The sequence below is a fragment of the Beta vulgaris genome, chromosome 8, assembly GCF_026745355.1.
Source record: "Beta vulgaris subsp. vulgaris cultivar EL10 chromosome 8, EL10.2, whole genome shotgun sequence".
Classification (NCBI taxonomy): domain Eukaryota; kingdom Viridiplantae; phylum Streptophyta; class Magnoliopsida; order Caryophyllales; family Amaranthaceae; genus Beta; species Beta vulgaris.
This window is the reverse complement of record NC_079209.1, coordinates 41,104,913-41,177,001: the sequence shown is the minus strand read 5'-3', so window position 1 is coordinate 41,177,001 and position 72,089 is coordinate 41,104,913. Positions and strand designations below refer to the sequence as shown.

At 36.9% G+C, this 72,089-nt stretch overlaps 3 protein-coding genes and 1 long non-coding RNA gene across 4 annotated transcripts; 1 reads left to right on the top strand and 3 right to left on the bottom strand.

The window, feature by feature from the left end:
* Positions 1 to 17,156: 17,156 nt before the first annotated feature.
* LOC125492775 (uncharacterized) lies at positions 17,157 to 36,787 on the bottom strand. The gene is made up of 8 exons (XM_057391551.1): positions 36,631 to 36,787; positions 36,321 to 36,576; positions 35,588 to 35,726; positions 34,272 to 34,401; positions 34,125 to 34,225; positions 18,249 to 18,639; positions 17,929 to 18,128; positions 17,157 to 17,831 (listed from the first exon to the last, which is right to left on the bottom strand). The coding sequence occupies exons 1-8, from the start codon at positions 36,785 to 36,787 to the stop codon at positions 17,157 to 17,159; spliced, it is 2,049 nt and encodes a 682-aa protein (XP_057247534.1).
* Positions 36,788 to 37,749: 962 nt separating this feature from the next.
* On the bottom strand, positions 37,750 to 48,428 carry LOC104901625 (uncharacterized). The gene is made up of 2 exons (XM_010689214.1): positions 48,302 to 48,428; positions 37,750 to 38,309 (listed from the first exon to the last, which is right to left on the bottom strand). The coding sequence occupies exons 1-2, from the start codon at positions 48,426 to 48,428 to the stop codon at positions 37,750 to 37,752; spliced, it is 687 nt and encodes a 228-aa protein (XP_010687516.1).
* A 4,703-nt stretch (positions 48,429 to 53,131) lies between these two features.
* LOC104901606 (QWRF motif-containing protein 2) lies at positions 53,132 to 64,485 on the top strand. The gene is made up of 6 exons (XM_010689194.4): positions 53,132 to 55,072; positions 59,470 to 59,589; positions 59,770 to 59,886; positions 59,983 to 60,072; positions 63,828 to 63,935; positions 64,029 to 64,485. Exons 1-6 carry the CDS (start codon positions 53,606 to 53,608, stop codon positions 64,086 to 64,088), a joined length of 1,962 nt encoding a protein of 653 aa, XP_010687496.1. The 5' UTR covers positions 53,132 to 53,605; the 3' UTR covers positions 64,089 to 64,485.
* A 6,191-nt stretch (positions 64,486 to 70,676) lies between these two features.
* LOC125492541 (uncharacterized) lies at positions 70,677 to 71,245 on the bottom strand. The gene is made up of 2 exons (XR_007269154.2): positions 71,209 to 71,245; positions 70,677 to 71,013 (listed from the first exon to the last, which is right to left on the bottom strand). It is a non-coding gene; the product is annotated as an uncharacterized LOC125492541 (long non-coding RNA).
* Between the last annotated feature and the right edge of the window lie 844 nt (positions 71,246 to 72,089).

Below are 72,089 nucleotides of genomic sequence, written 5' to 3'. Positions count from 1 at the left end.
CTTTGATTTGTAAGAATTCATTATACAAAAATGCCTATGTGTTTAGTTTTGGTATAGTAGTTTAGTAGTTTTTGTCTGAGCAAATGGTGAACAGGTATGTTATTGTTATATATTATCAGCAATGTTATGTGAATAATGCGGAAAGCTGAATAATCATGTAAAAAGCATATAGAGTTGTCAATTCAAATCTAAAAGAGGTAGTATTTGGATCACACCGATAGTGTAGAAAGTTGCATTGATATGTTAATTCAAAGATTAGATTCCAAATTCAATGGTGCCATGAAACTAAACATAAACTAAAACTTCTTCATAAACTTGGAATGAGAGTGAACATAAACTTAAAAATGAACATAAACTACGTAAACATAAATTTAACTTAAACATAAACTTAAATTTAAAATAAACTATAATTTAACATAAACTAAACTTGAACATAAATTAAACTTAAACATTAACTAAACTTAAACATAAATTAAGCTTAAACTTAAACCATTTCTTACCATTTTGTAGTTCTAAAACCATGATCTTAGTTGTCGCACCATCTGATCCTCACATGGTAAGCAGTTTTCCTTTGTAGACAATGTTTGTATTATTCCCAATTGTTGCGACACTTGTGCAAGTTCAAGCTCCTGGTTTCCAACTCCATTTGCTTTTCCTTCAGAGCCACCTTTTTCTTGGACCTTCAACCTCTCCCTTTCTCTTTCAACATCTCCAAGCCTAAACTCTTAATGGAGACCAAATCTCTCATTGAATGAATTGAATCCATAAGTTGTTTACCAACCACCCCCTTCATCCCGGGTTTTGCCTTCTTCACATAATATGGTAATTTTCCACTTCACCTTGTTCACCAATGGTAGGTGTGTCGGGCATTAACTCACTTCCATCAACTCTTGGTGATTTACTCTTGCTCCTGCTTCGATTCCAGAGGAATCCACATTTTATTGTGGACTTTGTGAGCCCTCCATTTAGTAAATATTTTCAACAATACCCTAGAATGTTTGAGAAGGCACCCACCATGTTTCCTATTAATAAATGAGATTCTTAAAGAGCTTCATAATCGTATTACCAATCCTGTTCCTTGCAAGTGCATCATTATATATAATATGCAACCAACCTTAAAATTGGTGGAGGAAGTCTATCCCAACGACCTTTCACCAAATTCGCGTTTGTTGGAGCACTTTATATTGGGCTGGCCGGTTTCCTTGCCTTGAAAGCTTCCCAAACTTTTTCTCAGAAGACGACTCTCTTTTGGCTCGTCCTAGCCACCGTATTAAGAGAAGTGTGCATGAACGCTGAAATAAGGTTTTCATCCTCAGCTGGATCTCAAACTCTCTTACCACTAACATTAGATTCTGGAATGGGTTAGATTTCTTATTGAGTAGGTGGTGCATGTGAGGGATGTGGTGGCATCATCATCATCATCATCATCATCATCTTCTTCTTCTTCTTCTTCTTCTTCTTCTCTTCTTCTTCTTCTTCTTCTTCTTCTTCTTCTTCTTCTTCTTCTTCTTCTTCTTCTTCTTCTTCTTCTTCTTCTTCTTCTTCTTCTTCTTCTTCTTCTTCTTCTTCTTCTTCTTCTTCTTCTTCTTCTTCTTCTTCTTCTTCTTCTTCATCATCTTCTTATTTTTCATCATCTTCTTGTTTTTCATCATCATCATCTTCTTATTTTTCATCATCATCATCATCTTCTTCTTCTTCTTCTTCTTCTTCTTCTTCTTCTCTTCTTCTTCTTCTTCTTCTCTTCTTCTTCTTTCTTCTTTCTTCTTCTTCTTCATCATCTTCTTATTTTTCATCATCATCATCATCATCATCATCATCATCTTCTTCTTCTTCTTCTTCTTCTTCTTCTTCTTCTTCTTCTTCTTCTTCTTCTTCTTCTTCTTCTTCTTCTTCTTCTTCTTCTTCTTCTTCTTCGCCTTCTTCTTCTTCTTCTTCTTCTTCGCCTTCTTCTTCTTCTTCGCCTTCTTCTTCTTCTTCTTCTTCTTCGCCTTCTTCTTCTCCTTCACCTTCTCCTTCTTATTATTCTTCTTCGCCTTCTTCTCCTTCGCCTTCTTATCCTTCTTCTCCTTCTCCTTCTTCTCCTTCTCCTTCTCCTTCTCCTTCTTCTCCTTCTCCTTCTCCTTCTCCTTCTTCTCCTTCTTCTCCTTCTTCTTCTCCTTCTCCTTCTACTTCTTCTTCTCCTTCTTCTTCTTCTTCTTCTTCTTCTTCTCCTTCTTCTTCTTCTTCTTCTTCTTCTTCTTCTTCTTCTTCTTCTTCTTCTTCTTCTTCTCTTCTTCTCTTCTTCTTCTTCTTCTTCTTCTTCTTCTTCTTCTCTTCTTCTTCTTCTTCTTCTTCTTCTTCTTCTTCTTCTTCTTCTTCTTCTTCTTCTTCTTCTTCTTCTTCTTCTCCTTCTTCTCCTTCTCCTTCTCCTTCTTCTTCTTCTTCTTCTTCTTCTTCTCCTTCTTCTTCTTCTTCTACTTCTCCTTTTCCTTTTCCTTCTCCTTCTCCTTCTCCTTCTCATGTTCCTCCTCCTCCACCTCCTCCTCCTCCATCTCCTCCTCCTCCTCCTCCTCCTCCTCCTCCTCCTCCTCCTCCTTCATCATCACCATGTTTTGGAGATGGATTTTCTCAATTATTGGGAAAATCCATAACCGTAATCAGGTTGGTGATATGAAAGGTTATCATTTCGAGATGGATATTCATGGTATAGATTATTATATTGAAGAGAATAATTTTGTGAATTTTCATCCCTTTGATTTGAAATTATCTGAGATGGTTCGAATGATGTTGAGGAATATTTTGGCGATGTTTTGTTATGGGCATTCGATTTTTTGAACGGTTTGGGTATGAATGTTTCCCATAATTAGGATTATTGGAATCCGTAATTCTAATGATTTTTAACCAAAAGTATTGAAATGAAATGAATAAAAAGAGAGAAAGTATTATAAATGGAGGAAATTGAGTTTGTCCAATTATTGCAAAATGGGTGTCAACTTTTTTTTTTACTTTGTATTTTTAAAATATTATCGTTGCAATATTTCCAACGGCTATGTTGTATTAGCCAAAGGAACAGTGCCATTACCATGACAGCAGACAACCTGATACGCGTGTCAGCACCCCTATTGTCCTCATCTTTTGGTGGATTCCATGTCAGAATACGTCATCTCCTTGTGTGCTATGAGATAACTCTTGCTTGAGCATTGTCATTTTGACATCCAACTGGGCAAAGAAATTTAGCTATTTGGGCACAACTCCATGACTGGTCGAGAAACCAATCGACCCACAACCTTTTTTGGGTCACAATTACGAATGAAAATTTTATGATTGTGTTGACAATCATTATTTCTAGCAACTAATAAGCATGATCGTATAGGTTAGGATGAATCAACTAGTTGTATTGTTTTCTGGATTGATGTCTAAGATAATTGATATTAAATTATAAATATTTAAAACATATAAATTTGTTTTATACTTCCTTTGATTCATAAAGCTTTTCCCACTTTATATTCAAGGGTATATCATAAATTTCTTCCAGTTTTGACTTTATTTCATTTTTTAGCAAAGAAAAGTATAATAATAGTACCTACTTGCCCCACCATATGGACGCACTACTTTTAACACTCTCTCACAACTATGTTATCTCCTCGATTAGAAAACAATAAAGCACGCACTTGCTCACTCTCTAGCATATTTTAAAAATAATAAATAACCCACTTACATACTCTTTATCTCCTCTTTTTTTTTGGTTTTGGAGCTACACTAAATGGGTAGAACTTTATGGAATGGAGGTAGTATACTCTTAGATTGCATTTAGTTGCTTCTAGGAAAGATTACATTTAGTTATTTGTAGTTGGAAATTACAACTCTATTTATGGTCTACTAAACACAGCCCCACTTTACTACATGCAACCCTCAACATCCTTGTTCTCATATTCTCTCTAAAAAGAGCTTCTTTCCTCCTCCATCCTATACTTAGAGAACAAGAATAATTCACTAATACTGAATTTGATATCAAATGGAAGATTATTTTGACGCAAATGAAATTCAACATGATGCAAGTTACTCGTTTTTTCCAGAAATTAATCCAATTCGTGCAGTATGAATGAAGACTTAGGCATTATTTTGTGCAAACTACAAGAAATAGATTAATCTGTTGTGCAAACTAAACAAAGTAGATTAATGTGTTTCGTGCAGTTTATTTGAAATAAATTGTCTTGTTTCGTGTAAATTATCTAAGACAAATTAACATGTTTCATGAAGTTTGTACGAAATAGTTTAATTTGCTTAGTGTAGATTTTATGAAATTGTTGCCTTGATTTGGTGTATTTCTTCCGAAGTAGTGAACCCTTATATTCCTGTACTTCATAAGAAATTAGTTTCAATAATTTCTTGGGATTTGCACGGATAAAAACCATAATTTGCTTATTTTTTTGACATGTTCTTCATGCAATTCATCAATGAAGTTAAATTCAAATATATTTAGGGTTTTAAAGATTTTTTTTTTATTTATTAATTGTCAAGATGATATTTATGTTGAGGAGCTAGTTGAGAATATACCTGATTATAATGAGTTTTTCATTACAACAACCAATAATACATAATATAAGATATAATAATAAAACAATAATTCATAACTCATGATGATTGAAAATCTTCAAAATAACAAAACCAGTACAACCTAATGCAATTTGATTCGATCATCCTTGTTAGAAATGTCATTTTTCGAACTCTTGTACAATAGTAATAACCTAGTGAATAGGGTAAAATTGGTCGTAAATCAGGACGCCTAAAAGCGTCACCACTCTCGACGTCTAACAATGTCCCCAATTTTCTCAACGCGTAAAAGCATCTCCATTCGTGACGACTTACAACCTTACCGTGTCTAAATTTTGGACGCTTTTTGGCGTAGTGAAAAGAAAAGTTGGCTTCAAAGTAAGAGGTGTCTCGATTTCTGCATAGCTTCTTTATGCTATTTTCTAAAATTAACAAATCTATATATACACACACATATATACTTTAGAATAAAACCAAAAACTTGAAGATTAAATAAAAATCTATATACCTTGATAACTTAAAATATACATTATAGGAGTTCAAATTGCTACACATACAAAGCATATAAAGCACACTGCTAGTGCGGTGCTTTGAAGATTAAATAATTTCCTTTCGAAAATTGAACAAGCTAGTGCGGGACCCCTTTGAGCCACTGCTAGGATCCTCACAGCATACAAAGCGGGTATAATCGAAGTAGAAGTTTTTATAACGGCTGATCGATGTGATATCCACATGTAATGTTTAATACTTCCTCTGTTTCATTTTACTTGCAAAAATGTTCGGCATTCATCGATGCAAAACTACGACCACGAATATTGTTTATCACCGATAATTAAAAATTATAAAAACTAGATTTTCGAAAAATATACTTAGAAATGAAACTAAGAGATCGCACATAGTATGACTTTTCTTTAGCTATAAATCTGTAAAGAGGCAAAGGTGAACTAAATAAAGTTAATAAATAGTGTAAGAGTCACATCGCTAAGTAAAAAAGAACCGACGGAATGTTTAATAATGAAATGGTCAAATGAAGCATCTTATTAGATAACATTGTATGTAAAAGGATAGTATAGTCTTTTAGGCTTGTAATGTAAACATTATATATATTGAATGTCAGGGTTAACCTAATTAGCTTAACACAATTATTCTCCACACTTGTACATGGTATCACAGCCTAGGAAAAATTTATTTTTTTCTCTCCTTCCTTTGGCCTGCCGCTTGTCGCCCACCGCTATGGACGCCACCACCGCTGGTGCTGCCACCTCTTCCGCTGCCTCGTCCTCCTCGACGTCTCTTGGTCGTTCGCCTCTTTTTTCGACCACTGTGCCACCCGGGGCCAACTTCGCGGGTTACTCCAGCCCCACGCCGACCATCCCGACGTTCTCCTTCGCAGCCCCTACGAACTCGATGGTGCTTAGTCCCCCATCGCGGACTTCCCCTCGACTTCCGCCTGGTTTTTCGCATCCAACCCTGTAGTACAACGCCGCATATTCGGCCACTGTTAGCTCCTCCATTCCGACCCCTGCGTTCGCGCTTCTTCAGTTGTCTGTCCCTAATCTCACAAATGTGGTAACCATTACTCTATCTTCTTCTGAAGAGTATCTTCTACGGAAAACTCAGATTACTTGCCTTATGCTTTCTCATACTTGGTCTTGTTGATGGTATAGTTGTTATTCCTGTTGCTACTGTGATTAATGAATCTGGTAATTCTGTTCATAATGTGCACTTTTATGAATATCTTCGGATTGATCAACAAGTAAAATCATGGATTTTCGCTACTTTGTCTCGTGATGTTTTTGTTGATGTTCATGATTTGCACACCTCTGTTGATATTTGGAATAGATTATAATATAGATTTATGCATGCAAGTATGGATTGTTCTATGGAATTAAAGGGACATTTGTCTCTTATTAAAAAGACTAATTCTCAGTCTATGGATGGTTATTTAAGTGAGATCGTGATTCTGAGTATGATCAAGAATTAGTGCAGCACACTCTTTTTGGTTTGGATCGTGATTTTGAGTATGATCATATTGTTACTACATTGTTGCATTATCCGTTCCCTCTTAGTTTTGATGATTTGCGTCCTAAGTTGCTCCTTCATGAACAAGGTTTGAAAAATTCGAAGGATGGATCTGATTCCTCCACTCATCATACATTAGTAGTTGTTCAGTCTTCTAGTTCTGGTTCTGGTTCTTCCACCAAGTCTAACTCCGGAGGGAGGAATAGGGGAAGAAATAACAGAAATCGTCGGGGTAACAATAATCACAATCAGAACAATCGTGGTAATGGTGGTGGTAATGGGGTAACAATAATTCACGTGGCCCTCGTAACAATAACAATAACAATGCAAATCGGGGACGCTCTAATGGTATGAGTAAATATTATAACTTGTCATCCTAGAGTATGCCTTGCCTAGACTCTATTACTAATGATTTGTCTTCGGCATGGAGTAATTCATCAAGTAGCAGCAATTTAAACTCTACCCTTACTTCCGATACTTGTGGTCTATGTTGGTTTCGAGGTCATCAATCTGCCTATTGTCCTCAAATATTCAATTCCAGCTTTGTTCCCTCTTCATCTGAAAGTGTCACTCTAACCTTAGCTGCGCTCTCTGTTGATGGTGAAGCTGATGATTCATTCTGGTACCCGGATTTGGGAGCTACATCTCACATGACCCCTCAGGATGGTAAGTTTTTTGCTAAAACTCCTTATACTGGGTTAAGTTCTGTTGAAGTTGGTAATGGTACATTACCTCCCATTAAAAGTACTGGTAATTTAACCTTAAAAACTGCAAGTCGTCCCCTCACGTTATCATCTGTCTGTCATGTTCCTAAATTGAAACATAATTTATTATCAGTTAACAAGTTGTGTCAAGAAAATGATTGTGTTGTGAGTTTTGATAAAAACTTTGTTTCTGCTAAGGGCGAGACACCGGGGGAGATTCTGCTTCGGGATCCAGTAAACAAGGTGTCTGCCCTCTTCAGCCTATTGTTGTTCCTCCTGAGTCTACAGTTCCTGCTTTCCTAGCCACTAAGGAATCGGGTGACGTTTTTTGGCATGCTCGTCTTGGTCATACCTCTTCTAGCATCTTAGGATCATTATGTTCAAATAAATTAATCACATGTACTTCTAAGTTTCATGATGATTGTGTTGGATGTAAGTTAGGAAAGGTACATCGTTTACCTTTTGATTTAGTTGAACATGTTTCTCCATATCCATTATATAAAATTCACAATGATCTTTAGCAATCTCATGTTTTGTCAAATCAATTATATCGTTATTATGTTGTATTTGTTGATGATTTCTCGTGATATTCCTGGATTTATCCTTTACGTCGAAAATCGGAAGCTTAATTCTCAATTTATTGTGTTTCAAGAGATGGTTGAAAACCTTTTTAATTGTAAGATTAAAATTTTTCAAAGTGATGGAGGTAGGAAATTTGATAACTCTCCTCTTCTACAACATTTTCGTGACAATGGCATAATTTTTCAAAAATCCTGTTCCCATACTCTAGCTCAGAACGGTGTTGCAGAACGCAAACATCGTCATATCATTGAAATGACTCGTACTATGATAATTCATTCTGATTTTCCTGTTGAATTTTGGGTTGATACGTCATATATTGCCACCTACACCATTAATAGATTACGCAGCTCGGTTTTAGGGGGTGTTTCTCCTTTTGAAAAATTGTTACATCGTCCCCCTTCCTATCATTTTTTGAAAACATTTGGTTGTGAATGCTTATATTACCTTTGTTTCTGGATTCTAAACATAACAAACTGTAACCTAAGTCTAAAACCTGTGCTTTTGTAATAGCCTATATTTTAAGCAGGTTTGATAACGACTTTATAAATGAGATTTGATAAGTATAATAGCTGATATTTTCAAACACGTTTTAGTCAAAGTTAGCTATGTTCATATTAGTAAAGAAATTACTTTGAGAATTATTATTTATCGTCTAAAGTAAGTTCTAAGCACAAATAAGTTAGTATGGATTTTATATAATAGAGATATTAAGTTAAGGATTTTAAGGTTTGAAATAAAGAGAAACCCATTTTTAATTACAATTTATTTCTCCTCCCTCATGTCATCTACTCTAGATGCTAGAGCATCACTTTCTCTATATTTCTCAATCAAGTGCCAAAGTGTATTTTTCCCATAGATCAATTATTTTCTTCAAGATTTTAGTTTAATTACCCAAGTGGTTGAGAATTGGGAGAAACCCCAAAACCAAAATAAAACCCCAAAACCATAATTTTCTCTCTCCTCTGATTTTATACCCTGTACTGTGCAAATTCCATTTCTGCATTTTGGAGTCGAAATTTTCCCAAACTTATTTAATCAAAGTTGTATATCTCAAAAAGTTATTGAACTTAGACCCAAAAATCACTTCATTTGGAGTTCGGAGCTATGAGTTATGGTCTTTGTAAGTTCGGTGTTGCTACCTTCATTCCTCTCTCCTCTGTTTTTATTCCGACAATCTGTTGCCCCAATTATCTACAACATGCAATCCAATTTTGCTCTTTGTTGCTGAATCAAAGTTGTAGATCACTTCGAGCTAATGAATTTGGGCACAAAAATCACTTGATTTGGAGTTCGAACCTATGAGTTATGGTCTTTGTAAGTTTGGTGTTGCTACCTTCATTTCTCTCTCCTCTGTTTTTATTCCGACAATATGTTGCCTCAATTATCTACAACATGCAATCCAATTTTGCTCTTTGTTGCTGAATCAAAGTTGTAGATCACTTCGAGCTAATGAATTTGGGCACAAAAGTCGCTCAATTCGGAGCTATGAGTTACGCCTTACACAAGTTCCGCACTGCTGCTGTACTTTGTGTTGCGCTGCTGTCGTGGTTGGCTTGTTTTCCCATGTTGTCATTGCTAACTTGTTTGCCTTGTTTCTGCCATTTTTTTGGTGTTCCTTTTCATATGAAGGTATAACCTAATTCTTCTTAATTCCTCATCTCCTTTGATTCCAATTCAAGTGTGGTGCAATTGGATTTTATATTCTGATTTTAGAAATAAACTTGGTTCTCAATTTTGTTATTGATTAGCAAATATAGTTATGATAATAGTTGTTAAACTTAAAGATTATATATTTTATCTTTATTATTGGATTGAAGCTTCTAATATGAAGTAAGCCTCTTAAGTAAGTTTATAAAAACTGATTTTTATAAATTATGTCGTTTGATAATTGTTGTAGCCTAAAAAATAAACGGCTCTGATACTGACACGTGGCCTCATCTGAGCCCTACATGTGGCATATATGCAGGGGAATAAAAGTACAAAAGGGCCTGAAGGTGACAGGCCTAAAAGTACGTTTCTCTGAAAACGTACTAAAAAGACCTTCTTCTGGCCCCAAAAACTGTACTTAGGCCCAGTAAGTCTGATTTACACCTTTATATGAAAGTGAGGTGTACTGACCAGTTAACAGCTGCCACGTGTCCCAAAACTTTGATTAGCCAATCAGATGCTCCCAAATTAGGGTGACATCAAGGCACAGCAGTCATTTCAAACAGTATAAATAGTCCTTGATTTCAGGGTGAAAGGTACGTTTTTCAGAGCATAGTACTGTTACTCTGTCATAAATTCTTCTCTCCTCTCTCTACTTTCTCTCTCTAAAAGTTCCTTTACATCCCTGACATCTGACTTAAGCTCGGAGGGGGAAATACCACCCAAACCTCCAGGGTGGGTCCCTTTGTGCAGGTTGCTGGTCAGGAGTTTGCTTCGGGATTTGAACCAATCATTGTTGCACAAGTCTCCATTTAAGAACCTTCTTTGGGAGTGTGATATAATTGCTAGTTTCGTACTACATAACATTTGGCGCCGTCTGTGGGGAGACGCAACAATGACGGACTGTCACTCTTCGAATGTGGCAAGGAACAGAAGTTTTAGAGTTCAGGTGGATGATACCGTTGATGACGAGAGGCCACCTCGAGGCAGGGATCAGGGCCATGCTGCCGTTCACCTCGAGGGTAGGACTGTAACTCCAGTCATCCAAGAAAATCTTGACCGTCCAGTGACTGCTGGTCATTTGGAAAATGTGTTAAATGACTTCCAGGCCAGGATGGCCGCTGTTATGGAAGAGCAGATTAAGAACAACATGCTATTTTTTCAGATGAGTCCGAGAGAAGAGGCAGCTGCGCCACTTAAAGGGCGATCCCAAGAGGGTCGTCCAGGACCTAGTCGGCCACCTCGGCCAGAATTGACTAAGCCGCCTTCCAAAGGAAAGCAGCCGGCAGTCAGTGATTCTAGGAGGAAGATGGACTGGAAGCTGGTGGTCCGTCCAGCAGATAATATCCCTCCTACTGGTCACATGATGGAGACTGATGCCGGGATACTTGGAGGCCAAGAGGGCGGCAGCGCAGCAGCGTTCAGCCTCTGGCTCCACGCCATATATGAAGGATCCGTCCTTAAGGCTCCCGTCCAGAACAGTGGTGCGAAGCCGTGGTCCATCCGCTTTCCAGCCCGGCAAGAGAAGACAGTTTTGCAGCCTATGGTGTACAGGCGTCAAGCCTTAGCTAACACCTCATCTAATCCGGTTTTAAAAGAGTACCGTCAGGAGCACATACCCATTGAGGGGAGGTGGCGGCACTCCAGATCAATTGGCCCACTCCTTTCTCGGTCAGGATCATGGAGTCCCCTCCTTTCCCAAAGGTTAAGCTCCCAACCATTGATCCTTTTGACGGAACTACTGATCCGGACGATCACCTATCAGCTTACAAGCATCAGATGTATGTCCAAGGGGTGGACGATGCTACTTGGTGTAAGAATTTCCCAGCTACTTTGAAAGGAGTAGCGCAAAAATGGTTCAACAACTTGCCGCCTAATTCAGTGAATAATTTTACTGAACTTAGTATTCTATTCACCAGTCACTTTGTGGCTAATCGGCAAGAACAGAAAACAAGCATGCACCTGGGTAAAGTCATCCAAGGTCCTAAGGAAGCCTTGAGAGGTTATGTGAAGAGGTTTAATCTGGAGGCGTTGCAGATCCAAGATCTGAATGCGGGTGTGGCGTTTGACGCCTTCATCAGAGGTCTAAGACCAGGAAGTTTTAAGTTTGATTTGGTGAAGAAGAAAATCACTACTTTGACGGAAGCACTGAGGGAGGCTGAAGCATTCATTCATGCCACAGAGGTCTGTGCTGAAGCAAAACAGCCAGAAGTGAAGAAAGTTGAGAAGCTGTTCAGCCAAAAAAGAATCCGCCCAAGAAGGCTGAGACTTGGGCCATGACTTCTATGACCACTTCGTCCAAGAGAAGTAGGCGGTCAGAGCCGGCGGCCTCAGTTGAACCAATAGAGTTCAACAAAGATCAATATTCCATTTTGATGGAAATAAAAGATCAGCATGAGCTAAAGGCGCCGGCCGAGATGAAGACGCCTTACCGTAACAGGGACAAGAGCAAGTATTGTCACTTTCACAAAGATTGTGGACATGAAACCAATGAATGCAAGCATTTGAAGCGAGCACTAGAAGAGTTGGCTCGAAAAGGAAAGATGAACAATTACCTACCCTCGTCAGGAAGGAAGTTTCAGAAAAGGGATAACCGTCAAGGAAGAAAGATGGACGGAGATAGCACGGATGATGATGTGGTGATGGTCATCTCAGGAGGATTTGCAGCTGGAGGTCCGACAAATCGCGGCCACAAAAATTATTTGAGGGAACTCAGCCAGGTTATGCTCACCAACCAGGCCGAGTCTGATCCTTTTCCAAAAATAGTGGTCAGCGAGTTGGACCGGGGAGAATATTAGGACGCCTCATGATGATCCGCTGGTTGTGGAAATGAAGATTGCCAATCTAAGGGTTGGCGAATTTTGATTGATACTGGAAGCTCAACTGACATCATCAGTGCTGATTGTTTGTCTCGTTTAAAGTTTGACAAAAACGATTTGATGCCGGTCAATCATCCTATAATTGGTTTTGGCGGCGGGGTCATACACCCTATGGGAACCGTCACCTTGCCCGTCAGAGTTGGAGAAAAAGATGCGGCCAGGACGCTTTTTGTGAAATTTTTGGTAGTACGAGACTTGACAGCTTATAACGTCATTCTCGGGCGACCTACCTTAAATCACATCAAGGCCGTCATTGTGACCCACTTAATGCTGATGAAGTTTGAATGTGATGGTGGGAAGATTGGATCTCTTTATGGAGACCAGCAAGCTGCCAGAGAATGCTATCTCACCACACTCAAACCATCATCTTGGAAGGAAAAAGCAGAGTGTCCAAGGGCACAAGGAGATGATTCGGCCAAAAAAGTTAAAGGCCAGATTGGTGAGCTTAAGGAGGAAATTGAGAAGGTTCAGGAGTCGCCTCTTCCTGAAACAATCCGTCCATGCTTTTGCCTAGCAAGAAGAGAAAGTGTTTGGCTATTAAGGAAGAAAAGCATTCATCTGAGATAATGGCTATAATGAGTCTGGGACTAGAACGTCCAGAGCCTGTGGAAAGTCCAGTAGAGATTTGCTTGAATCCAGAGCGTCCGGAAAGGACATTGAAAATTGGATCAGTTTTGAGATCGGAAATTCAGGACGCCTTAGTTGCGTTGCTGCGAGAATTTGAAGATGTGTTTGCCTATGCTGTAGAAGAGATGCCTGGGATAGACCCTGAGGTGGCCGTCCATAAGCTCAACATTGAGCCGGGGCAAAAGCCTATTCGGCAGAAGAAGAGGCATCTGGGGCCGGCCAGAAATAAGGCCGTTGATGAGGAAGTTCAAAAGCTGCTTAAATCTAAATTCATCCGGGAAACATACTACCCAGATTGGGTAGCAAATGTTGTGATGGTTCCAAAGCCGAATGGCACTTGGAGGATGTGTGTTGATTATACAGATTTGAACAAGGCTTGTCCTAAGGACAGCTTCCCGTTGCCAAAAATAGATCGTCTGGTTGATTCTACGGCCGGCCATGCCCTGCTGAGCTTTATGGATGCCTACTCTGGCTTCCATCAGATTCCTATGTGGCCGGATGATCAAGATAAGACTTCCTTCGTTACCGAGAAAGGGCTGTATGGATGGCTCAGGATGCCTTTCGGCCTAAGAAATGCTCCGGCTACATTTCAGAGGCTCATTAATACAGTATTTCAGCCGCAGCTCGGCGAAATATGGAAGCTTATATAGACGACATGATCGTCAAGAGTAAAGAGGAGAAAGATCATCTGGACGATCTGAGGGAAACCTTCCTCACCTTGAGAAAATTCAAGTTGAAGCTTAATCCGCAAAAATGTGTGTTCGGCGTAGTTGCTGGGAAATTTCTGGGATTTTTGGTTGATCAGAGAGGGATTGAGGCAAATCCCGACAAAATTCAGGCTATTATGAATATGTCTTCCCGTCCAAAGTCAAAGAAGTTCAGAGGTTGACGGGCTGTTTGGCTGCTCTTGGACGGTTTCTCTCAAAATCAGGAGACAAATGTCACCATTTCTTTGCTACTATCAAAAAGAATGCCAAGTTTGAGTGGTCGGAAGAAGCTGAGTTGGCACTTCAGCAAGTCAAAGACCATCTTCGGCAGCTGCCTAGGTTGATCAGTCCGGCCGAAGGTGAAAAGTTGTATGTATACCTGGCTGTATCACCTTTCGCAGTCAGTGCGGTCCTCTTGGCTGAAAGAGACGCGGTGCAAATACCCGTCTATTTTGTGAGCCATGTGCTGAAAGATGCTGAGAACAGATATTCCACCATCGAGAAATTCGGCCTGGCCTTGTTGATGGCTAGCCGGAAGTTAAGACCTTACTTCTTAGCTCACAGCATCCTTGTATATACAGATCAGCCATTAGCAAGTGTTGCATAAGATGGATGCCTCTGGCCGAATGTTAAAATGGGCTGTTGAGCTGAATATGTTTGATTTAACATTTGAGCCTAGAAAGGCAATCAAGGGCCAAGCTTTGGCTGATTTCATCGTAGAGCTTACTCGGCCTACGATAGAAAGCGTCCAGGATCCAGCAGCAGGAAGGCGTCATTGGACCCTTATGGTGGACGGATCCTCAACTGCCAACGGATGTGGGGCAGGAATCATTTTTCAATCTCCAGAAGGGGATAAGTTTGAATATGCTATGAAATTCAAGTTCCAGGCGTCCAATAAGAAGCAGAGTATGAAGCTCTCTTAGCCGGCATAAAAATGTGTAAAGCGGCTGGGGCCTTGGAAATCGAAGCTAAAACTGACTCTCTGCTGGTTGTCAGTCAGGTCAATGGTGAGTTTGAATGCAAGGAAGCGTCCATGAGCAAGTATATGAATTTGGTCAAGGACGAGATCAAGTCTTTAAAGAGGTTCGTCCTAGATCAGGTGCCCAGATCAGAAAACCATCAAGCTGATGCCCTCTCTAAACTGGCCAGCTCGGCCGAAGGTGACGTTCCTAGAACAGTCTTTTGGGAGGTGAAGGCGGCCAAGAGCATTGAGGCCGGAGAAGTGCTGTTTCTCAGCCGAGATGATGAGTGGATGAGTCCAATCATTGAGTTCAAGAAAACCGGCCGTCTGCCTCTTGATCCCATTAAGGCCAAGTATGTGAGAGCTAGGGACAAGTGGTTTGAATTGGGATGAGACCTTATACAAAAATCCTATAATCGGCCTCTTCTCAAGTGCATCAGCCGAAAGGAAGGTCTGGACGTTTTGAAGGAGTTGCATGAGGGAGCTTGTGCTTCTCACATTGGAGGAAGAGCTTTGGCAGAAAGGGCTCTCAGGACGGGCTACTTTTGGCCGTCCTTAAAAGAAGATGCACTCCTCTATGCCAAGAAGTGTGATAGTTGCCAAAGCATGGTAATATCCTCAAAAGCCGTCCAATTCTTGACGCCCATTCTCTTTCCTCTTCCCTTTGCTAAATGGGGGATGGAATTCTTGGGCCTTTTCCTATTGCTGCCGGCCAGAAGAAATTTGTAATAGTAGCTGTAGACTACTTTACAAAATGGGTTGAAGCTGAAGCATTAAGAGGATCACCACCAATGATGTCAAAGGGTTCATCTGGAAGAACTTATTACAAGGTTTGGCATGCCCCAGTCGATCGTCTTTGATAATGGGCCACAATTTGAAACACCCAACTTCGTCAATGGTTGGCCGACCAAGGAATTAAGCTCACTTTGCAGCAGTAGCTCATCCACAGGCTAATGGGCAAGTGGAGGCTTTAACAAGATCCTTTCGGCCGGAATAAAAAAGAAGTTAGACAATGCAAAGGGGCTTTGGGTAGAAGAATTGCAGCTGGTCTTATGGTCAATTAGGACGACGGCCAAGAATTCCACAGGAGAGACTCCCTTTATGATGGTTTATGGCTCTGAGGCTGTCCTTCCTATTGAAGTTGAGGAACCCACCTTAAGAGTAATGATGTACTCAGAAGATGCTAACTGGGCAGCTCTTAGGACGGCTTTGGACTTAGTTCCTGAAGTCAGGGGCAATGCTCTGCTGAGGATGCAACTATATAAGTTAAGAATGGCAAGAGACTTCAACAAAAGAGTTGCTAGACGTCCATTAAAGATGGGAGATCTCGTCCTAAGAAAAATGGAAGCGGTCGGCCGAGCCAAAGAGTTAGGCAAGCTTACTCCTAACTGGGAAGGCCCTTATAAGATAACGAAGTCGTTCAGAATGGTACCTTTCGTCTTGAAGGATTGGACGGACGTCCTATTCCTAGGACGTGGAATTCTGACGCTTTGAAGAAATACTTTGTTTAGAGCACTCCGCTAAATTGTAATCTTTTCCTAATGCATTACAATGAAAAAGTAGAATGTAGACATGTACCTTGACTATCCGTCAAGCAAACTTCATATAATACAATTCTACTTCTCTATGACTTTGTTTTAATTGTTTGCTTAAGTTACATACTAACGTCAAAAGCTAACTAATTTTACAAAGCAAAAAGACAATGCACCTTTCATTAGGAGTTCGGCTGAACATGTTATCATTCTTAAACGGATAAAGCATGTCAGATTTGGCCGGTTGTTTACTTAAAGAGTTAAACATCTCCTGAACAAGGTCGGCTGGAAATAAGACGCCTTAGTAAAGGTATCTTACTGTCCGTCCAAAAGCCACAAAACTTCGAAATAACAACCTTAGTAAAGGAACAAGTTATTTCATGATGGACGAGTTTTCAAAAGAATCAGTTCGTCCAACTATCATTCAGACGAGTTGCTCTCCAAAGAAGCAGCCCGTCAGAATATTAGCTTGGACGAGTTGCTTCTCGCATAAACCACTTGTCCAAGTTGTTTAAAAATTATCTTCTCAACTCCTTCTTGAACAGGAAAAAGTTATAAAAACTCTTCGTCCAAGAAGGGGGGCATATAGGGGCATAATTTATAAACTAACTAAGTCTTTGTCCAAGGACGAACGGAACCCGGGCTCTGGCCGAGCAAACTTCTATACTTGGAAATTTAAAAATTACAAGTATGCTTGAGCATCTGGTTATGAACGTCCAGAAAAGAGCTACTGGGTCAGATCAGAATGATTGACGAGATACTTTATACTTAGTAGCCTTAATAATAGTAATGGATGAGATCGGCCAAAAGAGTTGGTTAGACCAGCCAAATATTATGACGGATTGTTTTTGTACTTGTAATAGATATGAGGTTGTAAGGTAATATGTCAAAAACAGTACAGCATAGAACAAGAGAGATTGAAAAAGATAGCTTTTCATAAATGTAAAAAAGATGATTACAACCTAAAATTCATCTAAGTACAAAAGGAGGAAAATTACAAATGGCTCACGGCCAAGTACAACAAAGGAACTAAGCGGCAGGAGGATCATTGTCCTCTTCATCCTGGGCCTCAGCATCGTCCTCCCCTCTTCATCTTCAGAAGATTCTTCAAAAACGGGAGGGTCGGCTCCGGATATAGTCGCCTTATGCAAAGCCTCCTGGAACGCCAGCCGACGAGCATATCTGGGGATATCCTCTTCTTCGGCCATCATGCCAAAAGCTTGCAATGCCCATTCCTTTGAGGTATCTATGACGGTGTTCATAGCCTCTTTGGCGCCAGCAATGGTCTCGGCCACCTCAGTACGAAGGGCTTGGTTCTTGACCTTAAGGACGAGGTTCTCTTTGAAAAAATCAGCAGCCATCGTCATGACTGAGTTCCTCTCGTCCGTCAGGACACGTTCCAATGAAGCCCGTTCGTCCAGCATCTCCGTCAACCGAAGAAGGTAGACTTTGATCTGAGACTCTAGCTCGGCAGACCGTTTTTCCAATGCAACCTTGGTCTGCTGATGCAGCACCTCTTGCTGGGCCATAGCAAACTGGGCATGATCAGCAGCCGCCGTCACATCGTGGACGAGCTTCTTATTCTCTTTTCTGAGCTCCTTTGCCCAGTCCTCTGTTATCATGCTGCGAGCAAAAAGCTGAACACATGAAAGGATAAGGCATGTCAGGACGGATGAAAAAAGGAAAATAAATGTCAAGTATAAAACATAAGCGTCTAGAAAAAGAAAGACGTACCTCGGCAGCAAGCTGAGACATGTAACCTACATGCCCAGACGATGCTCCCCTTAACCCCTTGATATAAGGTTCGGGAAAGCACTTAAACAGCTCCGTCTTGAGCTTCTCACGATCGGACGAAGACATCTTTCCAAAAGCTGGAGAAGATTCATCGTCAGAGAGGCTAGGGGAGCCGTCAACAGCTGGACCCTTCCCTTTATCTGAAAGGTTAGACTCGTCAGTACACCTGATGGGAATAACCACGGTCTGTTTGTTGGACGGACTCATCGGACGCCCGCCAACCCGTAGTGTTCTAACTACGTTGGAATAGTAAGACTCACCAGAGGAACGGGAAGCCGTCCTATACGCAGCCGGCATCTGGCCTACGAGTTGGGCCACAGGCCCAGAAAAGGCGGAACCGTCCACAGCCGTGTCCGGCTGAGAAGATTGTCCAGCATCCTCCAATATGACAACCTCGTCAGGTTGTGAAGGTGTGGGCTGCTCGGCCGGACCAGTATAGGCCACGAGGGCCCGGGAGTCGGCTTCAGCCGGCTCTTCTTTGGCCTCCTCCTTGGCCGGTAGCTCGATGACGACCTTGGGAACCGGCCGTGTGGTCTTCCTCTTCTTAGCAGTAAAGCCCTTGGCCTTTTTTGAGGGAGGAGCCTCACTGGTGCCGGCCGCTTTCTTTGCGGCGGCTTTCTCGGCCAAAGCTTTAGAAGTTGGGGCATTTTTCTGAAAAAGGAAAAGATTAGGATGCACGTCAAGATATCGACCAGGACGAATTGCTCCTTAAATAAGCAACTCGTCCAACAATATTCTAGACGGACTGCCCCTCGAAGAGGCAAACCGTCCAGGTGTCAACCAGGACGAATTACTCCTCAAATGAGTAACTCGTCCAAAGCTATTCTAGACGGACTGCCCCCCGAAGAGGCAAACCGTCAAGATATCAACCAGGACGGGTTGTTATTCAGATGAGTAACTCGTCCTATGCTACTCCAGACGGACTGTTCCCCTAAGAGGCAAGCCGTCAAGAAATCAATCTAGACGAGTTGCTTCTTGAGAAGTTAGCTCGTCCTGTGTTTCTCTGGACGAATTGCCCCATGGGTAGACAAGTCGTCCAGGCAAAAAAAAAAAAAAAAAAAAAAAAAATTGTATACATATATAATAGCTTACCAGAGTGTCGGCCCTCTTTTCGGCACCTGACTTACTGTACTCCTTCCATAGAGTATCCGCAAATCTGGACGAGCTCATGTCTCCAATCCAAGACTTCCTTAGTTTGCTCCTGGCTGAATCTGCAAAAGGGAATAAAACAAGTGTTGGATGAATGATAAGCAAGTCTAGAAATTTTTACTTGGAAGATTCTTAGTTGATATACCTCTGTCCTCGTCCGCCGTAAGCCGGCAGCGACTAGGAAGTTGTCATGGTAAAACATTTCCTTAAAAGGAATCCAATTGGACGGACCCTTGAAAGAAACATCTTCCATAGTATACTCCGAAACCCGGAAGTACTCCACCATCTCTTCGGCAGAGTTACTCTCCAGTTCCAGGTATGAGGCCATCCGTCCAGTATTTGTGGTTGTCCGGCTAAAATACCGAAGACGGTTTGCCACCGCTTTATTGGGCGCCTGGACAAAGAGGAACTCGCCCTTCCATGAGTGCATCTTGGAAGTCTTATCCCAAGACGTCAAGAATCCTTGACGGTTGCACACGCTCAGCCAGCTTCCTTCAATGGTCCTAGGGACCTTGGCAACGTAGTGAATATGGGTGAAAGCGGCCAGAGAAGGGTCCTTTCCCTTTAAATTGCAGACGGCCAGAAAGGTAAGGATGTTTTGCCAAGAGTTAGGGGCAAGCTGATTATGTCCTATGCCGTAATACTGAAGAAGTTGGCTGATGAAAGGGTGAAGGGGAAAGCGCAGGCCGGCATCTAATGCCAGCCGATAAACTGCAAAATGGCCGGGAGGAGCACTGAAAATAGTGTCCTCTCGGCCGGGAAGGACAAAGTGGTAGCCAGGCATGGGCATAACCACTGAAAAAGGTCTAAGGTCCGAGCCTAATCGTCCCAGCCATGAGTTATCGGCCAGGATGAACCTAGGGTCAGAAAGGGGACCTAGCCGCCGTCTTATTTCAGACGAAGTGGTTGATGGCTCCTCTGAGCCACTAGCAGGGTCAGAAGAGCTAGCCGTCCTCGGCTCATCTGAGATCGTCCTATGTATGGACGGGCTGACCTCGGGGAGCCCCTGATTTCTGGTTCCTCCTCGGCATGTTCAGGAGAAAGAGTTTGGTAGGCAGGACGAGCGCTTTGGGTCTCTCGTTCTCCTTCGGCTGGAATTCGCCCAGTGGATTCCTCCCTTTCAGAGCTAGAGGCCGGCATGGTTACCCCTCTTCTGATGCGAGCCGTTTGCTTGACGCGCGCCAGATTACCCTGCACAGGTAAAGACTGGGTCGTCTGACTTTGCCGTCCATGGCTAAAGATAAAGAATGCATGCCCGGCCAAGATAGGACCAACTCTAGAAGATGCCGAGGAAGTTAGGCCCTCTGTTCTAGGGTTAGCACCAACCCTTGAGCGGCCGAAATTGTTCGAGGAAGAGGACGAATCCATTTTCTTAAAATATGTGTGCAATCAAGGAAAAGAGTTGAGAATATACCTGTAGAAGAAAGTTCGGACGAATGTTGAAGATGACTTGAAATCTCGGACGAGCAAAACAACAATTGCAAGAGCTTGGACGGGAGTTGTTCTTCTCTCTAAAAAGTTCAGTAAAAATTTGCAGAGTCTCTCTCTCTAGAAAATTTCTCAGCAAAGTTAAAATGATTCCAGGAGCGACTAAGGCACATATTTATAGAGGGGTGAAAATGACCCCCTCACCGGTAAAAGTAACCGTTGTTATAGGAGTTGACCTGTGGAGACCGGCAAAATGGCGCCTCTTTTTTGAAAAAGAGAAGAGCAGTTCCAGGTCGGTTAAAAGAGGAAGATTAACCGTCTTGGCGCCCAAAAGATAATAACTCCCTCTTTAAGGGGCAAATGTTGTAGCCTAAAAAATAAACGGCTCTGATACTGACACGTGGCCTCATCTGAGCCCTACATGTGGCATATATGCAGGGGAATAAAAGTACAAAAGGGCCTGAAGGTGACAGGCCTAAAAGTACGTTTCTCTGAAAACGTACTAAAAAGACCTTCTTCTGGCCCCAAAAACTGTACTTAGGCCCAGTAAGTCTGATTTACACCTTTATATGAAAGTGAGGTGTACTGACCAGTTAACAGCTGCCACGTGTCCCAAAACTTTGATTAGCCAATCAGATGCTCCCAAATTAGGGTGACATCAAGGCACAGCAGTCATTTCAAACAGTATAAATAGTCCTTGATTTCAGGGTGAAAGGTACGTTTTTCAGAGCATAGTACTGTTACTCTGTCATAAATTCTTCTCTCTCTCTCTCTACTTTCTCTCTCTAAAAGTTCCTTTACATCCCTGACATCTGACTTAAGCTTCGGAGGGGGAAATACCACCCAAACCTCCCGGGTGGGTCCCTTTTGTGCAGTTGCTGGTCAGGAGTTTGCTTCGGGATTTGAATCAATCATTGTTGCACAAGTCTCCAATTTCAAGAACTCATCTTTGGGAGTGTGATATACGTTTGCTAGTTTTATTGAGCATAACAATAATACTCTCTGAAATCAGAATGATGTTAATTAGAGATAGAATTGATATTGTGAGTTGGATTAGTAGAATGGGTTGTATACAAGGGTTGTGGTGGTTAGTTAATGGAACAGCTTAGAAAGTATGAGTAATTCAATTTGTTTATCTAAATTGTTGTGAGGATGGTTAATGATTGTTTTTATTGTTTTGAGGTCGTTGTTGGAGTATGTATATGGAGATAAATTATGAAGTTCGAGCTATAGTTGGTTATCAGAATGTCGAATTTTTGGGAATTGTTTCAAGGTACACACATGTCCTTCCACCTTTGAATCTATACTCGTGTTTTATGTGATTTCATGTGCTGAGTTTAATAATAAGCCTTTTATATAAATACAAAATTATTCAAAGTGTTATTCGTGTGTTTACAAGAGTTGTTAAATTAAGCTATGAGCAAAATCTATATATGTGATGAGTTTTACTGAGTGATATTTTTATGAAGAACTGATTGGAGGTAGTTGAATCCTTCAATAATATAGATGTATGATATTATTAAACCTACTTGTTTCCACATCGAATTTATAATAAGTTTCTTATGCTTAGTAAGTTGATCTTTTATATGAAAGTGTAGCTATGAGAATTAAAGCAAGGATCTTTAGTATATCTAACTATATAAGTGGTTTTACAACAAGTACTTCGATTTACGAACTAAGCCGGGACGTCGACTCGATATCTTTATGAACTCGCTTTCGATTTAAACTATAGTTATATTTGAAAGTTTCAGAGAAAAAGAAAGGAATTTTGATCAAGGATGTTGAGTTAAAATTTCAGGTTTAAGCAATTGTGAAAATATTTGTGATATAAGTTTTATATGGATATCTGAAAGTATAAAAACTCTTTATTATGGTTTGAGATTTTGATTATATATGATCATGAACTTTGAAAATTATGACTTGGAGTTATGAACAAATATGGACTCGTGAAATTATAAATCAGAATTTTCTAGTTCTATTAATAAGGGGAGGATCTTTACTCCTACTTAAATTTTTATGAAGAAGTTCTCATAGGAAAAAGTCTCTCAAATTTGGGTCAATTTAATGAACATTATTTTGGATTTAAGTTTGGAAACACGTAAGTCTAGTGAAACAAGTTATATCTTTACAGAATATCATGGATGAATTATGTTATATGGAGTTTGGAATCTAAGTTAGAATGAGTTTGCTGTGAGATGGGTACTTGTGAAGTTCTGTTTAAGAAATACAATTGTCGCTTTGAGGATATTATTAGAAGTAGTCAAATATCCAAGATTTACTTATGGCGTAAAACAAGGCTGAATGGTATCACCGAAGATTCTCGGAAATAATATGGAGCTTGGTTATATAAGAATGAAGATTTGTGATGTCATAATTGAAGGATGAAGTAATTGTTGGGAGGTTCTAACTAAGAATGAAGATGTTATGTGGTGGACGTAGATTAGATAGTTAGGAATAGTAAATTTGGATGTGAATTTCAAAGGTCAAATATTAATTTATGAGTTAATGGAGTTGTTACGAGAGGTTTGTGAGTTCAGAGGATGTGTAGGATTTGAGATATGAATGTCGTATCAGTGAAATAAAGGATCCAATCTTGGTGGTGGTTTAGAGAGTATCGATTAGAGAGATATAATTTACAATACTTATGTAATAAAAGATCATATCCGCAAAGGGGTCAAGTAAAAGAGTTTGGAGCATAATTTCTTCTATTGGATGAGTAAGATTATATAAATGGATGTTGGGAAAAAAAATATAAATCTAGATAATAGAGAGCATGGTAATTAAAGATATATAATGACAATACTAATTATGTATGGTGTTAAGACTAATATGAGCTTTCAGTACAAATAAATGGGACGTATGGTTGTGAATTATAAATTTAAGAAGGATGAGGACAACGAGTTGAGTATTAGGAAATATGGAGTGAGATATTTTGACTTGCCATAGTAATTGCAGGTGATTTATAATTATGTAATAAGTTTATATTATGGCAATGAAAGTTCATGTATTGGGAATAAGAAAACCTTTAAGGGGAAAATTCATATCATGAGAATTTTGGAATGCTATAGTTTAGATGTTATAAGTTAAAGACGGAAGTCCAAGTATAAGAGAAACTATTATGATGAAGGGAATTGCCAAAACATGTTAGAGGATACCTTATAGTCTACAAATAAAATATTACAGGTTAATCGCACGAGCTTATAATTGAGTCTAGATAATAGTTAATTATCTTAAGCTGCTCTACTCAAGCTTTGTGGGCTATTGCTTTCAAAACAGATAGATTGTGGGTGAAATGGGTGCATGCATGCCTACTATATTAAACGACTCACCTACTTAACTGTGAGTATCACTTCCAATTCTTCTTGGTTGCTAAGGAAGATTATAGACACTAGAGATACTTTGAACCTTTTGGGTGGTTGGAATGTCATCAGTAAAGATGGCAAGTTCAGTATCAAACAAGCCTATAAAATGCTATAGGGAGAGAATCAAAGTGTCACATGGAAGAGATTAATCTGTAATAACCATACTTCTCCTAAAAGCAAGTTTATTTTATGGTTGGCATTACATAATAGACTTGCTACCACTGATAGGTTAAGCAAGTGGAATGTTCCTTGTAGAATTACTTGTAGCCTCTGTGACGGGGCTGATGAAAGTGTTCGACACTTGTTTTTTTGCTTGCTCTTATTCAGCCAATATCTGGAGCAGGGTTGGCCAGATCATACAAGTAACATGCCAGGGTGTTCCTTTTGAGCAAGAGTGTAACAAAGCCATTGCTAAAGCAAGAGGTAGCACAAGACAGGCCAAGCTCTACACTATGTGTTTCACTTACAGTCTATGTTGTGTGGCCTCAGAGAAATAACAAGATTTTCAATGGGATTTGTGTAGATAGCAGTCAAGTTGTTAAAGATATCATCTTTAGGGGTTGCTTGTTTATGTAAAGAGGATGATAGAAAATGGTTAGTCTACTAAGCCTTCTGTTTTGAGCTTACTGTAGTCATTTTGGTATGTTATTGTTGTTGGCCTCCCTCTGGTAGAGCCTGTTCTACTGAGGTTGCCTTCCAGTGACTAGTTGTATCCTTTACCATATTTTTTTTGGTAGTCAATAACAATTTGGAATTGCCAAAAAAAAAAAATTGTACTTGGCAAAAGAAAACAACTGAAAATTTGGTAAGAAGTAGCGATACTAAAGGTTATATTCACTTCATCTGACATTAAGGTGATCTAGTTTGGACATATTAAGATCTAATCTGACATGTTTAATTTGGTCTAGTTTGGTCTTTATGTTTTATTGAACTTTGACCTTTTTTGACACTAATTACAATAAAAATATTTTTATATGAGATTTTTTAGATGTCACCACATGTAATTTTCATAACTGTTACTATGAATCTAGTATGATTTCACCCGAATTGATTCTAACAGGAATAATCTATAAGTTATTGATAAAAAAATAGTTAAGAAAACACAAATCAAATACTTCCTCCCTTTTTTTTACTTGCAACACTTTTCTAAAAGGAAAATAATTAATTACTTGCAACACTTTCTACTTTTGCTTTAATTTGTATTGCTCTCTATCTCTCTTTAATTATATGGGGCCTCTTTTTTTTTCCTCTCTACCTCTCTCCTACCCAAATTTTACATTAGAGTTGATGAAAAAAAAAGTGTTGCAAGTAAAATAAAGGGAGGAAGTATAAAATGTTTGAAAATAAGAGCTTGAAAGTTATATATTAGTCTATTAAAAAAATGTAATAGTTGCCCTTTCTTTTTTATCACAAAACTAAGAGTTTTCAAATTGCCATCCGCCATTGATATGTAACCTTGCTTGTCATTATTATTGTCAATCTAATTATATACTTTCTCTATTTTTTTTTTACTATCGAAACATTTTCCTTTGATTATCTTTTGTGATTTATACACAAACAAAAATGTTCTTAAATTCATTTCAATAAGTATTTTAAAACATCAGATGAAGAACCCGAATACATTAATTGGAGAAACGACACAAGGCGTCTCTTTCAAATGCCAAGTGTGCCTAAATTGTTTTAGGAACTTACATCTAATGCAAACAAAAAAAAAATCTGACATCCTTACCATATATCCCAATATTTCCATATTTTATAGGTAAACATATTATATAAGAATGCTTAGAGAATACGAAAGTAAATTGAAAGTACTAATTACATATGTTCAGAGGCGATTTAGTATTTCAAATTTGATGGAGGACCAAATTACAAAAAGAAAATCATAATATCATATACAAAGCCACTTCTATTTTTTTATATAATAACTAGAATACTTCAATTTTCAGGACCTCAATATAGAATCTTAACCCTAAATTTTTTTATTTAAAGACAAATTTAATTTAATCGTACCATTAATATATTACTTTAAATTATAAATAGTTATTATATATTTTAAAATTATACATTGAGAGAAAAACAATATCTTAGATAAATATATTTGCTTTTATATATTATTAATTAGAACATCAGATTAAAATTAATGTATGAATGATAGAAAATCAAATTATTTAAGTTAACAAACAATCAAAATTTATTCAAAGACAACTTTAATTTAATCGTACTGTTAATATATTACTTCAAGTTATAAGTAGTTATCATATATTTTAGAATTATACATTGAGACATAAATAATATCTTAGATAAAAATATTTTCTTTTATATATTATTAATTATAAGTTAAGATTAAACTTAATGTATGAATGATAGAAAATCAAAGTGTTTCAGTTAACGAACAATCAGTCATTATCAAGGAGGTGTATTAAGAAAAATAGATGGTTCGAGTTTTAGTGTTAGGACAATAAATTTTATATAAATGTAAGTCTGCATCAGAAAAGAAAATATATTTGAAAAGAGGAGATAGAAAAAGGAAAAAGATAAGAAAATAATACTTCAAAAAATAATATCATATATTTTAGAATTATACATTGAGAAAAAAATAATATCTTAGATAAATATATTTGATTTTATATATTATTAATTAGAAGATAAGTTAGGGTCTGTTCTCTTCGGCATAAAACAATTGAACTGAACCGAACTAACTGAACTGAATTGAATTGAACTGAATTGAATAAAATTAAATTGAATTAAGCTAAATTGAATGTAATAAATATATAAATAATAATTAAACAATAATAATATGAATATTAAATAATAATTATAATGATAAGTAATAATAATGAATAATTAATGATGAATAATAATAATAGTATTTTGGATATTTTTAAATGACAGTTATAAATTAATAATATTAATAATCTCAATTAATAATAATAATAATAATACTTAATGATAATAATGTTAATTAAAAATAATTATTTTATATTATTTGTATTAATATATTAATACTTGATGATGATTACTCCCTCCGTTTTCTAAAGATCTTCCCTCTTTCCGTTTAAGTGTGATTCCAAAAAGATCTTCCCTCTTTTACTTTATTCCTTATTTGGAACTTTTTTCCTTTTTACCCTCTCATGTCCCTATCATATGGTCCACCATTACATTATTAATCAATTTTACTCCCTTTCTCTCTCCTACTTTAACCCCTTTTTATTTGTTTATTTATCTTAACCCATTTATCTCTCTTACTTTACCCACCCCATACCCCACACAAATAGATCCTCCTTGATATCTGTAGGAACAGTAACAAGGAAGATCTTTAGGAAACATAGGTAGTATATAATAACAATAATATCTAAGAAATATATCAATTTTACTATTTTAATAATTAGATTTAATAATATAATAATATTTATTAGTGATAAAAATAATGATTGGGTCAGACCACGCAAAATTGCATCATAAACCGTTTTGACGCAATTTGATTGGCTTTTGGGCTAAAAAACATGGGTTTATTTGTGCTTTTGACTTACACCATGTTCCTCCTAATAATAATGAGTAAAACTATAATAAACAAAATAATATATAGACATAATAATAATAATACTTAATAATAATGATATGAAAATAAATAAATAAATAAATAATAATTATAAGAGCAATTAGTAAAACAAACTAGACCAACATAATAATAATATTTAACAAAAAGGTTACAAAAGAATGGAAAAATGAGCTAAACAGAATTGATTGGAGCTGAAGTGAAGTGAACTAAACTGAACTGAACTGAAAATAAGTTGGGCAGAACAGGCCCTTAGTTATAATTTAAATCATTTCAGTTCAGTTTAATTGTAATAACTTCAGTTCAATTTAGTCCAATTCAGTTAAGTTGCAATCAGTTCAGTTTAGTTCAATTCAATTCAGTTTAGTTGCAATCAGTTTAGTTTAGTTCAATTCAGTTCAGTTCAGTTGGATTATGTCGAAGAGAACATGCATGCCCTTAATTTCTTGCTCAGAAGAGAAAATCATATACTTCCTCCGTTTTATTAGATGTTACACTTTCTATTTTAGGAAGTTTTAAATTAGATGTTACACTTTTATTTTGGGTAATAACTTCTCTCTATCTTTCTCCTATCACATGTTCACATTGAGACCCTTTTGTTTTTCATTCTTTCTATCTCTCTCATCTCCAAAAATTACCTAGGAGTCCGTGATTTAAAAAGTGTAACATCTAATAAAAAACAGAGGAAGTACTTATTTTTTTTGGTGGGACGTGTCACCTAGGGTTCAATATGGATTTGTCCCTTCATGTATTCTTTTGACTTTTTATATTTTAAAACATGAATTTTGAATCAATTGTTATACAATTTAACTATTTTTTCAATTATTTTATGTGAAAGAAATACAATAATTATTTAACAAATCTTAATTCGTATATCACATATCTCCGAAGTCTAGTATTTACAAAAGAAAGAATAAAGAAGAAAGAAGAATGATGCCAAATTGGCATTTCCAATGAATAAAATATGCAATTATGAGCATAAAAAACCGAAACCTAAAAATCGTAATGGAATACCGAAAAACGGTATATATGGGCGGTTACCGTACCGAAAAAAAAGTTTTAATGGTACGGTTACCAAGCCGATAAAATTAACGGTTAAAATATACGGTTATGATTTTTGAGTGAACGGTTAATTGAAATAACGAATTTTCTGTTTCTCTATTTAATTGTTGTAAAACATTTTCAAAAAATTACATTAATTCTAATATTTGTTGCTAAGTTACAACAATTACAGTAATTAGGTAATTATTTGAAAACTCTAGTACTAATATAAACACTATAATTAGGAAATGGAGTGAATTTTTAGTATTAGCTATGTTTTCCAATAGATTTTTTATCCAATTTATAATAAATTTTATATTAGATTATATATAATATTAAAAATATATGCACAAAAAATTAAAAATATATATGTACATTAAGTAAAACATAATAGTTTAACTTATATAACAATTAATGATTAATCGAAAAATCATACCGAAAAAATGATTAATCGCTTAGGCAGTAACCAGTCTAAACGGTTACGATTCGCAAAAAAAGCGAACTAAAACTTTCCAACTACCGAATCAAAATTTTATTTCGAGACGGTTAACCACCTATATATACATGTGGTTATGACTATGAATTTGCAAGGGAACATAACACCGATAAAACTACTACTAGTAAATCACTGAACTAAAAGGAAAGCCATCACAAGTATATTAAACAATTTTAACACGTGTAGCATTGATGTCTTATATTCGAAGTACTGTTTGCTGAAGTAATGCAAAAGACAATGGAGCAACCACCAATAGCGAATTTCATTAAGGCGTGTATTTCTCATGCTCTCATGTGTATAATAAAGTAGATACATCAATACCTCATGATCACGAAAGCATGCAAGTATCAAACTTTCTTAATTTTTTTAAGGAGAACCAGCTTAGACTAACATCCTAGTTCGGAGCCAAACTTTCTTAATGAAAAAGGTACACCTTTTTAAGAGTCCACTCGTGGTACATCCTGGTGTACCATGCTCATGGTACACCCAGGGACATTTTTGTAATTAATTGCAAGTTAAGGGGCACGCTGGTAATTTCGGGATAATAAATGACAACAGCCAAAAAGCAAAGATCTGAATCCAATTCTTCTTTCTCACTCTTCCTTCAATTTGAAACCTTATAAACGGAAAAAAAATGGAGAAAACACAACCTTGCGGATCATTAATGGCGGATTCAACTCAAACACAACAATGGAATCTGAAATTTGCTCATTTCTCTCAATTCTTTCTCGCTGGAAAAATCTGATTTTCAATTCTTCTCTCTCTCCTCCTTCCAAACCTTCCCCAAACACAACAATGGAGATTTGAAATTCGCGGAAAAAAAAAATTCCAGATTTGAAATTCGCGAGATGAACGATGAGATGATGATGACGCGGACTCGAGATGATGATGATGAGGCGACTGAAGAGACCCACGACCCATCCACGACGATGATGAAGACCCACAACCCAGATCTGATTATGTTTTTGCTCATTTGTTTTGTTGTTGTTGTTTTGCTCATTTCCCCTCAGTTATTCGTATTGCATAAACCAGATGTTTTTGGTTGTTTTGCATGATCAGAACATGAACAAAATTATGGGTGCTGATTTTGAATTATCATTGTAGGAATGAGCAAAATGTACTCTTATGTATTTTCTCTAGTCTTTTTTTTTTCCTATTCATTTCATCTTTTTCTTCATTTTCTTTTTTGCTCACCTGTAATTAGTTCGTTTTCGTAACTGCTCATTTGCACCAAGTTTGCTCATTTTCTTAGATAAGTAGAGATACTTGCTCATCTGCTCATTTTACTCATTTGCTCATTTTGCTCATTTGCTCATTTGCCCATTTGCTCATTTAGCGAAAATAGCCTTGGGTGTACCATGAGCATGGTACACCTAGGTTTACTATAAAGATTCTCCCTTTTTAAGGTGTTAATTTGGTAGAATGTAAGAACTCATTCTTCCGTTCTTTTAGTTGCAACATTTTTCTTATTTGAAAGTTTTATATTTGAAAATTTGCCAAATAGACCTTTTAAAAGTTCAAATTTGTGAAAAAACGTTTTAAACCATTCTTTGTAGACAAAACTACAACTTAATTTTTTTTTTTTGCAAGATGAAACCTATTCCCATTTTCCGGTGTGGTTTTTGAGATCTATTAGGGTGACCTTTATATCTTCCTCTAACCCCTTATCTCGACTAAACCATCCCTATACATCTCAAAATCCACACTAGAAAATGAGAGTAGGTTTCATAATATAAAAAAAATTAAGCTTGTGATTTTTTTTCGCAAAGAATGCTTTTAAAAAAATTTCACAAAATTGAACTTTTAAAAGGTTTTTTTTTGACAACTTTCTCTTTATATTAATTACAATATTTTCTTATCTAGCAATATCTTCTGTTATCCCTCTCCTATGATTCTAGCACATGGGTCATACTTTTTATTATCTCAATCTCTCTATACTCTTCACATGGATTTCTTAAAAAAATGTGAGTATGCTACAATTATTATAGAACGGAAGAAAAATTATTTATCCTATGAAGTTCCAATTTCTAAAAAGTGGCAAAAGTTGTTTGGTTGCTCACGGAAAATTCTACTTTCGTAGGTCTCCCTAGGTAAGTAACTTTCTCTATTTTTATGGAAAGTAGAACTTTGTAGGACGTGTAACATCCTGCATTTTTTCCAACCACAAAGTTTTACTATCCATATATTTTTATGTCAACCAAACAACATCTAAAAAGTACGATCATTCAATCAAATAATAAAAGAGTCATTTACGAAAGAGAGTGAATCTAACAAATAACTATTGCCTCTTTTTCCTTTTTAATTTACTCACTTTACTTTGGGGGAGAACCACGGAGAAAGGTCAGAAGAGAGAAAGAGATAAAAACTAAAATATGGATCGAGAAACTACAAAGTGAGAGAGAAATTAAAACGGTGGAGAGAGAGATTTGAAGGTGTGTTATTATATCAAAAAGTAGACCACGCGGGTAGAAATAAATAAGAAAATAGATGGACATGTTACCTATTGACCCAATATGATTTTGATGGTTATAAATTATACTCCCCCAGTCCCAAAATAAATTCCAAAATATAGTTCCCATTTTTATTTCGGGCGTCCCAAAATATAGTTTCCATTTTCATATAAGTTCCACATTTTTCCGTAATTTGTCTAGAAAAATCGTGTCCCCTCATTTATTTGCTTCTTGAATTTTATTTTTTTCCTTTGTTTATTCAACCAAAATGTTACAATTAATGCTAATTCAGCAATTATTCTTCATTCTCTCTCCTGAAATAATCTTTTCCCATACATCATTTATTTAAATAAATAAAAAATCTTTATTATCCCTCTTAGATTCTACTTGCATGAATTACCGTGAAAAAAGAGAAATGTGAACTATATTTTGGGACAGAAGGAGTAGTAATAAACTAACTTGGTCTTGAGTTTTATGTGTGCATGATTTATTGACTAATAATAATGGTGTGTAAGTGTAACACCCTTAGGGGTGCATGAGCGCACTAATAGATATTATACTATTTAAGCCCTAGTCCGCAAGGATTTGCTTTGTTGCAGAATTGAAATTCTACCCAAAATTCCCCTACTAGGTTGAGGTGTCCACCTCTTAATAAATTAGGCTTCGTTCTCCTCAACTTCCGATGCGGGGTAGCCAAGATCTTAGACAGCTTATGAACTCCTTTAATAAGCATGTGACCTTGTTGGCACTACAAGACATCGAAATGGGCTCTGGCGCTGATACCATCTGTAACACCTTTAGATATGCAGGAGCACACTAGTAGACATTGTCCTCTTTGGACACTAGCTCACAAAGATTTGCTTTGGTGTAGAACTAAGTCCTACCCAAAAGGCCTCTACTAGGTCGAGGTGTCCACCTCTTAATTAAAGAAAGTTTCTTTCTCCTTAACTTTCGATGTGGGATAGCCAAGATCTTAGCACATCGGTTTCCTACAGCTGTTTGTCATCATTCAAAACATCAACCTAGTAGATGCCTTTTGGGTAGGACTTCGGTTTTATACAGGCAGAAACAATTAGTATAACATATGTTTCCTAACAACTCATAAACACTTGTAAGAACAAGGGTTTCCTGCAGCTGTTTGTCATCATTCAAAACATAACAGACTCAAAATATCCTCATACATTTAAGGCTTGTGTGAAAATGATGACCGACATAAACCTTTCCAAGGTGTTTAGGTGTAGGGTAGTTGGATTGCAACTTCGATCGAATCAAACTCCTTTTTTTTCCCTCTTGACTTCTCTATTACGACAAATAAAGCCTTGGAGTATCTCACTCGTCATCTTCGGTTTCGGTTGCTTCCTTTGAGAAATGGAAATAAAAAGTTTAGAAGATACCTATAAAATGATATCGAATACATTGACATATATACCTGAAATGGCATGAAACTGATAACAAATGACATAAAGTAAATGATATGATGTGAAACAAAGATAATGTAAAGGAGAAAATAAAATTAATAAAACCTAAAAAAGCAAAATTGAAATTAGTTTACCTCTTGTTCCTTTCCTCTTTTGGCAATTTAATTTTAATTATTATTGGCAATTTTCTTCTGTTGTTCTTTCATAGCCTCCACTAGTTTTTTTGCCTCATAATATCAACTTTTATATAAAACATATAATTAATGACATGAAACAGTTAAAAAATAACGTAAAAGAGATAAAAAATGACATAAATGATGTCTAAAATTATATAAAATAGATTAAAAAAAAATGAGATAACACTTTGATGTTATTTTGACATTAATTTCACATCATTTCAGTTTTCTTTGATGTCATTATTTCATCAGTGACATATCAATTCACATCAATCATAAGTAAAAATGATGTAAACACATGAAATAGATAAGAAATGGCATAAAATGATACGTGAAATGATATAAAACATATCAATAATGATATGACACTTTTGTCATCATTTTGACATACAATTCATATTATTTGAGTTTTGATTGATTGAATTATTTTCATGTCATTTGACACCCGTGACATAAATGACATCAAAAAGTTCGAATAACATAAATAAAAATGAAATGCTATAAAATAGAACATAAATGACATAGAGTAAGGGACAAATGCCATCAGAACAGACTGAAATGACATAAGTAAATATATGAATACATGATAAAGTCTAATAACTTACATGCATCTTCCTTTTTTTCAGCCTTCTTAAATTTTTTTCTCTCCTCTTCTTTCTCAAATTCTTCCTTCTTCTCTTCCTCTTTCTTTTCTTCTCTCTGGTGAGGTTCAGTTTCCTTCTCTTCTTCCTACATATCTTCCTTCTCTCCACTCTTTTCAATATCATCTTCTTTCTGATACTTCCCTTCCTTCATGCCAACTTTAGCATAAACCTCGTCGTCTCCTTTCTCTCTTCCTTATACTAGTCCTCTTTGTTCTTAAATATCATCACCATCATCAATCACTCCATTCTCATCCACTTGCCCAACCTCCCCCACCATGACTTTCTGGTGCACAAACACTAAGTGGACTCTATGTTGGAAGGTGAAAAGAAGGAATGTTATCATCTACTATATTCCTCTTCCTAGTGTACATATAAGTTTCCTTAACTATCTTAACCATAACAGATGCACTACTGACCTTTAGGGATATAGGGGCATCCGCTGGTGTGCTCTTGTTAGGAGGAGGACAATCTTTAGAAGGAGGAGGAGAAACATCTTCAAAACCCGGAGGTGGAACATCTTTAAAAAAAAGGAGGAGGAATATCTTCAGCATCAAGGACTTTACCACCAATATTCCTTAGAATATTGCACAATATGTCTGCAGCAGACCCTTTACCCACTGCTTCCTTCTCAAAGTATGCTCGACCAACACAAGCATACTCCTTTACAGCTTCAACAATACCTTTGATCCCACTCTTAACATGCTCAACAAATCTCCAAAATTATCATTCTCATATAAATGAAATCTTTCTCATTTTGAGCAAAAGATTTTAGGGAATGAGTTCTACTTTGCTCTTTGATTTCCTCAAACTGTTGCAGGGGGTGATTGGAGAACAATATAAACATCTATTGTCAATACTAGCATCTTGGAATGAATGTACCCGAGTTACAAGATATATAACAAGAATACATGAGAGCATGAAAAGACTATAAAAATGACATAAAACTATATAAAAAAAAGGACATTATGTTAAGATAGCCCATAAAGATATATATAATACATCTGAATAATGATATATGAAACAAATGATATTAAAAAGTACCAGAAGGACACCATATAAGAAGGAAAACTTGATAATAACAGTCCCAACTATGTGCGTTCCGCCATTGTCAGTCCCAACTAAGGATTATTTTTTAGCGCTCCTAACTATGCATCATTCTTGTCAAAATTGGTCCCATGTGACTGATTAATTGTTTAACAAGTTAATTTTTTTTAAAAAAAATCTCAAGTCAATTTTGTTCTTCCTTTTTCTCTCTCCCATCTCCTTCCTCCCATGCCACCGTTCCCCTCCCACCCCCGATATCCCATCCCCAAGTTCCTCTCCTACCACCCCTCCCCTCGCCACCCATCCCCCACTCCATTGAAACCCATCCACTCCCCCACCACCCCTGAAAACACCTTCCCCTAAAAATGTGTAAACTCGCCAAGATCCATGGTCTCTTAGGGTGGAAACTCAGTCCTTTCACTCTATTACTCTTCGTCTCAAAGTTTCATTAACATTATCACTCAAATGTTCGGCTTTCAAATCAGATTCCATCCTCCATATGTTTTAGGCTCATAAAATTTATTCCAAGCTATAGGAGCTTTCTTGGAATTAATAGTATTCCCAGTCCATAAAAACCTTCTGCAAATACCCTCAACAGCTTTAATCACCTCCTTTGGTAATGTAAATATATGCCCCAGTAGTTTTGCATACTACTCAGGATACTCATGACCAGTTGAAGCCGACCAGCATAAGAAAGTAGTTTGGCTATCCACCCCTGGGCTCTAGCTGTGATTCTCTCTATTAGTGGTTTACACTGAGAGTATGTGAGTTTCTTAGCACTCAGAGGTATCCCCAGGTATCTGAATGGGAGAGTGTCAAGATTCATATTACTAACCTCAGCAAGATTTGCAGCTTCCTCAGGACTCACTCCAGCCAAATAGATATTACTCTTCTCAGGACTTACATGAAGACCTGAAGCAGCAGAAAATTTCTCCACAGCAGTGCAAATCTTAGACACTAAACTATGATATGCTCTACAGAAAAGTAGCAGATCATCTGCAAACATCAAATGAGTCAGTTGTATTCTTTCACATTTGGGGTGAAAGTTAAAGCCTGGGTTATTGCTGAGCTCCCCCAGGCACTTGCTTAGGTACTCCATGCTAAGGGCAAAGCGAAAGGGAGAAAGAGGGTCCCCTTGCCTTAGACCCTTCCTAGCATTAAAAGGAGTAGAAGGTCTTCCATTGACTAAAATAGAGTAACTAACACTTTGCACACAAGCCATGATCTAGCTAGTAAATTTGCTAGGGAAACCCAGTTCAACTAGCATGCTATGCAAGAAAGGCCACTCCACTGAATCATAACAGTGCAACAAGCTATAGGTCTAAACTCCTTAGCCCTAGTAGCATTCTCAATTTTAGGAATAAGAGTGATAATAGTAGCATTAATAGGCTTGTGGATCTTGGCTCTCTCAAAAAACTCATGCACTGCTCTATAAACATCCTCCTTGATTATATGCCAACTTTTCTTATAGAAGAAATAATTGAACCCATCTATCCCTGGAGCTTTAGTATCTTTAATGTTGTTCAAAGCACTATCAAATCTCTTGGTTAGTAATGGGCAGCAGTAACCTTAGACTTGTAGCTGTGCTAAGTCTTGGGCCTGTTCTTACAGTCTGCAAGTCAATAGCTTGTAACATAGGAGCAGCAGATCCTAAGAGGTTTCTATAGAACTCAACAAGCTCTCCTTGAATCTCCTCTGGCTTTGTTAACAGGACTCCTTGCTCACTATAAAGTAGAATAATATTATTCTTAGCTTTTCTAACCTTTGCAGCAGTGAAGAAAAGCCTGGAGCTAGTGTCACCTTGAGTGAGCCAATCAATTCTTGCTTTTTGTTTCAAGATGCTATCATCAATTGTACTCCAGTATCTATACTATTTACAAGTTTCCCTTTCTTCCATCTGCAGCTGATCATTATGCTGAATATCAGGGTGGGTTTGGAGGCAAGTTAGTTTTTGCCTGTATTCATCAGCTTTTTGCCAAGCATTGGAGAAGGATCTAGAATGAAGGTCTTTCATTGCCTTCTTTACTGCCATCATCTTTTTTCATACCTTCTGTAAATAATGTTCCCTATCAGTAGAGTGCCAAGCTACACTCACAATATCAAGGAATTGCTCATGTTCTGCAAGTATATTATGAAACTTAAAGGGCCTCCCTTCTTTAGTTTCATTTCCTCCAAGATTAAGCAAAAGTGGAGTATGATCTGATATCCCACAAGGGAGATATTTCACCTGAACTTTCGGATATTTACAGCTCCACTCCTCATTTACAAAAGCCCTATCTATTCTGCTAGATACTCTATCAGGTCCAATACTATTATTAGACCATGAGTAGTACAAGCCACTACTAGGAGCTTCCATAATAAAATCTATAAAATCTTGAGCTTCATGATTTGTAATTGGAACACCATTTAGCCTGTCCTGGGCATGGGAGACAGCATTATAATCCCCTATGAGAATAAGAGGAGTATGACACTCAGAAATATGGTGTAGTAACTCTCTCCAGAGATCCTTTCTATCATGAATAGTGTGCAGGCCATAAACAACAACTATATGAAACTGAATACTTCCTATCAAGTTTTCCACACTCATGAAAACTACCTATTCTTACTTAGAAACCATCTGAGGTTTGACTTCACCTGACTTCCATCCAAACCAGATTCTTCCCCTAGGAGAGTAATCATTATTATCCTCCCATTTCCAATCAAGACCAAACCTTGTCCTGACTTTATCAACATTGTTTCTTCTAACTCTTGTCTCATGCAAAGCAATGCAACTAATGTGAAATTTATTTAAGAATCTTTCAACTTCTTTCTGCTTAAGAGGGTCATTCAGCCCTCTCAGATTCCAGGTTGTAATAATCATCAAAAAAAATAAGGTTTAGGTACCTTAGCACTCCCAGGAGCACATGAGTTCTGTCCACTTTGATGGAAATAAACAACTTTGGTAGCTTGGTAAGCAGCCTGCTTCCCCTTATCCTTAGACTTCCTAGTAACCACTTTCTATACTCCTTCCTCATCATTCTCTTTAGTAGCTGATTGATGTATATTAGGGGTAGTTACAGGTGTAGTCTCACTACTTAGATCTACTACAATACTAGGATCACCAGTGACCACAATAGGTTCACTGGGATCTACTAGCACTGGAGGATCACCAATATGAGCATTTTGTTCTGTAACCTGCCCTTTTTCAGCCATTGCTTGGACTTTTGGCACCCACTTCTGCACAAGCTTAGGCATACTCTTAGGTTTACCCACATGTACTTTACAATTATGGCCCACCTTGAGACATTTTTTGCAATAAGGGGGCAACCAGTCATAAGTCACTTTCTGTTTGAAAGTGGCACCATTAGGGTCTTCAATCTGTATCTCATTAGGAATCTTCTGTGTAACATCCATTTCAATAAGTATCCTAGCAAAGGAAACTCTTAAAGCCTTAGAGGTACATTCATCCGCGTACACAGGCATTCCTAAAAGGCTACCAATCCTACTAAGAGAATCACTACTCCAGTAGTGCAGGGGCAGATTAGGCAACTTAACCCAAATAGGAATGATTCTCAAAACTTCATTATGAAAAAATTGACGAATCAAATAAGACCCCACATGACTATATTTTTTCTTATAAATTGAAAAAAATTAAGAAGATTATCTCTTAGTATGAATAGTATCAAGATTCTAAGTGAGAACGATAAAAAAAAAATAGAGGGAGTATCTCTTAACAAAAGACAATGTCTAAAATCATACCATGACCAACATGAATGAACGAGTTAAACCTTGCCTGAGTATGAGGTCAGGGGCGGGGTAAATATGGGCCAAAATAATGGTGGCCCTGTACAATTTCCTTAATAAGACCCTTCATTTGTAGCTCAAAAAAGATAGAAGTATAAGATTCGTATTTACATCTAGCTAATGGAGACTATTTTCAAAAGTTTAAGCAACAAAACTTTGATTAATTTCATGTTCTCATTGTTCCTTCCCTTACACTTTTACTAGTGATTCAAATGTTTTATTTTGTCTAATCTTTAAACAATTAAAAATAGATATATTATATGGCCCTTATATTTTGGGAACGCTATTCCATGATCGTGATTGCATGGGCCAAGAACCACCCCTGTATGAGGTTACAATCTATGATCACCATACTAATGGTTATTTTTACCAAGAAATTTGAAAAAGGAAAAAAAAAATGGAGCTTATGATCGACAAAGCATCAAAGACACCTTACTGTAGAAATATATATAACGGTTAATGTCTGGAAGAAAGAGAAGAGAGAGACACCTAACCGACCTAGGTTACGACCCATTTCAATTCTAGGTCCCTTTTGGTTGATATTTACCTATTTGGTTGATAAGAATATAATCAACGCTCTTAATTACATTATATAAATGTGGTTGCATTACATAAGACTAGTTTTTTTTTTTAAAAAAAAATATATATATGCATGTGATTCTTTTTTTTTTTTTTGAGGTACATGAGGTACTAGTGGATCCCTATCTCAGGGAATTATCCACCAGAAACCTAAAACTAGTAGAATCCCTATCTCAGGGAGAGACTACTAGATATCTAAAGTACAAGAAAAAAGAAAAGGAAAAGCTAACACTAGCTTCTCAAGGAAGCTTTACAATCAAATTTCGCAACTAAGAAGCAAGCCCAAGGCGGTTGAGGTGGCGGCTCACTCGCTTCAGCTTCAAATCGCCAGATCTGGAAGACGAGGACGTTGTCCAGGTCCTTTTGATGGTAGGGACTATGAGTGGCGGACTATCAACCACCGAGCACGGCACCGACAAGATCAAGGATAAGTCGGTGGTGGCGGTAGAGTGGATTTTTAGAATTTCGGAGCCAAGCCCGGTCTGAAGGATGAGTCGCTTCAGATCTGGGCATGGTCTCTTCTTATCGGTTGCTGAGCCACCATCGGTGGCGGTCGGATTCGATGTTTGGCGACATCGAATTGGGCAATAGATGTAGTCGGTGGAAGAGCAAATAGATGTAGACAGATGGTGAGCACAAGGTGGAGGCTGAGTGGTGGAGGGACAGAAGTAGAAAGGCGGTGAGAAGGCTGAGAGAGAGGCGGTGGAAAAGTGGGCTGAAAAGAGGGCGGTGGGGATTCAGAGAAAATTCTAGAGAGAAGGGAGAGCCCTTCTCTCTAGAACCTCCTTCATCCATAAGTATATTTTTCCTTCTACATGTGATTCTTATTGTTTAGACTTAAGGTTGTATATATCAAAATTGTTTGATAAATACTCCTACCTTTGTTCTTTTTCACTTCCCACTAGTCTTTTTAGGGTGTACAATTTTTTCTATTCTTCCCATGTTTATTTTCGCCTTGTAATATTTACCCCATATGACCTTCGTGCTCCACTATTGACCCTTATTTTTTGGTTTCTACATCATTTATTAAAAAAAGGAAATTATCAAGAATAAGCAAAACTTGTGGAGGTCTTGGCTATTCATAGGCTCAGGTGACTAGTGACCTAAACAACTCGTAATTTTTGTATTTTTTCAATTTTTTCCCTTAGACTTCTCTCTCCTCTCTCACTCCCTCCTCCCCATCACAACCAACACCCTAGCTCCACCACTACAAAAACCAACCGAACACCCTACTACCACCCAATAACACACCGGCAATACTCAGCACCACCACCACCCATCATTTCTACCTCTTTCTCTATACTTCAAAAGCCACCACCACCAATCTCTCTCTTCTTTGCCAAACACCACCAAACTTTTTCTCCCTCCTTCGTAAGCGTAGGGCCCCCAACAATAGGCAAAACAACAATAAGCTTCTTCGAATATGTTACCGTCGTTGTGTGGTGGTCCTGTTTGCTAGAAACAAAGCCTAGATCGAGTGACGAAAACACCCCTGTCCCTGATGATAATGACAATGCTTAAAAATTAGCCCATGAGCAAATATGATTCTTGAAAGTGGGCCTGACGTTGGGCTTGTGCATTAAACGTCGACCATGGGCCTGCAAGTGTAGTCTATTTTGGGCCGAACGACATGGAACATGAAAAAGACGTACATGTTGTGCGTGGAGAAGAAGAGCGGGAAAGAGTATGTAGGATAGCGGCGGGAGTGCCGGTGTTCGCAGGGAGTAGGGGAGGTGTTCGCAAGGGGTGGCGGATGGGTTCGCAGGAAGAGGGGGCGGGGAAGGGCGTTCGCAAAGGTGGGGCGGGGGAGGGTGGGTGTTCGTAGGGGTGGAGGGAGGGGAGGGGATGGTGATGGGTTTTGGGTGGAAAAGAATCAAAGAGTTGGGTTTTTTTATATTTTTTTTTATTTAATTAATGTTTAAAATTTAAATAAAATTAAAATTAAAAATTTAAACCTATAAATATAAGATATATGGACAGGTGACCTATAATAACCAAGTTGTTTACCTGTTGAACTCATTAAAAGATAATAGTTTCATAAAGTTTGCTTATTCAAAGTTTATCCAAAGTCTGACCTATTTTGAGCAAACCGCCCAAAGATTGTTATATTCTTAAAAAAATTTCAAAAAAAATAGTATATATGAAATGAAGTGATGGTTGATTAATAAACAATGAATCATAAAACAGCTGAACTGAACTGAACTGAACTGAATTGAACTGAACTGAAATGAATAGTGATATGTGAGGATAAAAGTATTGTCCGAAGCTGAACTGAACTGAACTGAACTAAATTTGAACTGAACATAAGTTGGGGAGAACAAGCCTTAATGTTAATTGATGTCTCCTAATAAAACCCGAACGATCAAATACAAAGGGAAAAACCAAAAGATCTGAAACTTGACTAGCTAAGATAACATTTGAAAAATGAGAATTGAGAATATATTTGAAAGTTTGCTAGTCCTATAATTTAACGCTTTCTCTCTTCCTCCGTCAATTTTTAGTTTTGACTCCCACAACGACTTGGATGAAATATTCTACAGTACATTCCTGGTGAGGCATTATTTTCAATGATCATATTTAGTTAATTCTCAATCCTAACTACATGTACTACATTCTAAAGATTGATTGATTATCTTGTTGTTTCTATTCGCAGCTGATTAATTAAGTTAGTATGATGGGACAAACTATAGCAACAGGACAACTAGAGTAACTACTGATAAAACAATCTAATTACTACAACAAAGGCTGTCAATCAAGCTAAGTATGTATCACCCATCATGAAAAAAATTTCTATAAAGAGTAAGTTAGAAACCTAATTAATAATAAAATAGTCAAGTTCCAAAAGCAGACTTAATAATTGATGTCACATACAAATCGCACGGTTTTGTAAAGGATAAATATAATTAGTATAATAATAATAAGGTGGTGTAGCCTTTTTAATGACATTTGCAAGCCAAGCTTTAACCAATTTGATTTGATAAGTTTAGTTGTTTAGGATGCACTGTCCTATTCTTTTATTTCATCCTCTTTCGCCTCCATCTCTTTTTCTTCTTACCAAACTTTTTTGTTTCTTTAAACATGTTCCTCCCACTTTACTTCGTATTTCTGATGAATTGCAGATTTTGCTTTGTATTATTTTTTTTTTTTTATGTTGGTAAGATAAAGGACCCTGAATAAGTACCTCGCTTAAGTATAACCAGTCAAATTTACAGATTAGACTCTTTGAAGAGAGGGGAAAAGCCCCTAGTGAGATTTGATCCTATAACATTAAAGTCATGAGACTAAACCTTTACTACTAGATCGAACCTTGTTTGATACTTTGTATTATTAATTAGTATGTTTGTTTGTAGAACTACATATACATAGTGTAAATGTCACAGGACACAAGTGGTTTAAACATTCAGGAGTGGGTAAACAAATTGATCTACTTTAATAAAAATGATAATCAAATTGTTAACATAAAATATTGTTTGTTTGGAGGAAAAAAAACAACAAATTTAAGGTGGCACAAACTTACAATAAATTATTGGAAAATTTTGATACCAAGCTTACTTGGTGTAGTTTGTTGGAGATTTGTCTTGTAACTTAAGGTCATAAGGTCATTCTTCTCAATGGAGATACTTGGGAGTAGCCGAGTAGGGATTCCCCTTACTTTTCCCCTACTCTCAAGTGTCTGGCCCGCATATGCTAGACTAAGAACATCATGCGGGTTCAGGTCTAGATAGGATCCTTTTTCTTACTATTAAAATAATTAAAAGGAAAAAATTGATTTTATCTTGTTTTGGCGCATAATAAGTTAAACCTAAAAATCGCAACAAATCTTTTGTGTTGCTCGTTGCATGGGGAACAACCATGTAGATGCGTTCATAAAAGACAAACTAACTATACTAAGACATCAGTAACACTTTCATTTACAAGACCCTTAACAATTGCAGGTAACCCAAAAAAATATAAGTAACTCCAAAAAATATAAGTAACCTTATTAGATGGATGAAGTATCTCCTAAAATAAGTAACCCCAACAATTATCAGTATCCCCGACTATAGTAATAAGTAACCCCTAAAATATTAATTAGTTACTTCAAAATACAATAATCTCTATTATATAAGGGAAGGGGGGAGCAATGGTGTCCTCTTTTGAAACGCCTATTTTGCCCCCCTTCCCTTTCTAAATTACAAAAGGATTGTCAAAATCAAAATTGGCACTCAAATAAAACTACCGAAAATAAATTTACAACACTCACTCACAAATCACTTAAAAGAAGAAACTTTACAATTCACCCATACAATTTAGAAAATCACGTTATAAAAATCACACAAATAACTCAAATAATATAAAAACTTTATTAAAACTTAAAATTAACATACAAACTAAAACTAGCTAATAACCTAGAACGTCAATACATACTAAAACATTTACAAAAATTTACTTACAAATCACTATTCTCAAAAACCATTCACAATTAATGGTGGGTCATGATAAAAAAAATAGAGGTGTATTTGTAGTGAAATCAGAATTTAGAAGTTAGACAAGGAAAAAAATTATTTACTTTTTATAGGTTTCTATATATAATGAAACTTTTACATATATTTGGACCTATTTTTTTCTATTATATATATAGCGATTAATTATCAAGGTAAAAAGGTTTATGTAAAATATCATTCAAGAATTAAAGTAACATATCTCTATTATATAAGGGAAAGGGGGACTATGGTGTCCCCGAATGAAGAGACTGTGGTTACCTCCTTCCCATTCTAAATTACAAATTCACTTACAAATCAAAGGGGGCTTCAAACAAAAATATCAAAAATATAATTATAACAATCACTCACAAGTCAACTAAAATCATAAAATTGCATAATTTATATTATGCAAATCACTAAAATGAGGAAACTTTGCAAAAACTTACTACAACTTATGAAAAAATTGACTTGAAATCAAAGTGTCTACTTTCTTTACACTTTATGAAGTACTGTACTTAATTCAAAAATCAACTAAAAAATTATAATATTAGAAATCATAAATAAATTCAATAAAATTTCTATTTTGTTCATAGAATTTAACTTTGAAAAGTAAAAACAAAAAAAAACAAAAAAACAAAAAGAATGGTGAGAGACTTAAGTGATAGAAACTAAACTAATCAAATTTTGCAACTAAAAATAATTATACTTCGTATGTCTAATGTTCAAATTTTGACTCTTATGACGAAGAAAATTGAGTTTTCGTTTTAAAAAAAAATTCAAGCACGCATCGCGTGCAAAAAATTCTAGTTAACCTTATATGTGAAGTGGCTACAATGTTAACTATAGGTGTGCAATTTAGGGGTGTTCGTTTCGGATATTCGATCTGATTCGAAATTTCGGATATCCAAAAATTTCAGATCGGGAAAAATGCGACCTGAATCCGATCCAAAAAAATCGGATACCCGAAAACTCAAAAATTGAATTTTTCAAAGGAAAAGTTCATAAAGTAAGTTTCAGATCGGATTGTCGGATATCCAGCCTTTGAAACAGATATCTTCTTATATTTCGGATCGGATATCCAAATATATCCGAAAAATCCAAAAAAAAAAATCTCATGTTTCAGATATTTTCAGACGAAAATGAAAATTTCTGGATATCTGATCCGAAATATAAAAAATCGGATCGGATATGGGCAACACTCACCATTTTATAAAGCTTCTACCTACGATATGGGCAACACTCAAGTCTTCATTATACAGGCAACAACTCTACATCAAGGTTTCTTCCTAACCATTCAAGATAAAATCCAAAATCTACAAATAGAAAGCGACAACTTGCTTGTTGTGAATACTGTTCAAGGTCTTTGGTTCCCCCATGGCAAATAGTACACCTCATTGAAGACATCAAAACACTTTTCAAATCCTTTAACAGTTGGCGTATCAGATACATCACACAAAGGCAAATAAACGAATGAAGCAGCAAATTGGAATACTAATGTGGGCCACTTAACTATAAGTTGTTTTCGTATAAATACTTGTAGTAATTCTGCCTTACGTACTATTCTTGTGAACATTACATTAGGATAAAAACAGCAACAAGGTTCCATAAATCTATATCCCTGAAACCAAGCCCCCCCTGCATCTTTTGTTCTACAAATACTAGCTCAAGCAACATAACTTGGCTTAGTATCATTGTGAGTGCCTGACCAGAGAAAGCACCTACAAATTGAGTTAACCTCCTTCAACACAGATTTGGGAATGCTGAAAATTTCCCCCCAATAGACATGGATACTCAATAAAACACTATTCACCAGTTGTGCTCTGACATGGCATATTGCTCAGGGCAAAGAAACTCTCTAGGTAAAATGGGTTAACAACATTTACATGAAAGGATCAAATTGGGGATCTTATGAAGCTCTTAGTGCTTCTAGTTGGGCATGGAGGTATGTGTGTAGAGCCAAGAATGATATGAATCTGAGAATGCAAGGGAGTCGGTGGCTGCAAGATTTGAATTTTAGTATTAAGAAGCTTTACAAGACCATGCGTGCAAGTACTAATCCAGTTTAGTGGAGCAAATATGTTTGGAATTGATTCTCTATTCCCAAACATCGATTTATTATGTGGTTGGCTCTTCAAGACAGATTGAAGACTAAGAAGAGGCTCATGCAAATATGTGTTTATGCAGATGCAAGATGTTATCTCTGTATGCATCAAGATAAAGATCTTAGTCACCTATTCTTTGGGTGTATTTTTAGTAGCAGATGCATCCAAGCTATTATGAGCTGGATTGACATTAAATGGCAGGGTAGGAGCTTAATGCAGTTCTGCAGGTGGCTGAATAGCAGATATAAGGGCTCTGGTTTCATAAGGAAAGTCGGTATTGTTGTTGTGATAGCTACGGTGTATATGATTTGGAAAGACGAAAACTTAGCTTTTTGGGAAGGTAAAGTGCACACTATGGATCATACTATAGATGAGATTAAATATACTGTAAAACATAGGATTATACAAATCATTAGTGCAAAGATAACAGATAGAGATAAATGTTGGATTGAGAGGCTCTAATTCCTGGGCATGTCCAGGCGTGTTGTGGTGAGTGGCTTTTGAGCTCACTTTAGGTGTATGGTGTCTTTGGTGCTATCTTATTTCTTAATTAGAAAAAAAACGATATATTAGGAGTTTCACTTGTGCGAATAGTCTCCTAATTTTGATTCTTCCTAATTCTTCTTACATATATAAAAAACCTATTCGCTATTTACCGTTCGTATTTACTAAAAATCACCCCTATTTTTTAAAAAATTTTCCTAAATTACCCCCTATGTATATTCACACACTCTCTCTCCCCTCCTCTCACTCTCATTCTCACTTTCTTTCACCTCACTTCAACCACCACCATAGGAACCACCACCACCGAAACCACCACCACACCAGAACCACCACCACCGAAATCACCACCACACCGGAACCACCACCACACCGAAACCACAACCGCAATTTTTTTTTTGAAAAATGACACAGAGGAAACGAAATTAATTTTCTTTTCCTCTATGGAGGAAACAAAAATTCATTTCGTTTCCTGCATGGAGGAAACGAAAATCTGCTTCATTTCCTCCATGGAGGAAATGAAAATCTGCTTTGTTTCCTCCATGGAGGAAACGAAAATTTATTTCGTTTCCTCTGTGTCATTTTTCAAAAAAAAAAATCGGGGTAGTTTCGGTGTTGGTGGTGGTTCCGGTGTGGTGGTGGTTCCTGTGATGGTGGTCCCGGTGTGGTGGTGGTTTCGGTGGTGGTGGTAGTGGTTGTCCGTGGTGGTTGGGGTGAGGTGAGAGAAAGTGAGAATGAGAGTGAGAGGAGGAGAGAGAGAGAGTGTGTGTGAGTGAGGGGTAGTTTAGGAAAATTTTGAAAAAAATACGAGTGATTTTAAGTAAATACGGGCGGTAAATAGTAATGCCCATAAAAAAGCATGAAGTATAAATTTTTTTAGTAAGAGGAAGGGGACTCAGTTGAGGGGAAATAAGGAGAATTCCTCATATGGGTCCCACGAAGTTTGATCCTTAAAGATTAGTGATGTGAGGTGGAAAGCGTTGCCACTACTCCACTACCTCAACGGCTCAACCTCTTGTAAAAAAGCATACATGAGTGGAGACTGTAACGTATATACACATTGATACACAATACATACACCTATGGGTAGGTTGCATATTATAATTTCAAACTAGCTAGTTATTAGGCCTGGGCTATACCCCGGGTAAGAAAAAAATTTCATTTATTAATATGTTACTTTATGATAATAGCACTAAATACAACTTAGCCTAGTGGTTAAAACTATAGTATATGGAGTTAAGGGTACTTGAGGGTACTGAACTTTGAAAAAAGTTTCAGTTAGGGTACTGAACTTTCAAAAGTTCCAGTTAGAGTACTCAAATTGGACGGACGTTACTTTATGGAGAATTTCTCTCAAATGCGCCGTTTGGTGCATATTCCTAGGCGTGTGTGCCACATGAAACACCACCTAATGATTAAATTTATTTAGGCGGTTTATTTGGTGGCTTTTATTATCAATTCTATGTCTTCTCTCTTCTTTCATTGTCCTTATTTCTATTGCACACCCTTGTCCTCTTCATTTATCAATTTCTCTTCATTTACTCCATTTTTAAACATAGTATGTGGCCAGTACCACCACCACCAAAATTCCCAAGAATAACTGAGACTCTGCAGACGGTATATTCTTCTTCATTTACTCCATTTTTTTACAGATCTTCATTTATGTCTTTTATTTTCCTTTTTAGTACTTTTTGGTTACCTTTTTGGTTGTTGTGCGTAGCTGGAGTAAAAAGTAATGTTTTTTTTCCTTTCTTGTTTAAAAAGGCGATTTTTGGAACTAGTTTAAGTTGTTTTTTGTTGAATTTGTTTGTTTAATGTTAATGAAACTTAGGGTTTGATAATCAGGGTAAAGTTAGTAAATTATTTTTTTTCGTAATTGGGGTTTGGGTTTTGCAGAAGTAACATTGTGTGGGTGTTAATTGTGTTTGAAGTTTAGTTGTTAAAGTTAAAGTATAATTTATAAAAATTAGGGTTAAGTGAAACTTAATTAATTTTTTTTTGTAAATGAGTAGGTATGGAAGCTTTACGCCATGCACACCCTCTATGTTCGAACCAAGACGTCCTAGTGACCCACATATTCACTAGGCTAAGGTGGGAGGATCAGATCAAGATTGAGCAAACCTGTAAAAAATGGAGGCTGTGGTGGAGACTCAGATCTTATGATAGTAGTTTCTGGCTTAGCGATCGTAGGCACACTGAGAAGTGGATATTGGATGATATAATCTTCAGCAATGGGAGGGACCTCCATGCTTGCTTGGATCAACAAGGACATGATGGCGTACTTTAATGGGTTCCCATGGTTGTTCAAGGAGGATTAAAAAGGAAGAAAGTTAGTTTTTTTGCTTTTTTTGGGTGGGTTTTAGATTTTTTTGCCTCTGTCATAGCTGTAGGAAGGGGAGAATGTGACAGCCACTGACTTTATTTAGGGTGGTTGTCACTGCTATGACAGATTTATTTTTGTGGTTGATATGAATGCAAGCTCCAAAAAACTTAAGTTTGTTGGTTTGTTAATTGGTTGGAGCCTGCCAAATTTTGTATGAATGAATGCTATATACTATTTACTCTTTAATTATATATGAATGGTATATATGGATTCTACAATATCATTGTTTCACCATTCCTTGCACTTAATTTAGTATATAAATGTTTATATGACAGATTCTATGGAACTAAAACCTTGCATTATTGTGCACCATGGTGGAGAATGGTTTGTTAATGGTGACATTAGATACGATGGTGGTCAAGTAAGTGTGTTTGAAAACTTACCTGATAATGTTGATGTTTCATAAGTAAAACAAATCAGAGAAAACTTAAGTTACAATAACATCATTAAGCTTCATTTTGTTGATCCTAGGAAAGACTTTAGTACTGGTATTAGGTTCTTAGCCTATGCGAAGCAATTATTTGATCCATTCTTAGCAAAGTTTTTACAATACAAGCTTGTACCTGTGTACACAGAAAATGCAATGGTTAGGCCATTTGGGGTGGGTAATGGATGGAAGGAGTTGGGTCAAGTCAGTGTGGTGAAGGGTCCTTAGTGCAATTGTGTTGTGTGATGGATGAGGCATTGGTCTCCTGAAAATACTGGCCATACTAGACATGATACCCATGTAGATATCGATTATGATACAGAAGGCACATACGAGGATGATGATGAATTTGTTAATGCTAGGACCAAAGTGAGTGATGACTAGAAAAAACAACAGTCTTATGAGAAAATAGAGATGTTAAAGGGAGTATCTGCAAGTAAGGGCTTATGTGAGAATTTGTTTGGAGGTGACTTTGAAGGGGATAGTGATCTTGACACTCCTAGTGAAGATGAAGATGAGGAGTATGGGTACTTAGAAGCTGCACCTTCAAACAAAAACACCCAGTTCAGCAAAGGGGTAGATGGAGGGGATGTTGGAGTTGATGTAAGTTTTTTGTAGGTCAACATTTAAAATGCAAAGACTTTCAGAAAAGCATTATCTACTAATTGAGATTGGGAGAGAACTACCATTCATAGGAATGACCCCAACAGGGTAGGGCTAGATGCATCAACAAGGATAAAGGATGTCCTTGGAGAATTTGGGCTTCATTGGAGAAGTAAGAGAAACTTTATGGTGAAAACTTTGGTGCCCAATCACACTTGTGGAAGAGCCCCTAAAAAAAAATACATGAGAGCTTCTTGGATTGCTAAAAATTACAAGAGAAGTTCAAAATAAATCCTTACATGAGGCTACAAGATATAATAGAGACAGTCTGGCTAGAGTGGGGGATTAAGGTGAGCAGAGTTGTAGCATACAGAGCTAGGAGGAGGGGGCAAAGTTTGATTGTAGGGGAGTATATGGAGCAATATACCTTGCTGCCAAGGTATGCTGCAGAGATACAAAGAAGTAACCGGGAAATACAGTCATAATTAAGATGGATGGAAATGTTTTTGAAAGAATTACATTTGTTTTGAGGCACTGAAAAAGGGGTTCTTAGCTGGATGTAGGCCTTTTATATCTCTTGATGGTTGTTTCTTAAAAGGACCCTATGGTGGACAACTTTTAGTTGCTGTTGGAGAGATGGGAACAACCAAATGTTCCCAATTGCATGGGCAGTAGTAGAGGTTGAATCTATTTCTAGTTGGACATGGTTTTTGACACTTTTAGGGGAGGATTTGAGATCAAATGAAGGTGCTGGTTACACTTTCATGTCTGATCAGCAGAAGGTTTATTGAGAGCTGTGTCAGATATGTTTCCCCAAGCTGAGATAAGGGTATGTGCAAGGCGTGTGTACTGTAACTTCAGAGGGGTGTTTGGTGGTGGTCTAGAGTATAGGAAGCTGTTCTGGATCATGGCAATACAACAGAAAATGAATTTTTGTTAACATAGAAAAGATGAGGATAATATCTACTGCAGCTGCTGATGATCTCCTAAATAGGAACTACAAGAAATGGTGTAGAGCCTTCTACACTCCTTTGTCTTGTTGTGATAGTGTGGATAACAACATGAGTGAGGTTTTCAATGCCTACATATTGAACTCAAGGCATAAACCTCTCATAACTATGTTGGAGACATCAGGGAGGGGTTAATGGAGAGGCTTCACAAGAAGAGGGATGAAATAGGTAAGAAAGAGATGTTGTTGTGTCCAAGAATACAACAGCAAGTTGAGAAGCACAAGATTGGTGCTAGGGGATGGAATGGACTCTGGGATGGGGGGTTCTGTTATGGGGTGAGGGAAGGGGCAACATAAACAAAATATGTTGTCAATTTGGAAGCCAGAACTTGCAGCTGTAATGGATGGCAAATCAATGGGATTCCATGCAAACATGCAGTGGTTGCAATTTGGAACAAAGTTGACCAACCAGAACATTATGTTAACCAATTCTTCACAAAAGAAGTGTATTTGAAGGCATATGACTACTTGTTGGAGCCTCTAAATGGAGCAGAAGAGTGGCCTAGTTCAGAAACTTTGGTCATTGCACCAAAACTCAAGAAAGTGAACAACAGGCGCCAAATGAAGAGAAGGAAGACAGTTGGAGAAGTTACAATTACGGGGAAATTGAAAAGAACAGGCTTATTAATGATATGCAGCCTATGTGGTCTTCAAGGGCATAACAAAAGAGGTTGCAAGAATGTACATACAGAGTCTTTGCACAGAGTGGGAGCACTAATGTACCCATGCACCATAGAGGTGTAGGGTATACACCTACCCAAGTGGCTACCAAAGAGTTGCTACTCTCCAACCCCAACCACCACAGCAGCCACCACAACACCCACCACAACAACCACCACAACAACCACCAAGTCAAGCCCCAAGTCAACCACCAAGTCAACCACCAAGTCAACCAATCAATCACACAATCCCACAAAGAAGAGTAGCATATTATTCAGATTATGAGGGTGAGCAAACAATATATTCATTCAGCCAAGACTACTCATTCAGTCAGTCACAACAAGAGAAGGGTTCACAACCTTCACAAACAATAACTAGCCAAGCCTTACAGGTATGTGATTTGATTGAATTACCTCACATTTTCTTACCTTATAATCTGTTCATGTATTCTGAATTAGGTTCTTTATATTCAGGACCTAACAATGGCTAAAAGGATACGAAGAAGAATTTAGTTTAAAGGTAACTTTTATTTAATTAATAATATGCTAGTACATAGCTTGATATAGTAATTAGAGTCCTAAATAAACCCCTTACATAGTTATATATTGTACCATAAACAAACAAGAACCAAAAGGAGTACACAAATCCAAGCCCTAACACTCATACATCCACCCTTTTTCATTTTTAACATGATATATTTTGATTCAATCTTCCTTGCCTTTTCATTTGATGTCTTCAGATTGTGCCTTAGCAACATCACTTCCCTTCTAAGCTCCTGTTTCTCCTCCATTAACCCCAAAATCACAATTTCTACCACTCTATAGGCTCTTCAACATCACACCCTTGTATCAGTCTCAACATCGTAGTCAGGGGATGCTACAAACCTTCTACCAGGGTTGTCCCTTGTCCAGGCTCTGATTTTGGTTACAACAAACCCACAATGACATCTTTTGGGAATTGGGAGATGGAACCATAGCTATTTCTTGACATTATGCTGCCTAGGTGAACAAAATACTAAAAATTAAAATTCACATTCGTAAAAGGAAAAAAACATTAGCATTAGGTATAATTTTCCTTAATGCAGTTGCTTTGTACCTGATTAATTGAAGGTGACGAAGTTGTTATTTTTTTGCTGCTGATGGATGAACAACAATATCTGATTTTTTTCGTGTTGTGGAAGTTGTTATTTTTGCTGCTCCTGATTTCTTGAGAGAGGATTTTTTGGATGTTCAAATATGTCTGTTAATATGGTTCAGTTTAAAATATATATGTTCATTTGTTACCGTTGAAGAATTTCGCTAGCTTTTTTGAATTAAAGGGTACTGAATTAACTGTCCCTTTGTATTTCTTGCCACGTCACTATGTATTTATTGCCACATCACATTTCACTTTTAATTTTTGGGCTGTTAACGGTAGAAAGCAAAGTTCAGTACCTTAGACTAACGTCCGTCCAATTTGAGTACCCTAACTGGAACTTTTGAAAGTTCAGTACCCTAACTGAAACTTTCTTCAAAGTTCAGTTGCCTCAAGTACCCTTAACTCATAGTATATGTACTTGAGGTTTTGGGATCAAACCCTATACTATGCTATTTCTTAATTTAGTTTTTTTTTTTGTTTTCGCACACGTTTTAATATATTTGTATAAATATTCAAGTCTCAGCTCAACTAAATTAGAAAAATTGAATATAGTAATCGGAAAAGAAAGAAAAACTATTTTGAAAAGACCTTTTGTATTCAAACCATATATACACACTACATGGATCCACCACTAAATACTGAAGTCCTTTTCAATATACCCAGAAAAACAAAATGTCAAGCTTTATAATACTCCCAAAACCCCTGATCTTTTTCTACTTAACACAATATAATCAAAACTGTCAATTAACGTAACGTCTCTCCAAAGATTTCACAAAACCCAAACTAAAAACTCCACTGTACCTTTTTATTGTGCTTTCTTTGCCCCTATTTCTTTTCTACTTCTCTCTCACTCTCTCTCCTCTCACCCTCACCGACCCCACTCTTCTTCACTGCATTCATCCTTTTCTTCTTCCTCCAATTTTATCGCCGGAAAATTAACCAAACAAGTGTCGAATCTAGTTCTATTTTACAGCATCTGTTCTGGGTTTTTTGCCCAAGTAAATTTTACAGAAGATTCTTAATTACCCACAAATTTATTGCTGAAAAAATAGTTGTTTTGTGGGTTGGGAATGCTAAATCTACTCGAATCTTCATCTGGGTATCTCACATTTTTGTGGGATTTCACGCATTTTGTGCAGATTTTATGGTTTGAACCCCCGAATTTGAGAATTTGAGAAGGGTAATTTGTAATTTTTGATGTTTTAGATGATAATGGTGGCTGCCATTTCCACAGTTTTGCAAGACCCATCAAAAGGTTCATCTCAACAAGGAAGTGGAGCTCATAGTAGGCCGCCATTGTTGCCGTCCGAGAGAGAAAATGGAGTTTATCATCATCAGTCGAGAAGAGTTAGGGCAAGAGAAGTTCAGTCAAGGTACATGTCAATATCTTCAACTAGTTCATCGTTTTCAAATAGTAGCACAACAACAGGTACAACTACAACGAATTCGACATCGAGTTCATCGACGTCGTCGTCGATTTCTAGAAGGTTTCCCTCCCCTGTAGTAACGAGGAACACCAATAGGAGTTTATCTACCCCTAAAAGGTCTCAATCTGTGGACCGAAGGCGATCTGGGACCCCAAAACCTACACCTGTTGGCAATGCTGGTGAAATTTCAGCTGCCACTAAGCTTCTTGTCACCTCAAGTAGGAGTTTATCTGTCTCTTTCCAAGGGGAATCATTTTCGCTACCGATTAGTAAGACAAAGGCTGTGAATCAAGCTAGTAGTAATAGTAGTAATAGTAGTAATAATAATAATAATACTAATAGTAATGCTAGGAAAGGCACACCTGAGAGGAGAAGAGGTACCCCAGTAAGGGGGAAGGTTGATGGAGGAGGAGATCAGGTTGATAACTCGAACAACTCGAACTCGAATTCAAAGCCGGGTGATCAGCAACGATGGCCTGCTAGGACCAGGCAGTTAAATATGCTGTCAAGGAGTTTAGACTATTCTAACCCTGAGAGTAAGGAGTTTCTTGGATCTAATGTTGTGAATAGGGCTTTAAAGGATTCGTTGCTTGACGAGAGTAGAAGGGTTCTGAATGGGATTCGGGGTGCCATGGATGCTAATTCAGTGAATGACTCTTCTGTTCCTTCTGATCTTACGGCTTCTGATACTGACAGTGTTTCTTCTGGTAGCACTTCTGGAGCACAGGATGTTAGTGGGGGGTCTCATGGGAGTAATGGAGGTCGTGGCATTGTAGTTTCGGCGAGGTTCTGGCAGGAGACGAATATGCGATTAAGGCGACTACAGGATCCTGGATTGGGGTTGTCATCAAGTCCTACATCTAAGTTTGTTGCCCCTCCCAAGTTGAGCCAGTCCAGAAAGTTCAGTGATGGGCCTATGTCATCGCCCAGGGCAATGTCATCACCTATTCGAGGAGCTATTAGGGCAGCTTCACCTAGTAAAGCTATGAACACACCAGCATCTTCACCGATGAGAGGACTAAGTCCATCTCGGGCAAGAACTTCCATGGGTAGCTCTTATGGTAGTAGTCCTTGGGATTCACCATCTGTTCTAAGCTTTGCTGTTGATGTTCGAAGGGGGAAGGTTGGGGAGAATCGAATTGTTGACGCACACCAGCTGAGACTTCTTTATAACAGACACTTGCAATGGCGGTTTGTAAATGCTAGAACAGATGCTGCCTTGTCACTGCAAAGACGAAATGCGGAGGTACACTACCATCATCAGTGAATTCATCTTTTGACTTTTTTTTTTTCCTGATGTTACCAATAGTACATTCTTTTAAGAAAGATACGTAGTTTGATTAACAGATTTAGCCAATAAGGCAATAAGAAATAGTATTTGGATACTGTGTCTATTTGGATCGGAACATTTACTCTGTATCTGATATCACTGCAAGGATAACTGCATGCTAGTGTCTTTTTAATAGAGCTTATAACATGAAGGGAGAAAGTGAAGTAAAATGGTTTTGACTGAATGTATTAACCACTTCTAATACAACCATGCAATATCTGTTTCACATATTTTTTAGGTGAACATAGGCTTCTGCTTCACTATTTCGTTTTTGCTTTGTCTGGTTTCCATCATTTGCAAATGTGTGTTTGTTTTTCTATTATTCATGCTTTGGTGACCATCTGTACTGCATGGCAGCTGGCTAGAAATGGCAATCATAGACAAATTCCCAGTTCCTGAAATAAGTTCAAGTTCAAGAACAAAAATAGCAAAATAATATAATTATGTTGTTTGGCTATCATTTCTTATAGATGACTTTTCCTAGGATTATCAGTGGTCTTATTGTTATCTTGAGACGAAATAAATATGGGAAGGGGAAACTATGGGTTTGTTCCATTCAACTCTTTTTCCCAAACTTATCTTAATGTTTTGTGAAGTTTTCTAAACTTTTGTGAACTTCTCTTCAACTTTTCAGAACTTTCTGACTTTCCTGAATTTTTCTTCATATTTATACTTTTTAACCTTTTGGAACTCTTTATTTTTTTTCCTAAAAATATGTTGAACCGAATCGACCTCAAACTTTATAAATAACCTTCTATTGTCATTTGTGAGGAGTCTATCTGGTTCTGTGACTGTAACAGTTGGGTATGCCCATGTTAAAAGTGTTCTCCTGACTAGGGGTCGCCCATTGATTTCGTGCTTAGTGATTTTCACCTGCTTAGAAGAAGAAGCCTCTGTTTTCGGTTTTTGGTTGAAAGATTGGAACTCTGGTTGGGCTTTGGTGTGATAAATTTTCGTGCTCTGTCTTCCCTAGGCCTGACAAAGTTATTCTTGATGCTAGAGAATAATTCTCATATCTAAACGTTTGAAAATTGAAGCTTAGCAATAGTGAAGGAATTTAAGATAACAGCTAGTGCCTAGTGCTACTGAGGAGATGGCTTGCCACTTATTTTGCATTGTTAGGCAAAGCAGACTCTATTCTGTTATTTAGGTGTCCTGTACTCTTTTATTGTGAAATGAAGCCTACTGTTTTTGTGAAAGTAAAGATAACAGTCGGATAACTGAATGTACTCCAAAGAGGGAGAGAAAGAGCAAGTGGCAGTCAATAAACTTGTTCCTTCGTCTCCGCTTTATGATATCACTGCATTTTCAGATTCCGCTTTATGGAGTAATAACATCTGTCTATCTATCTTTTCCCCTTTGATTTTAGATTTCACCATACATGAGGGGGTTAATGATGAGCTCGTGCGCAAAGAACAAATGAACTCTTTTTTTGTATCTATTCAATCATCCATTGCTAGAAGAACTACTCTCGTTACGTTATACCTATTTTAGCAAGCAATAGATGATATCTTACTTTTTCTGGCCGACATTCTCTCTTCCGTGTGCTCTATCTTGAAATATTGGAAGTTGCTCATTATTTATGATAAAGATAGCATATGAACCAACTTTTACACTCTATCACTTATTGCATGAAGCGGTATTTGTATAATAATTGAGTAGTTCGTCAAAGAATGGGGGAAGCATTGACATCTATATTCTTCTTCTTCTTCCCTACTCCTTAGTGCTATATTTTCTATAAAAAAGATTGTGATGATGATTATCTCTTTCATGTTAGATAATCTCCTTGAATATGTAGCAAGTGCTTGTGTGGCTGACATAAAAGTTGGGAAAGTATAAGTTCTTGAGAAGCAGAAGAATGTGAAGCTGTTTGGTTCGAGAATATATAGGAAGTTGTACTTAAGAGGAAGTTCTACTTTCTTCAATATCGAAAAAGTTTCTTACTTAGGTGCCTTTAGGTAGGTTCTGATAATCAACTAAACAACAGTTTTTGCACTTCCTAGGAAGTGGACTTGGATGAAATTGTTTTAGGAAATAGTATTTCCTTTGTTCAACTTAAATTTAAACATAAAAAATAAAAATAAATTCTATGTTAAATAAGTTTCCGTAAAGCTTTTTGTCATTGTGCACCACAGACACAGCAAAAGCCAACCCTAAAGTTTTAAAGTCACTAGGCAGGTCCACTACATGAATTATTTTTCTAAAGGATCAAGAAAGGAGCCTAAACCTGAATGCTTGACAGTTGACACATATTTTTACTTTGTGTATTTTATTTGATACTTCCTTCTTTCCAAATAAATCGCAACATTTGGACTTTTCACATTATTCACACTCCCTTTTGATCATCGGTCATGTTATGATTTAAACCCAAGGATAAACACAGTCCCTTTGAATCTTGTTAGATTCGTTTCGATATATATTATATACTTTTAAAATACAAACTTTTTATAATTTTTACTTATATATAATTAAGGATATAATGTTCGTTGGGAGGTATAAAACTCTACATGTTGCATCTGCATCTCCCTGGGTTATTCTTGCTGTTCTTGGAGATAAAAGTGCATATAGTTTTTACTTTTCGGTTCATCCGGATGCCTTGTGCACTCTACTAAAAACTTGTACGTGAGGTTCAAGTTGTAGTAATTTTTTTTGGAAATTTTGGTAGGTGAAATTACAACAACATTGTCTAGCATGGGACCTATAGTTTAGAACCTACCCAAAACCCCCACTCCCTTGGCAAGAATGAGATCCACGACATGTGGGTCGAAGATGGAAGGGCTAACCCTACGTGACACTTCCACCCATCCACGACATGTTGAGTTAATACTTTTGTGTTGATAAATAAATTGAAGTGGAAATAGAAAAAGTAATACTAGATTGAGCAATTTTTTCTTAGCTTGTAAACCTTTCATATGAGCATAAACAATGGTTTTCAGTAAGATGGAGTTGTAGAGGGGTGCTTTGCACATGCGAGTTACATATGACTTGTAACTATTAGATATGTGGAGTAGGATCAAAATCTGTTATGCTCATTTTTTGTTTGAAGATGTATGTCTGGAATTCTCTTTGTGTAACTTACTATCTGTGTACAAGGTCATTTGCATGTACTATCTTGTGAACCTATAGTAAGCTATTGTTTTTGGCTTTCTACTATGTTGGTATAAAAATGAAAGAAAGTTCTATAGGCAAGTAATAGTAAAGGGAAAAGAAATTGGAGCTCATAGTAGTGCCTAGAGAGTGACAATCATTACATTAGGACTATGTTACTTCGACTTTTCTATTATCTTATATAGTACATGTGTCATATACACTCAACTAGGGTATGTTATTCTTACAGGACACAGATTTTGGCCCCAACACCTCAATCATCTTGATCCACATTTCTGGAGGATGTCTATAAAAATAGATGGGAAGGGAAGAAAATCATGCACTATATAGTTAAAATGGGTTTGAGTTTAGAATTCTGAATAGAACTAGCAAACATATCAACCTAAGTCCTAAAGTGTGATTAATTGTGTGATGAAAATACAAAATTATCAAGAATGAGGAATAATGCTTCATGTTCAATGTCCTATTCTAGACATAGGTTCCCGTGTCAGACAGCTAGTTATATACTCGTTCCCCAACAATAATACCCTTCTTAACATAACACTAGGATTGAAGAAAGGAAGTATCAAATATTGGTTGGTAACATGAGATATCAAGTACGATGAAGAGATTTCAAGTTATTTTGGGTTGTCTAGGTGTTAATTAACAACGTGTCATGCTTTGGGTTGCCTAGGGTCGGTCAACAACACGTGGGATTAATAATGGAACCTCTTGGGTTTAACAGGATTTGTCTCTTTCACGGGCCGGGTACCTAACTATAAGGTCCTCAGGTTTCAGGTGCTGTTCAAGTGCGCTGACTTATAGCACCAACTTGGATGCGGGTTTGTTGGGTCTGTTCGAGGTCAGTTTAGGGTAACTATCTCTTCTGTTTCAATCGGTTTGAGTCATCTTTGGGTTTGGGTCCAGGTTAGTTTTTGATAGTTTTAAGTCTCTAACTAGAATTCTCCTCTCTGACTGGATATTTATTACCTCAAGGAAAAAGTAAATAGAAAAAGAAAAGGAAGTTAATATAAATGATGTAAGTGATATTCACTTTACAGCTGTTTAGCAGAAGGCTAGTGTAATCAGCTTTCTAACGATAAGACAGTTGTCCGTATTTAGGCGCATCCTGAAAAGAAACGAAGTGTTCTCTAAATTTTGTTAAACCATTTAAGTTCATATATTCCTGATAACCATATACAATAAGATGCATTTGGATCTTGCAGAAGAATTTGTGGAATGCGTGGATAACAATAACTGCTCTACGTGAATCTGTCAGACATAAAAGAACACAAGTACAGCTGCTGAGGCAAAAGCTGAAGCTGAGTTACATCCTTCGGGGACAAGTAAGAATTATGTCCTTCACCTCGTGCTTGTCTTAAATAATAATGTATATATTCTTGTTCATTTTTTTTACTCTCCCTAATTTAATAAGTTTCTAGTTCCTAGTTAATGTATGTGGTTATGTTTTGGGTCAATGGTTGAAGGCTTGAGGAACTGATTAACCGACATTGTTTCATTTGCAGATATCGTATTTGGAAGAGTGGTCCCTTCTAGATAAAGACCACTCCAGTTCCATGCAAGGAGCTATTGCAGCATTGAAGGCTAGCACCCTCCGCCTTCCAGTAGTTGGGGGAGCAGCTGTATGTTATACATTTTACTTAATATACAAGGGCAGAAGAATGCATACAATACATAGAATTTTGTGATGATGTTTCTATATTTGCTTATAAATGCAGGTTGATATTCAGAGTGTGAAGGAAGCTGTTAGCTCAGCAGTTGATGTAATGCAGGCAATGGCTTCTTCAACATGCTCTCTCTTAACAAAGGTACACTCTTTGCTTATCATATGTCTCCTTGCTACTAGCTTCTTTGCTTTGTAGCAGGCTGAAATAAGCTTTGAGACTGCAAAAGAAAAACTTTAAAGGGACTAAGTGGCTATCATGCTGCTTAAAAATTTGCATTTGCAAGGTTTATCCCCAGGTAAATTTCCCATGGAAGTGCTCATGGAGGAGAAGATAAAAAACCTTAGGGATGGTGATGGGACTTCAGAATATAGAAAGCTATCTGAACATGCTGGTCTCTGTGCTCCTTGACTGGTGTCCGATGTGTGTCTTCATGTTATTCTTTTGTTGTCAGCTCCCCATTCCTCTTATTCATTTATAAGCAGCAAATAAAGACTTAGTCTGTTCTTTCACCACAAAACAATATGCTTGAGGAAAATTAGTTTAGATAAGATCAGGTAACAGCCAAAGTGTTCAGATACGTTCCAATAAGGGGGAATAAGTTCAGATACGAAATATCTGGGTGTGAAGGACATAGGCTTAGTTGCAAAGAAACCTTTAAGTGACATATTCAGCAAGTATGCTGTAGTTGATTTATACGAGGTGTCCTGGAAAAAAAGATGAATTGGAAAGGTTACGGACATGGAAAACTGGCTAAGTGCCAACAACAGGTTAGTCTTTGTTGAAAAATGCCGTTGGAAATAGGAAGTTAAGACTCACAATCTACAAACAGTGCTGGTCAATTCGTCTCACTATTTCAATTAGATAGATTTGGATAGTTGGATTTGTGGGAAGTCTGTTGCAGAGGGGAAAATCCATTAGGTCCATTTTATTTTATCTACGCAGAGATGTCAATGAGTAAATAGAGGATAAAATTGGTTCTTAGGTGTAATGATGGTTTATGAAATGACTATTGCTATGAACATTCCAACTATATAGCATTTAGAATTTGAGGATTGTTTTAGAGACTTTACTCAAATAACAAAACAATTTGATTCATTAAGATGACTGGAATTATCTTTATAAGGAGGCTTTTTGCACGTGATATCAAGGGATTGGCAGAGATTCTTGTATTAGAAAACCTAGAGTTCTTTCTTTTCCCATGTCAGTACTGATCATAAAAAGGTGATTTCCCATGAAAATTCTGATTGAACTTTAAGAAATTTCAATTTGTGTATGAATCTCTTTTCATTTCATTGATGAAAGAGCAATATTCTGTTATTCATACACTTGGTGATGGTTATGGTTAATGTATGATCAAGATTTAAAGTAATTAGGTACCAATATTGTACTTGGAAAAATATGGTTTAATACAGAGACCCCTTTGTTGCTCTTTAGGTTATGAGTTGTTCAACTTATAAATATCTGAACAACAAGATATTAGTTAAGCTATGGTAAGCACTTAAGCTAAGATAAATATCTCGTGTTCTCCAAAAATATTAATAATTAGTGCAACTCAGTGTTACCTAATTCCCCCACGAATTGAGAGAACACTGGTGCAATGATGCTTTAACCAAATTAAGTCCATTGCAGCAAAATCAAATTAAGTGTAGCAAACATAAGTTAAGGTCGGCACAATAAGTATAGTTTAGCAAAATAAGTTAAGCTACGTAAGTTCAACAAATATTAGCTGATAAGTAATATGCTCTGTTGTTTGCTTATTTTTTTCTTTGGTGATAGAAGTAATGTGAACAGACAAGTCGCTTTCTTCTCTGGCTTCAGCGGCAAGATTATGATTACCCTCAACAAGACTGCAATGCAAAGAACAGACATACTAACACAAGTACAGTTAGTACACTTCAACAACATAATTGCCTATACCAGTATTTGTCTTTCTTGGATGACTATAGAGATCCTATCATTGGGAGATCACCACACTTTCTCCTCATACCTGCACAATGGTCTTGTGAGCGAGACAATTTACACTTCTTGATGTGCCAATCATTGCCATTGTCCACTTCCCAAGTTAGGTCAAATTAAGCCTCTGTTGCATCACTCTTTCAATAAACTACCGTATGCACGACTGAGCACACTCTGTTTCCTCATATTGACTAAATCCTCCTTGTTTTAGACTTTTTAGTGCTGTTGTGCAAGGATGGTTGATAGGTCAACCAAATCCTCTCTCCTCGTCTTAAGTTATGGAATCCTGCAAACTAACATCATTGGGGGCTTTACTTGTGGAATACTGAGCTTGAGACTGCTACTTCATAATTTGAGGGTGGGGGGGGGGGGGTGGTTCAAGATTGGTTTTTCGTGGTTGAAGGTGCAAACATTCAAAAGTACATTGAATAAAGATGGAAAAATTGCTAGTTATCCCCCTGCTTCAATTTTTCCATATCTGCATGTGGAATTCTCAAGAACAAAAGAGCCTTTTTTCGTTAATGAAAGATTGGTTTTACTATCATGGGGTTTGTTATTGAGGGGCACTTTGTGTTTAACACCTTCAACTTATCTCCATTTCCACTCTTTGCTGAAGGGACTTGAGTAATTGTCTTTACCACATCCACATCTTGAGGTGTAGAGCTCAATTCTTGACTCTTTGAGCACCCTGTACAAAGTTAGCTACTAATCTCAACATCTTGAGGGAGCCAATAAAATATTATTTTGCCTAATAATAAATTTGAGCACCCATAATTTTAAGGAAATACTACCTCCGTTTCACAATACATGTACAATTTCTGTATGGCAACAAACCGAGGGTGAGGAGAAAGGGGGTTGTGAATTTGTGATTGCATTTCAAACGCATGTGATTATGTTTAAAGAAGGGGATATATTGTGAAACATCCAAAAGAAGAAATGATGTATTGTGAAACATCCAAAAGAGGAAATGGTGCATGTATTGTGAAACGGAAGTAGTATTAGGTGAGAATACAAATTTTTAATCCATTATTATTCTTGTCTCGAGGATAATTTTCCAATCAAACCAATTAATATAAGAACATATAATAGCATAAACAAACATATAGATAAAGAGTTCGTAAATCTAGAAAATCTAGAACAGGCATTTACTAATTAGACATTTAGTATGCGTTGATTTTATTTTAATATCAGCAAATAATTTATGAAGGAATAATGTTTACAATATACTATAAGACAAACAAATGTTCTTTTTAACAATAATAAAAAATAACAAATATAGAATACTTTTGAAATGCTATATTAGAACTTAGAAGCTGAGAGATGTAGTTCTGGGCCTTCTAGTCAAATTAGAGAATGGTAGAAGAAAGATAAGCTTACAAAAAAAAATCAACTCACTACAAAACTTAAATTGTTAAAAATAAATGAAAAGTTAAAAAGGAAAAAAAAACTAAGCAAAAACATAAGCAGAGAGCATTAGAGCAAGCGCACAAATGAAATAAGTTAGGGTCACAGAAAAAGGTAAAAGAGTTAAGAAAAAAAGAGGGAAAAGAAGAGCCAATGCGGGGATTCGACCACGAGATCAACATGATCGCTTCGCTTTTGTTTTGCAAGTACATTACCCCGCCTGTGCTGAAACAGATATATGCAACACTAGTATGATAAAAAAACTTATTGGATTTTTGGATCCATAGGGTGGGCCAAGGCCCCCGGGATCTCCTCGGATCTGCCCCTGCTTTGAGGAATAGCTAAAATGAATTTAAGCTGAGAATTACTGGGATGTTACTTGTTTATGGAGACCTCCGACCAGAGGTATATGACTTTTTCGGGTATTTCACATAATTCCTTTGTATGTTGGATATCCTTATGGTTGATGTTCATTGTTTTAAAATCTACATGGGCCCCCTATTTGGACGAGCTTATATTGTTGTCTTAATTTGTAGGTGGAGGAAGTGAATTCCTTGGTGGCGGAACTATCAAAAGTTGCTGCAAAGGAAAAGAACTTGCTGGATAAATGTAAAGAAGTGTTGTCCATGTTAACTTCCATGCAGGTTAAATCGTGAAACTTGATATTCTTCTGCTCTTGATGCATATAAAATTTTAATCCGACATTCTCCTGAAACAAGTTTATTGTTGGGTAGCAGGTTAAAGATTGTAGCTTGAGGACACATACATTGCAGCTTAACCGCTCACAGTTAGCCTGACAACACGTCTGTAGAACTAATCACGGCTTGACAATTTGATTTTAAAAAAATGCTAACACACACACAGACGGCTTCTCTGATGGTAGAAGGAAGCAGCAACAGGAGATAATGAGAAGAGATGGATGACTTTATTGGATCTCGTCAATGGCATATTTTTTTGATGTGCCAAGTTGTGTTTTGTGTCTTCTAAAAGCAGTATGTATCTCCAGTAGCAATCTTTTCCTCCGTGTAACTAGTTGTATCCACGGTTAGTTTTCTTTTCTGTTCCATTTCTTGGGTGAATTATGACATGTATGTAAATAGCGTAATTCCTGAGTTACTTGAATAGTTAGTAGTATGTATCTATGCCATTGCCTGCAAAATTTAATGCCTAAATGATTGCCTTGAAATTCATGAACTGATATCAACATCGAGCCTGAGAAGTTCAAGTCTTAAGGTAAGTTGGTGTTAGTTATATATCTTGTATGATATACTTGATGAAGTTCACATAAAACAGTGAGACATCCATCATTAACATCTGGTAACTATGTGGCAAGTCTGGCAAATTTGGAGCTTCCGTTTCCCTTCAGGCATTTTCTCTCACCTTTCTGCTTTATTTCATTTCTTCGTACATTTTCAAGCTCAGAATCATGGGTTAAAGACCAGTTCTCCCAGAAACACCTGGCTGTCAGAGCATCATCTTCCTTAGACTGGGAGGACATTTTCACCTTTCAAAACATCCTTCTCGACAGGTAGTCTAGGCGCTGCTTGTTCTGGTGGTAGTCTAGTCTCGACAGGTAGCCGTCTGTGGCAAGTCTGACTCAAATCATCTTATGTATCCTTATAACTGCGAACTTCCCAAGGGGATTAACCTGAATTTGCCTGCCTAAACTGAATGCCTTGTATTTGCTTGTTCTGGTGGTTCGACAGAAGGTAAACTTGGATGTCATCTCCTAAGGCTTGTGCTGGGTGGTTTGATAGAAGGAATACTTGGATGTCATCTCGTAGGAACCTTGTTTTTTTTTCCTATCACATCTTCATGCAAAGAGTGAAATTTGTGCCCTTCAATTATATCTTAAAAATTGAAGTGACCACTAGTTATATAACCAAAAGATTTGGGCTACTAATTAGTAAGATCATCTTGTGATGTTGGGTAAGTCTAAAAGCTATTCCCAAAAGAAAGGAAACAAGCATAGACACTATATAAAGTAGATTATCTTCTAATCTACAAATTAATCAGATCAAATTTTTAAACAAGAATTAAGTTTCAAAGAATAGAACCACAGTAGAAGACATTTAGCTAGTCAATAGATATAAGCTAATAGCCCGGGGCAAAAGAGGCGGACAAAGAATTTAAGATCGAAGTTAAAGATTTGTTTCATGTCACAAGAATCATGATTAGAAAGACCTAAAAGAAAAAAAAGAATAATTTAAGCAAACAGAAAGATTACTTGTCTAGGCAATTAATCTTATGCAACAAGATCACTATAAATCGTCATCAAAATATATATATTTCACCCGTTATATAATAAATGAAACGTAGAGGGAAGGCACGAGAATTTAAAAGAAGAGAGAGATAAAGAAAAATAAGAAGAGGGATCCATGTGATGAAGAGAGAGGTAGAGAGAAGTAAATGTCAAATAACATTGTATTTATTTAAAAGGGATTCATGTGATGAAGATGACCCATCCAATGTAAAGTAACATTGCATTTATTTTAAATGGCGTAAAGTGTTTCATTTATTTTTGAACGGATAAAGTATATTAGATAAACAACAAATCCTCCAATGAAAGTATTACCATTCTAACAATTTAACTTCTAACAATTAGCTGGAGGGGTTTCCAAAGACCACGATAGAGGCATTGTGGAACTTAATTTTATCGAGACGAAACCTCCCCCTCAAAAGAAAAGAAGTGGCGTGATAAAGCCAAGAGGGGCTCGACAGCTGCCGCCTCATCGATGGTTGTTGAGCCTCTCCCGCTCCCATTTCGACTCCTTGTTCCTCGCCTCCTAGTTCGCGAGTAAGCCACCTTTCTTCGAGCGAAGAAGTTGTCTTCTGCATTGTCTCAACTCTTAGATCTTCCTTCAGTTTGATAAGGGAAAGAGTAGACGTCGAAGGTTATTGTCCATTGAAATTGGTGGTTAGTTCATCAATTTTCTTACTTCAGATTTTTGTTTTAGCACATTTTTAGTTTTAACCAGCCCCAATTCTCCTTGTTTTTTTATGGTTGTTTTCAGGCTTTATTAAGTGTTGGAAAGTGATAGGCCAACAATAGAAAGTAGCTAGTTTTCCTATGACAAGGAAAGATCTAGGAAATAAGGTCAATAGGAAATCACTCCTGGAGTTTGTCAAATCTTAGCTTGGTAGGTGTAACTTTAGGGGTTCAAGTGTTGGAGCATAAGATGGTGCACAATTTCTTTTACAGATCATATGTGCTGTGGTTCGATCTTCTATACTAAGGATTGCAACTTTGGATCTTCGAATCATGTGCGCGATGTACTAAAACAATTCAATTCACCCCAAGTTCATTGGATGACGTTAGTTTTCAATGTACCTCAAAATTGCATCTTGTTGAGGCCCTCCAATTTAATTTGGCACAAGTTTCTATCTCCACATGTTTTGAGTTTCAGCCTCGTATGGAGAAACCTAAGACAACCCTCTGAGGTCACAAAAGGAAGTGAATTCTTTATTAGTTCAATCCATAGAATCCCGAGAAAATTTCTCTTTTAAGGACCTTGGTACTTGTCATCTTGTGAACATATGATTCTACAAGATGAGATGTGGGAATATATCTTTGAAGTTCCTCTTTTGTTTAGAATCTCAATAGTCTCCATCACATTACATCAGGTCCTATTCAGCAATACATACATCCCAACCCGACCAACAACTGCCCAATAAGAGTTTCATATAGACTGGTAAGGTAACCAGGTGGTTTACAACGTCTTTTTGGTTTTACTTTTTATGCTATGTAAGAGCTGTTAAAGCTCAGTTTAGTGTTAGTTTTTTCGCTATTTATCATTTGAATGTACTATCCCTAGTTTATACTTTGTGTTTTAATTAAAGCAAATTTTGCGGATGTCCAAAAAACAATAAGGACCATGATTGTATGAAATATTGCTGCAATTGTTTTAGAGCAGCCAAATTCGAATTATCTAGAGGTAAGACGATATGATAAACTCTAGCAATTACTTGGGTAACTTGAAAAGCAGCATTTGTGAAAATACAAAATTTTCTTATTTTCCGAACGCAAGGATAACTAGGAGTCGAGGGATTGGTATTTTGTTACGATAATGTAATTGTGAGAAAAGGTCAGACACCGTTGGCAAGTCACGTGTAGTTGTATCTACTATATAGCCCCTCTATCTCATATTAAGTAACAAACTTCTGATTATCGTCTATCCCACATCAATTGATATGATTTCTAAAATAACAAGGTCAAAGTGTATCCAATAATATGGAATGATTTGAGTAGTATCATGATTATTCTGGTGGATAAGTTGAGGCAAGTAAAAAGGAGGAATGATAAATCACTAATAGTTAGAGGGCAATTACCCTCTAACAAGGACTCAAGTGTAATAAAAAAAAAGTGAGAAGGTTTAACTTTAAAAAAATAAAAAGAAGAGTACAATTTTCTGATTCCTTTCTCCTCTCTCCTCCTTCATGCTTACTTGACACCTCTTGCAACTTTCTCATTCCTCTCTCCTCTCTCCTTTGTACTTCCTCTCTCCTCCTTCATGCTTACTTGACACCTCTTGCAACTTTACTGAAGGAGTAACAGTAGTCTAGTCTACCAACTACTCGACAGACAAATTCATAGAATTTCCAACAAAAAAAGAGAAGATTTTTCTTATTATTTGTATAGTAAATGTAAAAAAAAAGAGTAATAAGAAATATTCTTGGGCGAACTAAGAGAAAGATTATATTCTTATTATGGTTAAACTACACTAATTTATGCTAAACTTGTGGTAAAACTACACTGATATATGCTAAACTGACCCATGTTTGTGTTTAAACTAACTGATTTTTGCTAAACCAACTCATGTTTGTGGTGAAACTACAATAGTCTACGCTATAGCAACCCATGTTTATGGTTAAACTACACTAATCTATGATAAACTTGTGGTTAAACTACAATAATATATGCTAAACTAACCCATGTTTGTGTTTGAACTACACTTGTTTATGCTAAACCAACCCATATTTCTGGTGAAACTGCACTAGTCTGCGATATAGCAACCCATGTTTATGGTTAAACTACACTAATCTATGCTAAACTTGTGGTTAAACTACACTAATCTATGCTAAACTAACCCATGTTTGTGTTTAAACTATACTGGCTTATTCTAAACCAACCCATGTTTGTGGTAAAGCTACATTAGTCTGCTATAATTCCGGTTTCTTATTTTGTAATTCTTGAACTCCAAATGCTATAATTAATTTTTGTTTATTTAATTTAAGTATTTTTTTGGAGTATTTTTCATTGTTGAACAATGCAGACATATCATTATTGGTTAGAGAACTCAAAATTCATTTTATAGATTGTTGAACAATGCAGACATATTCTTAAAATTTATTCACTTGGTAAAGTTTGGAGGGAGGTAGAAGAATGAAAAAGCAAAAATCAAACAATTGTACTATTGTCCTTTTGTTTTTTTAATAATGTTATATCTTGACATTTGTGCTTTTTGTTTTTTAAAAGTGAACACTTCCAACTTTTTGTTTTTAGTACTTGGTCCTTGTTAGAGGGCAATTGCCCTCTAGCTGTTAGTGATTTATCACTCCTCAGTAAAAAGTAGTTGCTCTTGTGTTTCATTATATACTAAAGGTAGAAGGGGCAGACAATCTAGACTACAGTGCCCCTAAAATAAAGAATGAGTCTGCGTTCGTAGACCTTTATAGAGTATTTGTTTAGAAATGCCTAAACTGAAACTATTTTAAATATCTTTTGATCGAAACATTTTTGCGTGCTATATATATGAAAACCCAACATATAATATGATTATTAGTATATTATTATAGTAATGTTTATGGTTCAAATATACAACTGTATTGATTAAATATACCACTTATTTTACTTGACATATTACTTATGTTGATGATTTGTACAAAAAATTATATAGAACGATTATGAATTAGGCAAAGCCCTAATTTGTCATGTGAAATCTTTTTAGTTTGGGGTAACATTAATCATTTCATGTTTTATTTTGCTTTTATTCGGGATAACATTGATGAGTTCATTTTTTTTTTTTTTTATTATTTTTTTTTAACATATTTGGGGTAACATTGAGTTGCCATCTACATAGAAAATTCCACTTCCTCCATTAAATTATTGTCTCATATTGACTTTTGATATTATTCGCATTTTCTAGCTACTTTAACCCTCTTTTATTATGTATATGCAAGGAAAATCATAATCATATATGATCTTGTAAAGAAAAGACACAATTCTGGGGGGTACAACCCCAAATTAAATGGGAACTTAGGTTCACAATTTTATCAGCAACTTAGTTGGCTCATAATCTTGATCTAGATCACGAGGAGAAATGGCCATTCAGATTGTTTTGGCCTTGACATAATACCACCGAAACTTAAGAATTTCTATGGCAGATTTGTCATAACAGTTTAGGAGCTTGAGACATTATTCATAATCAAAAGAAAAACAATCCCTTTCAATATTATTTGCGGATTGTTCAACATTTAAGAAGAAACTACATATCATCTCATCTGTTAGTGCATCAAATTCTCAAAACTTTGCATAATTAAGATCTCCCTAAAGTTAGAAAATAAGCTCCAGTTTCATACTCCTCCTAATCCGTACTTCCCACCTTGCAATCTATCAAATACAAGGAAAAATGTAATCATTAAGCTCATCTTCTTAATTTGGGGTGTCTTGAAGGAACATAATGATATGTTTCAATAGTTAAAAACTATCCAGATATATTACACAAATCCCACTTCTATCATGCAAAATGGATCCTACATACAACTATTGACTACTGTCACTTTACATGCTCTCTTTTCTCTACATATCCTCGTCTCTTCGTTCCTCCCACTCAAATTCTCCTACACTTGTTTTGTGGAATCACAACAAGAATGTCACTCTTTTCCGTCTGCCAAAATCGGACGCTAAAAACACGGGATCGGACGCTAAAGAGATTAGCGTCCGTTTTCGGACGCTAAAAGGCTGATGCAAAACCCCTGGTCGCTAATTGTCCAATTAGCGTCCGTTAAGCGGACGTTAAACATTTAGCGTCCGAAATTTCATCATTAGCGTCCGCCTAGAAGGTTGGACACTAATTAGCGTCCGATCCTTATAATTAGCGACCGCTTATAAGCTTACCATTATGTAGCGTCCGTTTGCAGGTTGGACGCTAATTAGCATCCGCTTATAAGCGGTCGCTAATTATAAGGATCGGACGCTAATTAGCGTCCAACCTTCTAGGCGGACACTAATGATGAAATTTCGGACGCTAAATGTTGAAACCAAATGCTCAAAGAGACCCATCATTATCAGCTTTCACTTGCCCAAAGTTTTACTTTATTATTTTTATTTAATTCATTTTATTAACTTTCAATTATTATAATGTCAGAATAACAAAAATTGAGAATTAAACAAATGAGAATTTTATTTAAATTAAATATATATAATTACAATCTAATACCAAAATTTAGTACTATAATAGTATAATTACATTGTAACTAAAATCTAATACAACAACTTCAATCTAATAATAGTCCGAGCCACTGCCAATGCCGAGGTACTACACCACCACGCCAGCTACCGCACCACCAGAAACCTCTTCCTGAAGCTTTGCAAGACTCTCTTCCAATAGTTTTTCCACAAAAGCTTGAGATGTGCTGAGTCTTCGAGCATCAGACTGTTCTGATTGGGTTTCCCCTTTGTGATGGTCTGTGGCTGCTACTTTATGAAGTAGTAGTCTTAAACTGCAATGAAATTTTGGAAACAGACGGTCAATCACTGAATAGATAGGAAGTTTTTATGTTGGTATTTACCCACAAAATAATTAGAGCACGGGAAAGAAAGGAACATAGTCTAGAGTCCCAATAACACCCCAAAAAAAGAAAATAAAAACCATATTCAACAACTGAAACTCAAGTTAGCAAATCAGAGATGGTGACCTGTTAATATTGAGTGCATTAGCACCACCTTCAGGCTTCTGTTAGCCAACTTACTCCTCAATCAACCAAAAAATTTGGGCTCTTAATATTTTAATCATACATGAGCAGCAGTATACAAAAAATCAAACAAGGGAAATTTATAGTACATCTCATGACAAATACAAAAGATAATGAGGAGACAATGAGCAGATAAGGAAAATCAGATCTAACCTTGAAGCGCTTCCATAGCTGTAAGTGCACATTTTGAGTCATTAAATTCAACGAAGCACATAACCATTGCCTTGTCTTCAGTCTGAAGTGTAAATACAAAGAAAATTTTTAGGAAAAAAAGGAGAATTTTTTTCAGCACCACTAGCAGCAACACATTCGAGAACCAGCATTAATAACATTTAATTCCAATGACAGACTGCAAGCTCATATGATGTGTTATGATGGTGGAGACTGTATAGACTGGCATCTCTTACCATAGGCATATTCTCCTTATCTTTTCCCATAACTCCATCAGCAAGTGAACTAAATTTAGTTACAAAGCATAAAGACATTACTTAAAATTTGAAGGAGATTGGAAACATTTTCCATCCATAGGACATCAGTTACATAGCACAGGACAAGTTCCACTCAGCACATACACTCAAAACAACTTTTAATCAGCATGCCACTTGGAATTATACACTAAAAAACACTGTTTAGCCTAAGAGTCGATTTCAGATTAATGTCATAGCTTCGCTAGTAAAACCCGCGCTGTCAATCTCCATCACAATCTCGTAAAACACCAACTAGCCTGCCATTGACCATAAGGATAATAGAAGATGCATTTACATGAATCATGGACCAATTAGCGGGTATGGCGAAATCCTCAAGAGATAGAACCGAGTCAGGAT

Bases quoted from the DNA above. Each gene is read 5' to 3' on its own strand.
- LOC125492775 (XM_057391551.1), bottom strand. From the start codon at position 36,787: ATGATGGCAGTAAAGAAGGCAATGAAAGACCTTCATTCTAGATCCTTC. The intron at 35,727-36,320 runs GTTACTGCTGCC...ACTTTTCTGTAG, and splicing joins AGCACAGCTACAAGTCTAAG to AGCATATCATAGTTTAGTGT. The intron at 18,640-34,124 runs GTCAGTAGTGCA...TTCCTTTTTCAG, and splicing joins ATGCCCCTATATCCCTAAAG to AAAAATGCCCCAACTTCTAA.
- LOC104901625 (XM_010689214.1), bottom strand. From the start codon at position 48,428: ATGGAGGTCCCTCCCATTGCTGAAGATTATATCATCCAATATCCACTT. The intron at 38,310-48,301 runs GTTTGCTCAATC...TTCATAATGAAG, and splicing joins ACAGCCTCCATTTTTTACAG to TTTTGAGAATCATTCCTATT.
- LOC104901606 (XM_010689194.4), top strand. From the start codon at position 53,606: ATGATAATGGTGGCTGCCATTTCCACAGTTTTGCAAGACCCATCAAAA. The intron at 59,887-59,982 runs GTATGTTATACA...TTATAAATGCAG, and splicing joins CAGTAGTTGGGGGAGCAGCT to GTTGATATTCAGAGTGTGAA. The intron at 60,073-63,827 runs GTACACTCTTTG...CTTAATTTGTAG, and splicing joins CATGCTCTCTCTTAACAAAG to GTGGAGGAAGTGAATTCCTT.